At 34.3% G+C, this 72,089-nt stretch overlaps 1 long non-coding RNA gene across 1 annotated transcript; it reads left to right on the forward strand.

The window, feature by feature from the left end:
• The first annotated feature begins 10,908 nt into the window (after positions 1-10,908).
• LOC107877106 lies at positions 10,909-36,530 on the forward strand. Its single transcript, XR_001676164.2, has 3 exons — positions 10,909-11,163; positions 28,562-28,620; positions 36,216-36,530. It is a non-coding gene; the product is annotated as an uncharacterized LOC107877106 (long non-coding RNA).
• The last annotated feature ends 35,559 nt before the right edge of the window (positions 36,531-72,089 follow it).

The following is a 72,089-nucleotide window of genomic DNA, read 5'->3' on the forward strand; positions in this document are numbered from 1 at the left end:
ATTGCATATGTACATCGTTGGAAGGGCCCATACTTATAGAAGATCCATCGTGTATGCCATTTGTTTCAATCCTGCAAAAAAGAAAAAGAAAAGACAATACAAAAAAACCACAAATAGAAAAGATGTTACTTGTTGGAGCGTTGCGAACTTGAAAATCGCATACCACTAACTTGGATTGAGATAAGATGCTTTGATAAGAATGAATCCCTCAAAATCTAGTTTGAAGCAATCAAAAAACCTTTTGATGGTGGTCATCCCACATCAAGACATAAATTATTTGGTGAGATAATTCAAATTTAGAATCCTCTGCAGGACAAAATATAGGATCGACTTAAAAAATTCGTCTAGAATAATCCAAGTGTTAAAATCCAAATCTTGGATATGTTATATATGTATGTTTCCGACATTAAGAATATCATGATCTTGATACTCTCATATTGAGATATAAATTTTTTGGTGTCATCACGCAAATCTGAAACTACTGGTGCATCAAAACTTAATGCTGATTTTGGGGTAACACCTAACAAAATCTCAAAAGTATTAAATTATTAATTACAAATATATTATAGATCTTTGTGTCCAATTTCACAAAAATCAAGCGGCTTGTGATTTCGTCATTCCTGCTTCAAGATATGAAATTTTTAGTAAAGACATGCAGATTTGAAATTTTCAGCATGATAAAATTCAAGGCTAATTTCAAAAAATTATCGATAATTATATTAAAAAAATTTAAAGCAAAATTTTGGATATGTTGTAAATCTCAAAGTCTAGTTTCTGGAGTATCAAACTTTTCATGATTTCGATATTCTTACAATGAGATATAAATTTTCTTCCACTAACATGTTGTGCTGAACAAAAGTGACAAAAAATAAAAGGAAAGCAGGAGGGAAAGAAATTACCTCAAAATTATTCATGGCTTGGAAAACCCAAAATTGATATTGAAAAGTAGGGAACCTACATTCTTTTTATAGAGTTGTAGGATGGATTCCTTCTCCAATATAAATTCAAATTGGAAGAGCTTTCATCTCCAATACAAATTCAAATTGGAGGTTGTTTCCTTCTCTAATATAAATTCTAATTGGAGGTTGTTTTCATTTTCAATACAAATTCAAATTGGAAGAGTTTCCATTTCCAATACAAATTCAAATTGGAGGTTGTTTCCTTCTCCCAAATAAATTTAGTTGAAGGTTGTTTCCTTCTCCAATTTAAATTGGAAGAGTTTTATTTTGGGTTAAGTAAAGAGGTAAAAAGTTTTTAAAATCTATTTGGAATTGGATATCATGCCTTACCATTGGGTCTTACGTGTAGAGATTCATGGAAAAAATAAGAGAGTTTTTGATAGGCAATATCAATATGGCTCAACTTTAAATTTTCTCAATTAATGAATGAGGTGTTCATATGTATGAAAATCTTTGAAGCATGAAAGAAGCATATTTAAATAAATCATACTTCAAATCTAGTCTCCAAAAGATTAAATATCGCGACAAGTCTAAAAGTAGGAGGCATTTTGTGGGCAACGAAATTTTATTAAATTAAAATTCATACGAAATTCAGATTATGTTAAATTTAAAATATATTAGTCCCAAATAAATATTGCGAGTTAATATAATTAAATTAATTATTTAAGTCCAAACATATATGGATTTAATAAAAGTCCAACTTTTATTGGGCGAGCCCATTGATATGGGTTACAAATGAGGAGCCCACTTTGTTAAGCCCAATATATTATCATATTCTAGATGCCCAAATGAGTGTCACGTTTTGAATGATATGACGTGCCAAGCCAAGTCAAATGAAGGAGCCAATAGGACCATGCCACATATCAAAATGATGCAGAAGGCCTAGTGAAATCCAAAGCCTATAAAAGACGTCAGGTTACTTGAATCCGATTGGTCAAAAGAGGTTCATCTTCACCATCACTTTTTCCTTTCTACAACTATAAATAGGGGTCTCATAGTTAAAAAAGGGACCAAGAACTCTAACAAGAAGTAAGAGAAAGCTCGTGGATCAAATGCCACAATTTCTCTACAAAGCTCAAGCATTCAAATTCAGTTCATCAAGATTCAAGAACAAGCCCAAAATCTCTTGAATTCAAGCACAAGTCAGGATTAAATCCACCAAATCCGCAAATCAAGTTTAAATTCAAGATCAAGCTCGAAGCTCTTGAATTTATATTTCAAAAGAAGAATCAAAAGATTCATAGAGATTATAACACTCACATATTTAAATCAATAAAATGATTGTTGCAGTATTTTTCTTGTCACGATTATTTATTATTATTATTATTTCAACTTGAAAATTTTATTGTCCAACAATGTTGTTTATGTTTAATTTAGATTTTTAATTATTTATGATTAATATTGTATTTATCTTTTATCATATATGTATCTATTATGGATAAAAAGATTACAGGTGATGTTCATCACCAAATTTCTCCAAATAACTATCGAGGTATGCTTTTATGATTAATTTATTTTTAATTATTTTATTATTAATATTATATTTATCTTTTGTCATAGATATATTTAAGGAACCTGAAGTTTCCACGGATATGATGTATGTAAATATTTCAAAGATGCGAAATGAATATTTGAGAAATCAACAAGTACAGCAGAGACTCAAAATATATAAAGGAGATTTACCAAATATTATTATGTCACAACTTTTTATCTTAATAAATTTCTCTTAAGCATAAAGACGACTCTGGAATAATACAACATTTACATATATACTTTTTCTAGGGGATTATCAAATAAATTTGTAGGTATTTAAATATTTGAATTTATTTATTCTTTTCAGAATTTTACTTGCAATTTACATTTACGAATAATTTTTTGTTACTAATTTTGCGTGTCATTTATATTATATAACAATCGGTATGTTTTCATTCATTTTTGAGTAGTTCCATGCAATATTGAATTTTTTCTAATCCTAGAGACGTGAAGTGTTTAGCTTAAATGAGGACTTAGTATAAATTTTAAACAATAAGTACACTTAAAAATTAAGTTAGATTATATTGGAGCCTTCTTCTACTCTATATTTCCTTTTGGAAAAATCTACTCTATATTTCATTTTATCTTTTATGGTACGCATAAAAAGAAAACCTTACAATTTAATTTCACGTAACGCAGGACTTATTAATTATAAAAATCTAAATAGATAAATAGTCTACCAATATTTGTATTTATATATAATAATAATATAAAATTATAATCTAAAATAAATACTCAAATTGTATCTTTATTTATATTTCATAGTATATAAAGCTATAATTTAAAATAAAGTATGATAGATAGATAAATTAGAAGGGGGGGGGGGTGAAATAATGAACCATACAAGTTAAGAAATAAATTAAATATCAAGAATTAGAAAAATATTTATTTATGATACATTAAAATGAAATGATAAGTAAGGATATTAAGCAAAATGATAAGTTATTTAGAAGTATAAATAACACAATAACTATAAGTCAGGAAAAAACTAAAAAAATAAGTTATAATTATAGGGTAAAAATTTTGAAGGGTGTGACTTTCTGTTTAGATAAAAAAGTATTTTTAACTATAATAAGCAAAATCTCAAATTATACATATAATATAACTAAAATTTTGATAAATAATGAATTAAAAGAATATTAAAATATAAAATTTAAGTAACTTCAATTTTAAATTAGCATTCTATGTTTTGAAATAAGCAAGAACATAGATGTCAAAATACAAGAGAAAACAATTGAATACAGTAGGAAAAATGTAAAAATGGGAGAGTGAGGGTGTGGGGGTGGGGATAATATTCTTAACTAATTATGAGAATATAATGTGGTAATTAGACAATCCATATATTATTATCTATAAATTTTAAATTGAAAAGATGTGAATGATAGAATAAAAATTTTAAAATAAAAAAAATTACAAGAAAATAAAATTAATATATCTAATTCATATTTGTCAAAAGAGCACTTAAAAACTACACTAAGGCCTCATTTGTTTGCACTTAATGGAGGTCTGAATCTAAATGGTTCAAACTTCAGTTAATTAAGTACATTTGTTTTTTTATAACTGCCTCTTAATATGTCTGAAATTCTCTGAATCAGTCGGATATGCAAAAGAGTCTGAATACTATTTAGAATCTTTTTAAAACATGATATATTTCCTCAAAACTCTCTCACTTTGTTATTTTTCTCCCTATATATGTGTAAAATGAATTAAAATAACTTAATTTATTATCAAATAAATTACAATGCAATGGATTATAATACTAGTAATTCACATATTGAATTATTTATTTTCCTCTCTTATTTGAGAATTATTTATTTTTCTCTCACTTTGTTATTAAAAATATTGAACTATTCTAGTAATTATAACTTACACCTCAAAACTCTCTCACTGTTGTAGTAATTTATTTTATAATTACATCCTATCACAATAATTTTTAATCGATATATCTTTTTTTAATAATTTAGATAGTTCAATAATTATATTTAACATAATTTATTTATTTATATTTTTAAATATTTTAATAATCACTCAAATAATGTTTGTTGTTTAAGTTAATACTTTATCTAAATATTTTTTTTTCATATAATATTTTATTACTTTTTAAATTTGAATTGTATTTTTATTACAAATAAATAAATTACATATATTCAGATGTTAAAAAAAACAAACAGTCTTAATCATTCAGTATTCAGATTTAGAAACAACATCTTAATCATTTAGACATCCATTCAGATTCAGACGTCTTAACCTTAAAGAAAATAAATGTACCCTAAGTCAAGTGATAAGCTACTAAAAATTAATACTAACAAGTTAATAAATTTAAATAGTGAACCACGTAATAAATAAATATGAAACATCAAAGTTTTCAATGTTTTATGATTCATTGTTACTATGTATATAGCTTTGGTTATGGAATTGGGGGTTGGGGGGTCGGAGGGAGGGGAAGGGGAAGGGGAAGAATTTGGGGATGGGGGCTTATTTCATTAAGGAACACTGTGATAATTGGATTTTGTTTATTTATTTCATTAAGGAAAAATATGATAATTGGATTATGTTTAAGGTAATATGATTCAACATGGTTAAACATCACAATCTGAAAAGAATAAAAATAATAATTTTATTCGTGCATCATGCGGGTACGTATACTAGTATATATAAAGGTAAAAGTAGGAACACCAAAAGAAGACAACTGACAGCACATGAATAAGGCAAGTGGCGATTTTAAGATAAATTTAAAAAATATTGTAATACTTCCTCCGTTTAAATTAAAGAAGACTTTTAGATCTTGTGACCTTAAATTAAAGTTGTGTCAAATGTACCAAAACGTCCTTTAATCTTGTTAAAATTAAAGTATTGTCAAAAAAGGAAAGAGGTCATTCTTTTTTAAACGGACTAAAAAGGAAAGTAGGTCATTCTTTTTGAAATAAAGGGAGTAACAATTTTGAATTGACAGATTTAATATTTGAATTTGAAGTACCTAATCCTTTTCTTTTTAAAATTTTTATTATTATTATATTAAAAGTAGAAACCCATAATTGAAGAGTTCTAATAACCTTTACTATTTCAAACTTATCTATTTTAAAATTTAAATATAATTTATTTATATGTTAATGAAAGATAATAATATTGTAATACTAATACTAATACTAATAATAGCAATAGCAATAGCAATAGCAATAACAATAGCAATAATAATAATAATAATAATAATAATAATAATAATAATAATAATAATAATAATAATAATAATAATAATAAGCGGTAGCAGCAACAATAATAACGTAATGGTGGTAGCGGCGATGACGACGGTGGCAGCAATAACAACGTCGAGTGGGGGGGAGGGGGCAGCGATAGAAGCAGCGTGGTGGTGGTGATAGTAGTAGTAGCAGTAAGTATGTAGTACGCAGAAGGATAATAATATCTTTTAAATATATTCAGCTAAATTGATATGATATTTGAATTTCAGTTTCAAATAAAATTTGAGTTGGAGTGGAGTTCTAATTTCTTAACCTCTCTATATATACGTCTACAATAATATATAACACTAAACTTCCTTGTCTTTCCTTTTACTAATCATTAGCTTTATTCATGAATTTATTTGTTGCATTCTTCATGTTATTCATTTTCTTGAAATATTTTTGATTTAAAATCTTCATTTTTATATGCAGATGAGTGATGGTCATATTATAAGTCATTTTTTTAATTATATGCAAGCCTGAATTCAAGTAAGTAATTTGTCATTTTAATTTTGTTCGTTTGATTTTTGATAAAAGAAAATACGTTTGATTATATAAATAAAAAAATAAAATCACCTTTTGTTAATATTTTGAGTCACGTATTTGGCTTTTTAAATGCTAACTTTTGTTACTATTCTATACTATTGTTTTATTAAAATAAATATTAATATTATTTTATTCTTTAATTGTATATAGTACAAGAATGTTAGATAACAAGTAACATTTTACCTGATCCTAATTAAGGAAAAAAATGTAATAAAGTTTTAATGAAAGATAAAGTTTGATTGATATTTAAAATAAATGATTTTCTTTATTATAAGGTTTTTGAACTTAAAGACCAATAGAAGAAAAGAAAGGACATAATTTCAGTTCATACCATAGAAATATATAAGTCTAATTCAAATCTCATATAGTTTCATTTGTCTATCCATTAGATAACATATTAATTTTCAAATTCAAAATTTCAACACAAGTTAACTCTTTATTAGATAAACTTAAAAATCAATCAATTTGGTTATCTAATTATTTAAACTCTTTAATTTTCAAAACAAAAAATGAAACGAAACTCATAAAGAATTAAAATAATAAAGATAACATATTATTGAGGAATATTTTGAAGCAAAATTAAAAGGTATTTTCTTTTAGATTATCCCAGCATTAAATGATAATTTTGACGTTGTTAATTCAGTATAATAAAATTGAGCTGACTTTTTGAAAAATTAAACTAAAAGATTATTTTCAATTTTATCATAAAAATAGAAATGATATTTTCACACGTTACATAAATATATATAGAAATCATCTATGCTATTGACAATTATTTTTTGATATCATAATTTTCTATTTATTTTATATAGTATGTTAATGTATGATAATTGAGTTTTGATTAATTGATAAATTGGACAGCTTTGTACTTCATGTCTCAATATTCATATTTTTTTAATCATATTTTGAGAAAGTATTTTTTAATTATAACTAGCAAAGTCATAAATTGTGTATACCAAGTAATTATAATCCTAATAAATGATGTAATTAATGAACATTAGGATATCAAATCTAAGTAATTTAGATTGAAAAATCAGAATGCTATATTCCGAAAAAGTGGAGAAAACTCACTATTATGGCGTGTAATACATTCGAAAAGTCAATTTAAAGTCTAACTAGATAAAGCTAATTAAACTAAAAAAAAACAGTAAAAAAAACTAAAGGGTTGGGGTTGGGGGATAATAATTTAAACTAATTCGAGAATATAATAAAGTAACTAGATAATATACATATTATTTAATTTTAAATGAAAGAGATTGGGAAGGGGGAGAGAGGTACAATAGAATAAAAATTTGAAAGTAAAACCAATCATTATCAACAATCTGAAATCTTTAAATTGTAAATAATATAATAAAGATATGAAAAATAAAAGATTTTTTTTATAATTACGTGATTGTTTTCATTCATGTAAATTTAATTAGAAGTATGGAGATAGGAAAATATTAACAATCTAATATTTTTAATTTTGAGTGGTTGTTTTTTACTCATTTAATTTGATTAAAAGTGGAGGAGTGAGGCGGAGGAAATATAAATAATATAATATCTTTAAATTATGAATAATATCTTAAAGATATGAAATATATAATTTTTTTTTATAATTTCATGATTACTTTTTTAAAGATTTGCTTAGAGGTGGGTAGGGGTGGGGCGTGATTTTTTTCAAAAACAAATTAAGGGATGGGATGGGAGTGGGAGTGGGGGTGGGGGTGGGGTGGGGTGGGGTGTAAGTGGTGGTAGGGGTGGGAAATGGGTGAGGGTAGAAAAAAAATTATTTTATTTTCACATTTTATTGATAAATAATATGATATTTGAATCATTTTTAAGATAATAGAATTTAATATGCTCGAATAACACATCCCAACATGAAATATCAAAAATATTATTTTAATGATATTTGTTCATCACACAGGTACCTACGCTAATTTCTATAATAACTTTGAGAATATACATTAAAAATGTTGTTACTCAGTACCTTTCTCGAATCATCCCTACTGGTATGATGCCAATTCACTTTTCAATGTCTAGGCAACATTTCCTAAAACACGTATCAACCACACAAGGAAACTTGGTCGCTCCATGAGTAGCATTATTTTCTGTAAAAAAAAAAAATAACATCAGAAACTTGATCTATTTAACTAAACAAAAGAGAGAATATCATAAATATTAACCAGCAAGGATGTCTTGACAAATGCCATGAACCATTATCCTTCAGCCTGAAGATTTTATGTCTTCTAATCACTAGTTAAATTCAAGCGGAATAGAAAGCTTAAAGCTTTAATCTTCAAAAAAGAAGTTATACAGATTCTTATAAATTAATATTCCCTTAAGATTGTTATTTCATTTGTACTTCGGGTACACAAAATCTGTATATTACAACACCAACTTCAACTTGAGTTCAAGTATAAACAAGAAAACAATTAAGTATATCAAATACCCTCAACATAAGATCAAAATGACCTTTCCAAGAAGTGTATTTTATTTTGCAGAAATTAAGATGAAACAAAAAATAGCCAAGTCATCCGAATTCACGGATTTTCCTTAAGGAAATAATCCCCCTCACTGAACCCGAGGTTTTGGAATTTTTTTCTCCCAGGATAAAATAGCTAACAAACCAACAGTATCGGTACCTCAAACGGTTGGAATATCTTTGAACTCACAGAATATTTTAAGTGATCACACAGAATATTTTTGAGACAAGAAGAGAGTTTTTTTCTTAAAATTTCGTACTAAACCTGTGGAAGAAACCAGGTTTATATAGCCACAACATGCCTCTTCTGAAAAGAGGCAATGGTTCACTCCAAAGGTTACAACTTTGCTATAAGTTCATGTCTGTTCATCAAAGATTGCATCTTTTCCTGAACAGTCATCTCATTTCATGAATTAGTGTGTCACCTCATTGGAGGATTACATCCTTATGAAGCATCATTTCGAACCATTACAACCTTCTGTAGCCTTAGTTTAGAATAATGTATCATTTCTGAAGCACTAGTTCAAAAATAATGCATCCGTTCACTTGAACAGTGCAACTGTTACTGCATGTATATATAAATGGAGGTCCAAAACTACAGAAAAATTTTACTACATTTTTTCTTAGCATTCTTCGAAATTCAAATAAAGTTTTTCCAAAAAGATAGATCTCATCAATGGATTATTTGCCAAATCCAAATTCGAATCCGAATCCGAGCCGAGCGAGCGACGACGATGACGGTGCGAGGCATCTATTATTTCTTGCCTCACTTGCCATGTGGAGTAAGTGTTCTTGATTATAAACACTTTCAAGTTCTCTTCTTCCACCAATGTGGGAGAAAGAGTAGACTTTCTAATTTGAGAGTACACTTTTCATTTTAGTGTCTCCTTCCCCTCCACCATTTTATTCTCCATTTTTCCATTCTCACTTCTTTCATATACTATGAACCCAACAATAGAGTACTATGTATCCACATGTATGTGAGCTATTTAATAGGTGTTTAACTATGAGAAAAATAGGATTGGAGTTAGAGTTGTGTTTAAGCATGAATATAAATTGAAATTATTTTTAAATTTTTTTGAGAGAAGTGGGAGTGAAAAACTGAAAAGAAATTTCACTTGTTTTCACTTTTCCACATACAACTCCAAGTAGTATTTGGTTTGTTATGGCCAAACATCATTTTTGAAATAAAGTGAAAAAATTCAAAAAAGGTAAAAATTCTTATGACCAAATTTACACTTAAGTTTTGTTTCTCTCTTATTTTCTATTTTTTATATTGATAAATGAGTTTCAATTGTCATTAATGAAATATTTTAAATAACAACTTAAAATTTATTTACAATATAAATAGATTTTAGGAATTAATTTGTTATAAAATATATCTCTAATTTTATGATATTATTATATTACATGCATTGGAATATGTTTATAAAGTTATTTTTATTTCTTATTTTCACTTGTATAAGTAGATATTATTGGATTCATTATTATTAATAAATTAATTTTTTGATCTTGGTCGTTTATTTCATTTAGAATGTCATAAACTATATACTCCCTCCGTCCTAAATTACCCATCCCAAATTGAGATGACACAGTGATTAAGAAAAATAATTAATAATATGACTAGTTTACCATAGTACCCCTATTAAATGATGTTTGCATTTTAATTTGAAGAAAAAATAATTAATACAAAGAATAAAACATGAAATTTTTTTTCGTCTCTTCTTGATTAATGAAAATAACAAGTAAAATGAGAAATCAAATTAGAAAATTTGGGACGGAGGGAGTACTAGATAAATATTTATCACTTTTCTTTTTTTTTTTTGTCTAGAAAATAATATATATTTTTTATTTAAAGAAACTTATTATACATTTTAAAAAGTAAGAAAACGTCATGATTTTGAAGAGTTAAAAAATAAAGATCAATAGAGTAAGGGTAAACTATGTATTTAAAAAAAGACAAATAGAACGCCCGGGGGATATTTATTATTTAAAGTTTATGCGGGAAATGATTTTCATTTATGGGTAAAATATTAATATCCTTTCGTATTAAATTATTATCTACATAAACTATACTGTCCTAATAGATTATATCATAGTGGATGATGTTGTCATATAAAACAAGAACCATGTAATACCCTATATAATTAAAGAATGAGTATTTATAGTTCTAGATGTATATAGAGAGAGATGAGAGAGTGGGCTAAAGCTCATTTAACAAAAAATAAAATAAGAAACAAAGAGAAAAAGTGGGCCAAGGACCCATTTGCCAAAAACATAAATTAAGGACCTTGGGTTAGAGAGAAAACACACAACAGTAGCATCAAATAAAAAATAATTGGCTTGCCTATATACTGGAGAAGAAAATCGAAGGAGGAAGAAAAAGATGGTGGTTTGACAGGAGATTCCTTTTAGGATTAAGGTAAATCTTTCTCTAGCCATACCATGATGTTTGTCTGAATAATTTACATAGGCCTGAATAAAATAAGAAAGAAAGAGAAAAAGTGGGTGAAGGACCCATTTGCCAAAATCATAAATTAAGGACCTTGGGTTAGAGAGTAAACGCACAATAGTAGCGTCAAATAAAAAATAATTGGCTTGCCTATATATTGGAGAAGAAAATTGAACGAGGAAGAAGAAAATGGCTGTTTGACAGGAGATTCCTTTTAGGATTAAGGTAAATCTTTCTCTAGCTGTACCATGATGCTTGTCTGAATAATTTACATAGGTACTGAAAAATTTATTTTAAGAGACCAGTAAATTCTAATTTTGTGATATAAAATTAGATGGGTTTGAGTTATACAAGTTTGGTATGGCTTGAGAGTAGGGAGAATTCAATTGATTCAATTTGGTTTGACAATACCTATATTGGGTAGCAAAGGTACTAATTGAATTAAGAAAATTCATGGTTAGAGTTGAAGAATCACATACCACTTGAATTAAGAGAGTTCGAAAATTCTTTATGATGGATAATCATGAAATTCTTAGAGTTTCGTAGTTTAAAGTAGTTATGTTTTAGCCTAACGAAGAAATTAATACAAGATTGATATGATATGATTATAGATTGATTGAAGGAAGTCATTTTAATTGCTTAAGGTGACAAGTTTGATATCTTGATAAATGTACTATGAGTAGTAACCTTATCATAATTTGTGTTTCTTAACTTGGATGTTTATACATGATTTTGATGAGATAAGAGTTACTGAATGCTTTGAAATTGCACGTGGGGCAAACCTTTTACTTGATAGGATACTAAAATGATTAGTTAAGATGTTCTCACTGTTATATGACATATTTACCATTACTTGAGGTATGATTACTGAAGTTATGAAAGTTTTTCACTAACTTGAGAAATAAATATTTTGACGTATTTTATTCAAGTTTATGTGCAATATATTTTGATATGAACTTAAATATCCTATACTATTTTGAAAAATGATTTCATATGAGTTCCTAATATTTAAAAAGAAATGTTAAATAGGAGTAGACCTTAATTTGGATACCTTAGCTAACGATGAGTTCGTTAGACCTGGTGAAACACCTAGACTTTGAACCATTGAAAAACAATAACTTTTGGTGTCTCTGAGTTGGGTACGACTTGGAGCATTGAGTTGTACCCTTGGTCATGATTCATACCCTTATTCCTCTCCTCTTTTGTATCTTAGGAAGGACGTTAGGGTAGAATACTGTCTTCCATACGACAAGGCCATCCCTTGGTCGTAACCATGCATACGAGTCATACACTACTCAACCATATAGAGTGAAGTCTCCAAACTGAGTGCACTATTTTTGTTATGGATGGAGCTCATGATTGGGGTATGACTCGTACCCTTGGTTACGACTCAAAGGTTCCCACTCATACCTAAAACAGTGTGTTTGACCTAGGAGGGGCCTAGGGTACAAGTTAGGGTACCATTTGTACCCTAGGGTACGATTTGTTTTGGTCATTTACCATGCCTAAAACCCTAAACCCTCTCACTATATAACGCATTGTATCCTTCTAAGTCTTTATTTACAAGACTTAAACATTCCCAAACACTCTAAAAGCTTTTTGGAGCAAGATTAGAGGCTAGGGTTTGGAGATGTTCATCTAGTGGCAAGAGGGAGTCAAGTTCTTGGTGATTCAAGTTGTTTAAGTCATGTATCTCTTCCCCTCTTTAAATATCTCTAAAACCAATGTATTTCACACTTGGATTAGTAAGTGTACATGATGGTTTTGAATCAAATGAAAAGAATTTTGTTACCTAACAATGAATAATAATAATTCTTGCTTATATGTGTGTTGATACATGTTATTGATGGTAGATTGTATGTGTGGGTGCTTGTTGTATGTTGTTTAACACGAGGGTCTTAAGGAACCCTAGTCTTTATGATTCCTACCTTGAGAATGGCCTTGTTAGAGGTATGCACCCAAAGTGTTTGTAAGAATGTCTAAGTGAAATAACTAGTTGTATGTTGACAATGTGTTGAGCTAGGAAAATGGCCCAAATGAGTACGAATTATTGTTGAATTATATTGTGAAGGTATTATGAGCCATGCATTGTATAATTGATAACCTTGTTGGGTAATGGCTGATGAAAGGGTAAAGCCCTAGACATGAAAATGAACTTAAATTGTGTATGCAACCAAGTGTGGTGAAAATGTGATGTAATATTGTTAATGATATATAAATAGTTTGTGTGGGTCTTGAGGACTACAAATTGAATTGTATGATGAATTGAATAAAGTCATTAGCCTATTGAGATGGTTGAGCAATGGAGGCTCCCATAAGGGCCATGTGGTCATGTATGATGATTGAATTGGCTAAATGAGCCAAAGCCCTTAAATGTGACATATATTGTATGAATATGAATGCATGAGTTAATGGGTCAAGAGTTAAATGTCGACCAATGATGCCAATTAAACAATGAGTGATTCGAGTTCCTCTTCTAATGATATGACTAGTGATTCGAGTTCCTAGTCCCATGAAACAACAAGTGATTTTAGTTTCTCGTCAATGAGACGACTAGTGATTCGAGTTCCTAGATTAGTGATATGACTAGAGATTTGAGTTCCTAGTCCAAAGAGATCTCTTGAGGTTAGAATACCTTATCTAATGACAACTATCAATTCGAGTTCCTAGACCGGTGATATGACTAGCAATTTGAGTTCCTAGTCCAATGAAATGACACAGCTAGTGATTCAAGTTCTTAGACCGGTGAAGTGACTAGTAATTTAAGTTCCTAGTTCAATGAAATAGAAATAAGATTGGCCAAATCGAATAACTTGGTGGAAAGTGTTTCACCCCATGTATTATGAACGGATGACTTAAGGATGCATGATAAGCCTTGTCTCCCTTTGTGGCATAATATGATCATGTTGTGTATGTCCACGTGTATAAGTATATGTTGATTAATGATGCTGATCCTTGATCTCTTGTCTAGCATGTGAAATATCTATGTGTAGGGATAAGTGCATGGATATGAATGATGATATATCTATATTGACTTATTGATGATATATGATGATATATTGACTTGTTGTTAAATGATTATGTTATTTTATACATACCCTTGAGTTACATGCTAGCATTCCAATCGTAAACCATCTCTAGACGCTACATCCCCATGTGATGTAGAGGCCGGAGCATCTTCTTCTTTACCTTTGCAGTGATTAGACGATCAAGCGATTCGTACATTGACTTAAAGGGGTGAGCTTTCTTACATCAAGAAGACATTCATCTCTTAGTCCTTATCTTTAGACTTAGTCTATTTAAGACATGGTTTGGCTATAGTTGGGGGCTTATCCCGACATATTTATTGACTTTGATTTTGTATAGGGGTATGTGAACAATTGTGAACTTGGGCATAGTTATTATAATCAATCTAATGTTGACTTATGATATTATTCTGTGATCTGAGCCTGTGAATTGGAGTTCTTTAGAATCCTATGATATGATTAGGTGTTTAGGTTGGGTTAGGGGGCGACCTCCGGTACATGTGTGCTTGAGGTGCCCATACGACATGGCCCGAGGTTTGGGGCGTGTTATACACCTAAATTACACCTCTCTTATGAAAGAGTAAGCGGTCAGTGTCAAATATAAAAATCAACTGGGTTGGGTGTCGAATCCCACAGGGAATACCATGTTCACTAAGTATTGTGAATATTGTTAGACTGTTGATCTAAGATTCCTGAGTAGAAGAGAGCTTGAATGTGTTAACAGTGTTCTTTTGTATTTGTGCCATACAAAATTCCAGCTACTGAGAGTTAATGTAGATGTAATTTCAATGAGAATGAATTAACTAGAGTAATGCTCACTAAGATGTTCAAACAATTAGGGTTGTGAATTTGTGTTCGAATTCTAACTTATGCATTTAATCGCAAAAATTATTGAATTCTAAGAATTACCCACGTGTTTCTCAACCTAATGAGTATTTCACTCTTTACTTCTCTCGAACCTAAAGGATTCATGCAGGGTTGATCCTATTAAGGAATTAACTCGTTAACCCAAAGGGTAAACCTATGGAGTTCATGTGAATCCCTTTTTTTCCCAACATCCACCTTCTTAATAGACAAGTGGAGTTCTTGGGCTCACTTCTCAAGTTTCTAACCAAGAGATGTCATTATAATGAAGAAAGCTTCATGCAATTTCGATAGATATTAGGAATCAAACCAATTCACAACCCCAAAATAGTTATCTACAACAAGGCTCCCATAACCCTAGTTATGAGAGTTTAGCTAATGTAAGAAATCAAAGATGTATTGATGTTCATAAATGGCTTCAAAAGGACATTTACAAAAATCATAATATTGTTCTTCTCAATCTTAAATGGAAAATATAAAAACTAATAATCAGATCTCAATCTCTAGAATCGAATCTCAATGAAAAGTGTTACACAACTCTCAATAGAGGAGAAAGTATGAAACTAATCATAAAAGATACGGACTAAACCATAATACTTGGTATTTATATGATTCCAGAACTAGGGTTTTAAAATTCAAACTTAGATTTTCTGCCTTATGATTGACGGGTCAAGTGACGATTCATCGCAAGTCTGACGGTCATCGACTGCACCATCGCTGAGTCTCTAGTGACTCCATTCTCTGATTCTGGGCAACTGTCCATTGCAAGGTCAACGGTCCATTGCCTAGACCGTCGCTGGACTTCCAGTGATTATGCGTTCTGTATCTTGGCGATGGTTCAGACCGACGGTTCATCGCGTAGCCGACGGTTCATCATATGTACCATCGCAGGATGTCTAGAGTCTTTGACTTCTACTTTTGGCTGATGGTTTAGACCGATGGTTCATCGCAAGATCAATGGTCCGTTGCATAAACCGTCACTGCTCATTTTCCTTGGTTTTGCTCAAATTGTCCATGTTATGCTTCCTCTCAGTTATTATCCTGAAAATAATAAAATACCATGTTAAATACAACAATGGTTGCTTGAAAACATACAATTATCCTAAGAAAAGGCCTAAAATATTCTGTCAAAAGCCAAAACATCAACACCCTCAACTTAAGGAAATTTCTTGTCCTCAAGAAACTCAACACCAGGATACATATATGAACAACATCATGATGGGCATTTTACAGTAAAACCAACACAATCATACAATCATTCTACTACCCATTTGGTTATGTTATCTCAACACATATGGATCTACTACTGACATTAACTACTAATCAGCATATTCACAGTTACAAATACAACACTCCAAGGAAATAAATAGAACAGATATAACTCAACAGGACCTCATATCCAAAGAAGTCCACCTCACATAACACAGTTAACTTGTGAACGAAACTAAGCTTTTCACTCTCATAAAAGAAGTAACCAACACAGTGTATACCTATAAACTCGCCCTTATCATCTAATGTTCTCTTATGATTGACTCACCAAGATCAAGAAAGACTTGCTAAGGTTTGTATGAGGTTTTAGGCTCGATGAAGGTTGTTCATTTGGATAAGTGACTTAAAGTACAAGACTTCACTCTCTTTACCCTTTTTGTTAGCTACATACCAGAACTAAAGACCCTTTCATTCATTCGTAGCTACTCACCAACATTCTTATCATACCCCAACTTTTTTTAGATGATAACACAGCATCATCCACCCTCAAATTATGCTGATGCACAAAGTTGAAGTGCACAATATCTATTTAGATTGCTAACTAAACCAGGGCAGGATGCTAAACCTCAAATCAATTTCAACTCAACCTCCTAGGCTATTTACCATCCAGCAGTAGCCACCCTCAACTTAGGCGTTTTACCTAAGTTAAAGTACAAAATATCCATAATTGGACCAGGGCCAAAGCTAAGTGCTTAACACCTTCTAGAAAGTGATTCGAACTTATTTGGACAGAAAAACACTAACACAGCTCAACAGGGTTGATAAAGAAAACACAATATTTTTGGTGGGTCAATCATTTGGATAAATAGACTAACAACACAAGGAGGCCTACTATCATCTCTTATTGGGTCAAAGCACAGGAAAAAATCGAATGAACCGGGCAAGTTCTAGGTGTAACACTTAAGTTAGAATTACACAAATACTTACCCACCTAGGCACTGAGTTAGTTTCTATCCTACTAATTCTTGGGATCCAAATCACATATCTATGCTTTGCTTCATTACTAACTTTTAATGCTATTAACAGAGTCACACGTGGTTGCACAACACTTTACCACTAGGTAAGAGGAATTAATTTTAACAAAAATGAGAAACACAACTTTGCCACAATCAGTTGTCATCCATATATATACAAAAAGGTGCTAACAAGAATGGAACTTTTATTTCATGCAACAACACAATTTTAACCCTACAGTTAATCCTAGACAAGAGGGGAAATGAGTCCAACCTAGACATGCCGATTCTCCTAGATAGCACATGGAAGGAAAAGAATATCAGAAAAACAACCCCCCATGGTACAAGTACATCCCACCCCTATAGAAACTAATACTTTGTCCTCAATGCATATAACTTTAAGTACGAAGGAGGGGAAATACTTGTGGTGCCTCTTATTCATCTGAGGTATCTGTGAAGTGCGCTGAGGCTGCTGTGTTCTCACCCAGTTCTATGTTGACTCCCATGGTAGTGTGAATACTCATAATATCTCCCTCTAGAATTGGAGGTACCATATCTCTAGCCGGATCTACAGTTTGCCTCTTAGCTGGGGAAGAACTGGTAGACACTCCAGCTGCTTCATCTTCTGCTCTTTTTATTCTTCTCTCCTCATCTCTTCTTTACCTCTTTCTTTCCTTTCTTGTATCATACTCAAGTCTCTTCTAAGGTGACATGTATTCTAGCCTCTTTTTCTTGGCATCTTTCTTTGCAGCTTTCTCAGCCTTTTCATTTGGTTTAGCTATTTTCTTACCCTTATCCTTGATTGATTTCCCCATTAAGTCAATGAGTCCTTTATCTTCATTACTTATAATCTGAAACGGGTCAAATATGGTCTACTGTGGTTGCTAATTTATCTTATCCACATCACCCCAGAGTTTTCTCACTTCCTCAATTAATTTTACAAAATCCAAAATGGATAGGTTATCTAGCTTCTTATGGATATGCTCCTCCATGTTGTCTATTCGTAGCTGGATGTTCTTGAAAGGCCGATTCTCTTCTTCCACAGTTCTCTCAACAAAAGGTTTAAAATCTGCCCCCCATATAGCTAATTACTTTTCAATTATTTTCTATGCTCGTATATACATTGCAAAGTTTTCCTGGTTCAGCCTGTATTCTGAATATTAAGGTAGAACTAATGCAGAATCAGCTATTCCACCCATGGACATTGATGCTAAACCTATAGAAGTAGCAGGAGGTATATTCGTAGCAAGTGGTAATGGCATACCTGAAGGACCCTCTGCTGATTCAGGAACTGGCTCTGACTGAGTTTGCTAAGCCGGAGGCCTGTTGACTCGCATATCGAGCCTCGAGTTATCCTTTATCTTTTTAATATCCTACTTATGTGTTGCCTAGATCTCATTATCAACTCCATTAATCAAATATACCTGCTTACACAACTCTGTGATAAGGCATGGGAATGGCAGTGTAGTCTGAGTCTTGTGAGCACGGAAGAAAAATTCATCAACAATAATGTGGCCAAAATCCACTGTCATTCCCTCAATCAAAGCAACAACAATCACAACTCTTATGAGTTCTAGGTGGTCATCACCGCCTATTCACATCAACCGCAGCCTCCTAATTGACCACCAGAACTTGACCATAAAACTTAGGGATGACTTGGATATTTTTTCTCGGGGGTGGTGTAGCCATGCAGACTCTCCTCCCTCTGTCAGTATCCTAGATAACCAAGGCCTTTTTTAGGTTCTTGCAAACAATCAGTGCTCAAATTCTGGAATTGCCCTCGGTATCTGATATTCTGGCCCAAACAAGAACCTATTCAATGTGCGCTCTAAAATATCTCTATCAACTCTACGAACAGGAATGGTATCCCGCTTGTTCATGTCAGCCACTGATGCACCTAGAAGAAAATTTTTCTCAAGCAACACCAAGTAATTGGCAAAAAATTTGCGGACCAGATTCGGTTGATAGGTCCCTAGTGGCCTACTCATCCATGCCACTTCATACCCAATGAGTCGATGCTCAAGCTCAGGGTATTCGTGCAAGTTCGAGGTCATAATTTGATGCTCTTAAAAAATAGACCTCTTTATGGCTACCCTATCTGTTGGTGCCAGCCCATTGTAGAAATGCTCTCGGGCATGCTCAATCTGCCACCGTATAGCTTCCCATATTTATGGATTCTTGCGCCGAACCAAATTCGGGTCTGCTTGTTCAGGACTCTCCTCTTGGATGGGGTTAGGTACTTCAACCCATTTTGTAACCGGGATTAAACTTGAACTGTTACTTCTACTACTTTTACCCTCCTCATCAGACTGGGAGGATGAAGAAATCACCTGGCGATTGTATCAGGTTTTGCGTGCCGGTGCATCCTCAACTTGTTCCTGCCCTTGCCTGGACCCTTAGCCTCTACCTCTACCTCTGGTGGTTGGTAATTTGCTTGCCATGGTGCCTGAAAGTGATACATTATTAGTTCACGGACTTAAACCAGAAAAAAGGAACAATTATGGACCAGCAACGGCTAGGGCGATGGTCCGTCGATCCTGCGATGGTCTATCGACCCAAACCGTTGGGGTCATTCAAGTTACATTGATTTTGAGAAAGTGGCGATGGTTTTAGGCAATGAATCGTCGGTTATCCGAGGGTCCATTGCTCTGACCGTCGCCTGCCATTTTAACTTTCAATCCTCATTTCGGCATTTTGTCGAACACCTTACATACACTTCATTTAAGGACTATTTCTATGGCATTTTTATAAATAATACATATCCATATTTTGCTATTTGTTGGTCCATGGGTTACTCAGACTTTACCCAGGATTTTTTCAGGTTTCAACTTAGTTCAGACCCACACCCAAAAGAACTCAAGATCAAAGAAAATTACTTAACCATTACAACCTTCACGTGCTTTCTTGATTCTTAATGTTGAGTAATATAAAGACTAAATAAGAATTCATACCATAGCGTTTCTGCACTTGATTATTCCCTTGACTTGTATTCTAAACACAGTACATAGTATGACACTTTTTTTTGTAGAGAACTCTGGTTGTTTGTGATTGAAAGAACAAGGAGAAGATAGACTTTAAATAGGTGGGAAAAAGGAAGGTAGAAAGTTTTAGAGAGAATGAAAGAATTCAGGTACGTTGAATAGTTTGGGAGTTACTCAACTACTTTAAATTACCTATTTAAAACTATTTGGATCGGATAAGAATAAATTTTTTTTAGCTATTTAGCTCGATCCGACCCGACCCACTGAAATAGGGTTAAATGTGATGTTTTTGCGATGGTTCATTGCCTATGCGATGGTTCGTCGGTCAAACTGTCATCCCAATCTAATGAACCTACCTTGTGACATATTATCGATGGTTCATGCGATGGTCCGTTGACTATGCAATGTCTCGTCGGTCAACTCGTCGCTACTTTTCCAGTCTCTTGGGTTATGGACAATGTTACGACGGTTACCACGACATTACGTCGAGATCACGACGGTTCGTTAGGTGATCCGTTGGTCACCTGAAACTCCTTTAGCTTCTGTTTTTCCTGTACTATTGTACTACACACTTCCACAAACCCTTCAGCTTGCACAAATCAACAAAACAAACAACAAAATAATTTAAGTTAATGTTATACAACAACACATTATGGGTTGCCTCCCACTAACTCCTGATTTATCATCACGGCACGACTTAGCTACCTTGATTACTCAGAATTCATTGAGATAGAAAGTAGCACTACTTTTTATCGAGTCTTTTGGACCGATATAAAGTTTTACTCATTGCTTGTTGACTTTGAAGATACTTCCATCTTTATTTTCAAGTTTTAGTACTCCAGATGAGTTGACTTGCTAACTTTAAATGGGCCTGACCACTTGGACTTAAGTTTACCTGGGAGTAGTTTAAGTCGGGAGTTGAACAGAATCACCAAGTCACCTCTCAGAAAATCACATTTTTCAATCCTATGATCATGATACTTCTTCATTTTCTCTTTGTATAGGTCTGCCCATTCATAAGCTCCAAGACGGAACTCATCCATCTCATTTAGCTGTCTATATCTCATATTCGCTGCCTCATTCTAGTTCAGATTAAGCCACTTCAGTGCCCACAACGCTTTATGCTCTAGCTCAATCTACAAATGGCATGCCTTGCCATATACTAATTGGTATGGCGACATGCCAATGGGTGTCTTGAAAGCCGTTCGATATACCCATAAGGCATCGTCCAGCTTCCTAGACCAATCCTTCCGGCTAGCATTTACGATCTTGGCAAGGATAGCTTTGATTTCCCAATTACAGATCTTCACCTGCTCACTGGTCTGTGGGTGGTATAGAGAAGCCATCTTATGTTGTTTGACTCCATATTTTGCCAAGGTGGCTCTGAATATCTTATTGCAGAAGTGTGATCCTCCATCACTTATGATGGTACGTGGTACCCCAAAGCGAGAGAAGATATTTCTCTTTAAAAATACAACAACCCACTTTTCTTCATTATCTACCAGATCTACAACCTCGACCCATTTTGACACGTAGTCAACAACAAATAGTATGTACTTCATCCCAAATGATCTCACAAAAGGCCCCATGAAATCTATACCCCACACCTCAAATAATTCAACCTCCAGTATTTTAGACATTGGCATTTCATGGAGCTTTGAGATAGACCCTTGCCTTTGACATTGGTCACATCTCTTTACTAACTCATAAGCATCCTTGAACAAAGAGGGCCAATAGTAGCCACTCTGAAGTATTTCCTTGCAGTTCGATCACCTGCATGGTGACCTCCAACTGAGGAAGAATGAATTTCTTCCAATATACTTAGCATATCTACTTTTGGGACACACCGTCTAATAATACCATCTGCACATCACTGAAAAAGATACAGCTCATCCCAGAAGTAATTGGTCACATAATTGAGAAACTTTTTTCTTTGGTGGAAGGAAAAATTTTCTGGTACCACCTCACTTACCACATAGTTTGCAAAGTCAGCATACCAAGGTACTTTTCGAGCACTGCAGCCAATACTTTCTTATCAGTAAAGGAATCATCAATCTCAAGCTCATCTTTTACTGCTTGCTCGCCTTCAAGTCTAGATAAGTAATCAGCTACCTGATTCTCACATCCCTTATGATTCTTGACCTCGAAGTCAAATTCCTGAAGCAGCAATACCCACCGAATTAACCTTGGTTTAGCGTCCTTCTTCGCCATTAGGTACTTCAAGGCAACGTAGTTATGTGTACCACTACCTTGGTACCTAGCAAATATGCCCAAAACTTCTCAAAAGTATACACCACTGCTAGAAGTTCCTGCTCTGTGATGGTATAGTTTTTTTAAGCTCCATTCAGTGCTTTGCTGGCATAATAAACTGGATAAAATAATTTGTCCTTCTTTTAACCCAGCACAGCTCTAAGGGCAACAACGCTCGCATCACACATTATCTCAAATGGTTTTGACCAGTCCGCTGTAACAATGATAGGGGCCTCAACTAGCTTCCTCTAAGGCATTTAAATGCCTTAATGCATTCAGCATCAAAGAAGAACTTAGTTTCCTTCTCTAAAAGTTTGCAAAATGGATTTTTAATTTTAGAGAAGTTTTTTATAAACCTCTGGTAAAAGCCAGCATACCCAAGGAAACTACGTACCCCTTTCACTGAGATGGGAGGTGGTAGCTTATCAATAACTTCTACGTTGGCTCGATCGATCTCTATCCCTTTTGCTGAAATTTTGTGCCTGAGGACAATGCCCTCCTTCATCATGAAGTGACATTTCTCCCAATTAAGCACAAGATTGAATTCCACACACCTCTGCAAAGCCCTACTCAAGTTTACCAGATACAGCTCAAATGAATCTCCAATCACTGAAAAATCATCCATGAACACCTCCAAGGTTTTCTCAACCATATATGAGAAAATAGACATCATACATATTTGGAAGGTAGCGAGTGCATTACATAACCCAAACGGAATCCTCTTGAATGCAAAAGTGCCATACGGGCATGTGAACGTCGTCTTCTCCTAATCTTTAGGAGCACTACAAATCTGATTGTAGCAAGATTATCCATCCAAGAAATAATAACACCCCCTTCCTACCAATAAATCAAGCATTTGATCCATTAACGGTATTGGGAAGTGTTCCTTTAAAGTACATGAGTTTAGTTTGAGGTAGTACACAAAAACTCTCCAACCAGTCATAGGCCTAAGATGAATCAACTCATTCTTTTCATTTGCAACAACAGTCATGCCCTCTTTTTTGGGCACACATTGAACATAGGATAAACCACTCCTGCATTTATCCACTTAATAATTTCCTTCTTAACCACCTCTTGTATCGATGGGTTAAGTCGGCATTGATGCTCAATAGTAGGAGTACATTCTTCCTCAAGTTATATCTTATGAGTGCAGATGCCAGGGGAGATGCTAATAATGTCAGCAATAGTCCAGCCTATTGCTCTTTTATATCTTTGAAGCACTGAAATAAGTGCTTCCACCTACTGCTCACCTAGGTCAGCCACAATAATAACAGTTAGTGTATTCCCACTTTCCAAGAACACATACCTCAAATGACTGGGTAACTCTTTCAGCTTCAGGATAGGTGGTTCTTCTAAAGAGGGCTTAGCAAGTGGACTTTGACGATTTTGTAAATCCAAATCCAACTTCTTGGCTGTATATGAGTAAGAACCCATGCCCGTTAAGGCACATACAATCTCCTCATAATCTTCTATACCATCCTGATCAAAATTCATCAACACGGCAGCCAATGTTTTAACAACAAATTTCTCTTCAATTGGAACTTCCTGCTCCTCCTCATAATAGACATCCACAATGGAAAACACTCATTTCTTTCTGCTTCTTTATTGATTGGCACACATAGCACCACTTCATCATTCATCCTAAATAAGAGCTTATTAGCTCGCAAATCAATCAATACACTTTTGGTTGTGAGAATAGGTCAACCCAAGATTATGGGCACCTCAAAATCTACCTCACAATCCAGAATGACAAAATCTATAGGAAATATGAAACTAGCAACCTTCTCCAGCATATCTTACAGAATACCAACAGGTCTTTTGACTGACCTATCCGCCATCACAAGTCACATATTAGTAGGTGTGGGGTCTCCCAAACCCAACTTTTTGTAAATAGATAATGGCATCAGATTGATGCTAACTCCCAAGTCGCATAATGCTTTTGCAAATTCAAGAGGTCCAATAGTGCATGGGATAGTAAATGCTCCTGGTTCTACCTTTTTATACACCAGAGACCTTGTGAAAATAGCACCACAATGATACAGATTGTCCATCGGCTCAAAACTAACTGATCGCTTCTTTGTGATGAGGTCTTTCATGAACTTTGCATACTTGAGGATTTTCTCTAATGCCTTCACCAATGGTAAATTAATCATCAACTGCTTAAGCATATCCATGAATTTGCTGAACTTTGTGTCATTAGTCTTCTTCTTCAATCGATGAGAAAATGGAGGGGGTGGTTTTGGAAGAGTGGTAGTCGCTACTTCAGCTTCCTTTCCCTTATTTTTCTCTAACTCATCAACCTACTAACTATTGTATGGTGTGTCATCAATAACCTCCTCCGATTTCCCAGACTCCACTGAATGATAAATCTTTGCTTTTTCAATATCATCGACTATAATATCAACCTCAGGCTTACCTACCGGGAGAGCCTGCAAATACCTTACCACTTCTAGTAGTGATAGCCATACAAGATCCATCATTTCACAAATTCTAAATGGTATCGCTTGGCAATGTTCTAGTCTTCCTCTGATTCAACACTGCTAAGAGCTGGCTCATTTATTACTCTAACTTATTGATAGAGATAGAGTGCGAGTTTACCAACTGACTCATAGAAGACAAATCACTCTTCATTGTAGTAACTCCAGAGTTAGTAGCTTCAACTCTCTTCAATAATTTCTCCATCATATCCTCCATGGACATCTTGCCAGAGCTAGTTGTAGCATTATCTCTGCTTTTGGAAGGTACATATAGCCCACTCCTATCATTCTTACCTTTTTAATTTCCTTGCTCCCTATCCTTGTAACTAGCCTTGTCGTAGCATTTCCAACCTTGATTTCCTTGGCTATTGCTCTTCTTCCGAATTAGAATCATCTCTACCTTTGGCTGCAACAACTTTTACTTTTTTAGTCTTTGCAGATAATAAGTTCTTGGTCAACAAATCCATCTGCATTTTCAAGTATGCCATGTCTTGATCACGTTCTTCCTCTTTCTTACATTGATCCACAGTCATGGCAATAGACACAGTAGGGCTTACTACCATAGAATCCTTGGTATGCCAAGCTCTACTTTGTTTGGTCATTCGATCAAGCATCTCTAAGGCCTCCTAAAAAGTGAGATCCACAAATAATCCCCCTGCAGCATTATCAATAACTGGCTTCGTAATTGAGTTCAAAGCCTAATAAAGAGTCTCCATCAGATGAATATCTGTCATATTATGGTGCAGATACCAGGTCAGCTTCTTTTTGAACCTCTCCCATGTCTCATGAAGGGCTTCGGTTGGGAGCTGCTTAAAGTTGCTGATCTCATCCCTCAACTGTACCCCCTTGGAGGGCAGAAAAAACCTTTTTAGGAAGGCCTCTTTTAATTTCCTCCAGTTGGTTATAGAATCGGGAGTCAGCTCATTAAGCCCCAATATTGCCTCCTCATACAGAGACAACGGATATAAACGCAGGAGAATGGCATTCTATCCTACTCCCGAGATATCAAACAACTTGTAAATAGTGACAAAGTTCACTAAATACATATTGAGATCATCTCCTGGGAGTCCACCAAATAACCCTTTCAGACGAAGGAGCTGAATCATTATAATGGTAATATTAAACTTTGCTCCTGGTGCTAGAGGTGGAGGAATGATAGCTCCAGTGGCACCAGCTCCGTCCATTCCATCTTCATCATCATTAAGATCAAATTGAACATCTTGGTGATTAGGTCTCTCCCTGAAAGGACGATTTTTATTTATATTTTTGTTCACTGGTGCAACTATATTCTCTGCACGCCTTCGATTAATAGGATCTAACACGTCATCATCCCTCAAATCATCATCATCAGGATTAGGATAACATGCCTGTTGGCTATTATTTTGTTGATTTTGGTGAGCTCTAGCCAACACGGTTAGTGTCTCAGCATCTTGGGGTTCTGTCATTCTTCCAATTAGTTATGGTTTTGGATGTATTGGTAATAATGGTGCACCCTATCTCCATGTACTTGGCATACACAACAATTCTCCTGTACAAAACAAAAACAACAAACAAAAGTAAAATTTGGGAAACTTGACCAAAGGTCAATTAACAAACACAAACTTAATTGACAACCGTATTTCCCAACAATGGTGCCAAAATTTGATACACCTAAATTACACCTTAAGAGAGAGTAAGCGATCACTATCAAATATAGAACCCAACTGGGTTGGGTGTCGAATCCCAAAGGGAATACAGTGTTCACTAAGTATTGTGAATGTTATTAGACTGTTGATCTAAGATTCCTGAGTAGAATGGAGTTTGAATGTGTTAATAGTGTTTTTTTGTATTTGTGCCACACAAAATTCCCTGAGATTTAATGTAGATGTAATTTCAATGAGAATGAATTAACTAGAGTAATGCTCACCAAGATGTTCAAACAATTAGGGTTGTGAATTTGTGTTGGAATTCTAACTTATGCATTCAATTGTAAGAATTATTGAATTCTAAGAATTACCCACGTGTTTCTCAACCTAATGAGTATTTCACCCTTTACTTCACTCGAACCTAAAGGATTCATGCATTATTCAATAACACTCTCATGAGGGTTGATCCTGCTAAGGCATCAACCTGTTAACCGAAAGGGTAAACCTATAGAGTTTATGTGAATCACTTTTTTTCCAACATCCACCTTCTTGTCATACAAGTAGAGTTCTTGGGCTCACTTCTCAAGTTTGCAGCCAAGATATGTCATTATAATGGAGAAAGATTCATGTAATTTTGATAGATGTTAGGAATCAAACTAATTCATAACCCCAAAATAGTTCTCTATATCAAGGCTCCCATAACCCTAGTTATGAGAGTTTAGCTACTCATCTCCATGTAAGAAATCAAAGATATATTGATGTTCATAAATGACTTCAAAAGGACACTTACAAAAATCATAATATTCTTCTTCTCAATTTTCAATGGAAAATATAAAAACTAATAATCTGATCTCAATCTCCAGATTCAAATCTCAATGAAAAATGTTACACAAATCTCAATAGAGGATAAAGTATGAAACTAATGATAAATGATACAGACTAAACCCTAATACTTTGTATTTATATGATTCCAGAACTGGGGTTTTAAAATTCAAACTTAAATTTTCTGCCTTATGGTTGACGGGTCAAGCGACGGTCCAAAGATCCATCAACTACACCATTGGTGAATCTATAATGACTCTATTATCTTTTTCTGGGCAATGGTTAGATCGATGGTCCATCGCAAGGTCAACGGCCCATCGCCTGAACCGTCGTAGGACTTTCAGTGATTGTGCGTTCTGTATCTTGGTGATGGTTTGGACCGATGATTTATTGTGTAGCCGATGTTTTGTTGCATGGACCGTTGTAGGATGTCCATAGTCTTTAACTTCTTCTTTTGGCGGATGGTTTAGATTGACGGTTCATCGCAAGATCGATGGTCCGTCGCATAAATTATTGCTGCTTATTTTCCTTGGTTTTGCTCAAATTAGCCATGTTATGCTTCCTCTCAGTTCTTATCCTAAAAATACTAAAATACCATATTAAATACAATAATGGTTGCTTGAAAACATACAATTATCCTAAGAAAAAGGCATAAAATATTCCATCAAAAGCCAAAACATTAGCGTGTCACCTGGTGCACCTTGTATTTATAGATTACTGTTACAATCCTTGATAATGAAAAGGTAGAACTAGCATGCTGTTATTGATCTCCAGTGAGTAGGGACCTAATGATGAGATGCTTGACTCCTTTATGGGGGGTCCACTTATTGGCTATTTCATGAAATAGAATATCACACTCATTATATGATTTATTCTTGGAAATCTCCCAAAGAATAAAACTTGATATGATAGTACTTGTTGGTTATTATTAAATTGTTAAATTGATTTCTTATATAATGGTTATCACTTTCTGAAAGAGCATTATTTCAAGATTTTTTTATTTCCATATTAGTCTGCTTTATGACTTGTCCCAGCTAAAATGTTTTTGGTTAAGTGTTATTATTAATTGAGCTAGAGTCTCACCCCTCGCTATTTCTTTAGAAAATTCAGGTGATGGTGAGGATTTCATTAGCTAGAGCATTCAAGTTGGCATATTCGTGGTGAGCCCCTCACTTGTTTTCTTAGGCAATATTTTATTTATTTGTTGTGTTCTTTTTCTCAAAAATTCTTAGAGTAGCTCCATAGTCATCTTTGTAGAGCTTAAGTATGCTATTGTTATTATGGACTTGTGGAGTTTTTGACTTCTTCTCATATTTTGAAGATGGATTTAGTACTATTATTTCATTGCTAATGGGTTGTTGATAGCATTGATGCATTGTTAATGTTGTCTTGGTGCATTATTAGTGGTATTGATGTGTTGTGTTGTTAATTTGAGATAAGGAAATTTTTTGGATAGGCCTAAAAATAGGAAAAACTCTGCCTAATTTTCTGTAGAATGCTAACGAGGCTTGCTTTAGAGTTCTAACATCCTTAGCACTGGTCATGGTCCTATTTTAGATTGTGACAAAATTGGTATCCGAGAGCCTAGGTTATTCCTGTGACTAATGGAGCACACATTAGTAGTAGAATCTCAATTATGGTTATATTGTCAGTCATTTCTATAATAGTGATTCTATAAGAGCATGATTGGATGTGTCTTAACTTTCCTTCTTATTATTTCTTATGTGTGATGTTAAGGACTAACTAAATAAATCTAATCATATTTGTTTTGTTAATCAGATGGCTCACACTTTAGCAACTAATGGTAGGAGAAGAGGTGGAGCTCACAAAAAAGGGAGAGGTAGGGTTGTGTTGATACTGCAGGAATCACACTACAACTATAACAATTTCAAGAAAGCTTACTCCTGAAGTAAATTATAGCCCATCTCCACCATCACATGAGGGTAGTACTATTAAGGCACTTTCTTCTATGTAAAAATTCATAGAGGGTTTGGCCGATCGATCGAATAGATAGGATAGGATTAGTCAGTATAATTCTGCACATCCATAGCTACAGTTTTAGGCACTTGCACAGACTTACAAGTTTGGAAATAAAGAGGTATCTTTGTAGGAGTTCTTGAAGTTGAAATCACAAAAATTCAAAGGCTTAGATAGTTCAACTAATTCTTTAAGTTTTTTGAATAGTACACTTAAGGCACTGCATGCACTAGGATGTTCTAGTAAGAGGGTTATGGAGCTTGAATTATACAAATTAGAGGACATTCCTAAAACATAGTACGATACATTATTGCTAGGAAGGCCTGCTGGAGCACCACTACTGACATGGGATGAGTTCACTAAGTTCTTCATGGATAACTTTCTTTATGCTAGTCAAAAGCAAAAATATGCAGATCAATTTAAGAATTAGTCCAGACTCCAGATATGGACATGTCGACTTATAATACCAAATTCTACAAGCTGGCTAGATATGAGCCTTACTTTATATCCACAGAAGTAGCTTGAGTCTAGAGGTTTTTAATGGGTTGGTTGCTCATCTCTATAATGCAGAGTAACCCCACAGATAAAAGTATTGACCTATTATGAGCCTGTGGATCTTGCTAGAAAAATTGAGAACAATGTTCATATAGAGCGAACAACGAATGATATTCATAAGAAGGCTAAGATAGGGGGAATCTTTTAGTAGTGATTTTAGTGCAAATCTCAAAGTAGGAAATTCGGGAAACAATAGGGCCATCAAATATGGACAGTGGTTTCAAAGTCTGCATACAAGCCACCTCCTTGTCAGGGCACTCAGAGGTCTTCAACTTCTCATGGATATCATAGTTCTGGGCAGGACAGATGTATTTCACTGCTCCATCCTCCCAGACTTGCGGTAAATCATATATAGGCCAGTGTTGTGTTTTGACTGAAGAGTATTTTTGGTGTGGTCAGCTAGGTCACCGCATTAGGGATTACCCTCAGTCTTTGATAAATGTTAATCAAGGTTTTGGTTAGTTAGCTGCACCTATTCGGGCTACTCATAATACTACGGGTACTAGAAATAAAGGTCGAGGTAATGGAGATTGGGTTGTTAGAAATTAGGGACAAAGAAATGCTGGTAGAGGCCAGTCGAGAGTCTTTACACTTACGAGATAGAAGGTTCAGGCCTCGAATACAGTGATTATAGGTAATCTTTTGGTTTATTCATTTAATGTATATACTTTAATTGTTCTGGGTTCTACCTATTCTTATGTGTCCTTGTACTTTCCTGTAAGATTTGATAGAAAACTAGAGATATTAAATTATTCTTTTCTTGTTAGTACTACAGTGAGAGGTTCTTTGTTAGTTGAGTATATGTAGCGTGATTGCCAAATTATAAAGGAAGGTAGGGATACTCTTGTTGACTTGATTGTATTTGACATGATTGACTTTGATGTGTTGATGTGCATGAATCCGTTTCTCCTTGATATGCTATTTTTGATTGTCATGCAATTATAGTTTGGTTTGAGATACCTAATGAACCTAGTTTTGTATTACATGGCAGTCAAATCCTAGAGATTGGTAAAGTTATACTCCCCTGGTCCCATTTTATGTGTCGTCATTTCATTTTTGATCTGTCTCAATAAGAATGTCATCTTTCCTCATTTTTCAACTATTTAATGACATCATCCCAATTTTATCCTTACTGGGTCCCACTTAATAAGAAAAGACAACTAAAAATTAAACATTAAAGTGACTTCAAGAAGGGTAATTTTGTAAACTTTACAAAGTTATCATTTATTTCTTAAACTTTGCATTTGGTCAAATAGTGATATATAAAATGGGACGGAGGGTGTATCTCTTATGAAGGCTCAACAATTATTGAAGAAAGGTTGCATGGGTCTCTTAGCTATGGTAAGTGACATTAGAGGGAACACTTAAGTTGGAGTAGCTACCTGTAGTGAAGGAATTTTCCGATGTATTTTCAGAGGATTTTCCAGGATTACCTTCAATACAAGAGATAGACTTTGATATAATTTGGAACATGACACTATGCCAATATCTATACCCTCATGTCGTATGGCACCTACAGATTTGAAGGAGCAAACAATAGTTGCAGGACGTACTAGATAAGGGTTTTATTAGATCGAGTAATTCTCCATAAAGTGCAGTGGTTTTGTTTATAAAGAAGAAATATAGTTTTGTAAGAATGTTTATTGATTATAGGAAGCTAAATAAGGTTAAAATGCATAATAAGTATCAGTTGCATCATATAGAGGACCGGTTTGATAATTTACAATGGATTGTCCAGTTTTCAAATATTGATCTTCATCTGGTTATCATCAATTAAGAATCAAGGAGGAAGATATATCTAAGACAACATTCAAAACTCAATATAGGTATTATGAGTTCCTTGTGATGCCTTTCGAGCAAATCAATGCTCAAGCTACATTCATAGACTTGATGAATAGGGTGTTCAAACCATTTTGGAAAAGATTGTAATAGTATTTGTTGATGGTATTCGTATATATTCTAGTAGTCAGGAAGAACATAAGAATCATTTGATGACTGTATTGCAGATATTACAGGAAATAAGCTCTATTCAAAGTTCTCAAAGTTCAAATTTTAGCTAGACTCAACATTATTTTTAGGTCATACTGTCTCCAAAGATGGAATCACAGTGGATTCTAAAAGATAAAATTAGTGTAGAATTGGCCTAAACCTACTCTGCCTATAAAGATTGCAGCTTTGTGGGTTTGGAAAATCTCTATTGACGTTTTGTGAAGGATTTCTCTAAAATTGAAGTTCCATTGACTAGGTAACAAAGAAAAATATGAAGTTTCAATGGATAGAAGAGTATGAGAAGAGCTTTGAAAAACTCAAAACATATTTGACCACCGCACCAGTATTATCCTTACCATCAGGTTCTAGAGAATTCAAGGTATCTTGCAATGCTTTGAGGGTTGGATTAGGATGTGTTCTCAGGCAATAGATCATGTTATTTCTAATGCTTCAAGGTAGTTTAAGAAGTACAATTTGAACTATCTTACACATGATTTAGATGGCTTCAGTGGTATTTGCTCTTATAATTTGGAGGCATTACTTATATGGCAAGACTTGTGAGATTTATACAGATCATAAGAGCTTGAAGTACATTTTTTAGCAGAAAGACCTAGATCTTAAACAGCGCCATTGGATGGAACTACTTAAGGATTATAGTGTGTTTTTTATATCATTTTGGAAAAGCCAATGTCGTGACTGATGCTTTGAGCAGAAAATCTATAGGCGTTTGCCATATATAGCTCCTGGAAAGAGACAATTGGTGAAATATATACCAAAACTTGAAGTCAAAGGTATTAGATTTAGTGTTGTAAAGTCAGGGGATATTGTTGGCTTGTGTTTAAGCTAAATCTTCTTTGGTAGAACGCATAAAGGCCAGTCAATATAAAGATGTGCAGTTGTACAAATATCTAGATAAGGTTCTAGTTGGTCAAAATAAATGATGAATGTTGAATATGAGGATATTCTCCGATTGGGTAACCGATTATGTGTACCAAATATAGATGGTTTAAGACGATCCATCCTTAAGGAAGATCATAACTCTAGATATACTATACACCCTAACTCCACTACGATGTATCATGACCTAAAGAAATTGTACTGATGGAAAGTTATCAAGAAAGATGTTGCTAACTTTGTTTCTAGTTATTTGTCTTGTCAGCAGGTTAAAGCAGAGCATCAACGACCAGCAGGATTACTACAAGAGATCAAGATTTTAGATTGAAAATGGGAAAAAGTTAACATGGATTTTATAATAGGGCTACTGCAAACCATTAGAGGTTATGACTCTGTATGGGTAATTATAGACCTACTTACTAAATTAACACACTTCTTACCAGTAAAGACTACATATAGTGTATTAAAACATGCTCAATCATTATGGATGAAATTGTTCAAATTTGTGGAGTTCCATTGTCCATCATTTCTGATAGAGGATCACAATTAACTTCACTCTTTTGGTCTTTTCAAGAATTATTGGGTACCCGAGTAGATCTTAGTACTGTATTTCATCCATAGACAGACAAACAGTCTGAGCGTAGTATACACATCTTGGATGATATGTTGAGAGCTTATATTCTTGATTTTGGAGATAGTTGGGATACTTACTTACCCTTATCTGAATTCACTTACAATAATAGTTTTCAATCAAGTATTTAGATGCCTTCATATGAAACCTTGTATGGTAGGCAATGTTGTTCTTCTATCGGGTGGTTCCAAGTTAGAGAGGCTAATATTTTAGGGCCAGACTTGGTACAGAAAGGTATGGACAAGGTCCAATTGATTAGATAGAGATTGATCAAATCTCAAAGTAGACAAAAGTCTTATATAGACAAGAAGAGAAGAGATTTGGTGTTCACAGTTGGGGATATGGTTTTTCTATGAGTCTCTCTTATGAAAGGTGTGATGCAATTTGAGAAAAAATATAAGATGATCCCGAGATATATAGGACCTTATGATATACTTAATCATATAGAAGAAGTGACTTATCATTTGGTACTTTCTTCTAAGTTGTCTTTAATCCATCGGTGTTCCATGAATCTATGTTAAGAAAATGTATATCAGACACCTCTTATGTGCTCGTAGCACCTATAATCCAGTTGGATGACAACTGAATATTTGAGGAGGAACCAGTGGATATTATTGATCATGTAGTAAGAAAGTTGTGGTCAAAAGAGTTTGAGTTCGTGAAAGTCATATGAAAGAACCATACCATTGAAGAAGAGTTGAAAAATAATATGATATACAAGTATCCTCATTTGTTTTAGTCTACAGGTATGCACCTGTATTGAATTTGGGGACCAAATTTCTTAAGGTAAGGAGAATGTAATACCTTATATCATTAAATAGTGAGTATTTATAGTTGCAAAAAAAGATGAGAGATTTAGCTAAAATCTCAATAGTCGTTATTGCTATGATAGTTGCACTGATATGAAGGGAAAGAAATATTAGCAGATTCAAGCTAGAAAGAATGAATATGGAAAAGTTCTAAAGAAGGTAGTTCAACATATACACATCAGAGAAAGGAAAATTACTAAGTGGCAAATTCCACTCCAACAACTTAATGTATATTATTAGGCTTGAGTGATTACAGTAGTAATAGACTATCTTTGATTGTATTTTATTATTCATAGCATAGAAGTAGTGTTAGTTATATAGAGATAGCAGTCGGTCCTTGATTGTTTTGATATGATTGTAAATATTCTTTGGTCATAAATGAATGCAATTTAAACAAAAAAGAGATGAGAGAGTGGGCTAAAGCTTAATTAATGAAAAACAAAATAAGAAAGAGAAAAAGTGGGCCAAGGACATATTTGTCAAGAAAATTAAGGACCTTGGGTCAAAGAGAAGACCCACAGCAGTAGCATCAAATAAAAAAATAATTGGTTTGCCTATATACTGGAGAATAGACTTAAAGGAGGAAGAAGAAAAATAGGGTTTGACCGGAGATTCCTTTTGGGATTAAGGTAAATCTTTCTCTAGCCTTACCATAATTCTTGTCTGAATAATTTACATAGGTACTAAAAATATATTCCAAAGACAAGTAAGTTCTAATTTTGCGATACAAAATTAGATGGGTTTGAGTTATACAAGTTTGGTGTGGCTTCAAAGTAGTGAGAATTCAATTGATTCGATTTTGTTTGACAATGCCCATATTAGATATTAAAGGTACTAATTGAATTAAGAAAATTCATGGTTAGAGTTGAAGAATTTTATCTAATACTACTTAAATTGAGAGAGTTCGGAAATTCTTTATGATGGGTAAATCATGACATTCCTAGAGTTTGATAGTTTAAAGTAGTTACATTTTAGACTAACTAAGAAATCAATATGAGATTGTATGGTATGATTATAGATTGATCGAAAGAAGTCATAGGATTTCTTAAGGTGACAAGTTTGATATCTCAAAAAGTGTACTGTGAGTAGTAATTTTATCATAATTTGTGTTTCTTAACTTGCATATTTTACACATGATTTTGATGAAATAATAGTTACTGAATGCTTTGAAATTGTACGTGGAGAAAGTCTTTTACTTGATATGATACTGAAATAGTTATTTGACATGTTCTTACTATTATAATACATATTTACCATTATTTTAGGAATGATTACTGATGTTATGAAATCTCTTCACTTACTTAAGAAATAAGTATTTTGATATGTGTTTCATTCAAGTTTATATTCAATATGTTTTGATATGAACTTAAATGCCCTATACTATTTTGAAAATTCTTTCATTGGAGTACCTAATATTTAAAAAGAATGTTTAAAAAGGAGTAGACCTTGATTTGGATTCCGTAGCTAACGGCGGGTTCGTTAGACCTGGTGCACCTTGTATTTGCATATTACTGATACATCCTTCGCTAGTGAAAAGATAGAACTAACATACTGTTATTGATCTCCATCGAGTAGGGACCTACTGATAAAATATTTGACTTCTTTATGGGGGTCCACTGTTATTGGCAATTTCTTGAAGTAGAACTCCACACTGATTATATGATTCATTCTTGGAGATCTTCCAAAGAATAAAACTTGATTTGATAGTATTTGTTGGCTATTATAAAACTATTAAATTGATTTATTAAATAAAGATTATCACTTTCTAAAAGAGCATTATTTTATGATATTTTTTTATTTTCATATTAAAATGTTTTATGACTTGTCCCCACTAAAACGGTTGTGATTAAGTTTTATTACTTACTGATCTAGTATCTCACTCCTCTCTATTTCTTTTCAGGAAATGCAGGTGACAATGAGGATTCGTTAGCTAAAGCATTTGAGTTGGAATATTCCTAGTGAGCCCCACACTTGTTTACATGGACAATAGTTTATTTATTTGTTATGTTTTTTTTCTTGAAAATTCTTAGAGTCCTTCCATAGTCATTTTCTTAGAGTTTAAGTATCTATTGTTATTATGGACTTGTGGAGTATTTGACTTCTTCTCATATTTTGGAGATGAATTTAGTACTGTTATTTCACTGTGAATAGGTTGTTAATGGTATTGGTGCATAGTTAATAGTATTGGTGCATTACTGGTGGTATTGGTGTGTTCTGTTGTTGATTTGAGGCGAGAATGTTTTTTTGGATAGACACAAAAATAGGAAAAACTCTGTCTAATTTTTTGTAGAATACTGACGTCACTTAGCTTGACATACTTGACTCAGCGGTTAGAGTATCTCTTTTATATGGCTAGAGTCATTGGTTCAAATCCAATAGTAGGTAAATCCAGACATGCTTTGGAGTTCTAACCTCCTTTGCGTAGGTCATGGTCCTATTTTAGATCATTACAGAGCAATAAGTTGGAAACTAGATACAAGATTGAGAGAGCAAAAGATATAAACTAAAATAAGGTTCTTATATATTTTACTTCAAAAGATAGTATAATATAGTAGAATAGTTTTTTCTAAATTAGTCCTTTTAACTTTATTTTTTAAATTTTACCAATTTCAATTCTCAATGATTACAACTTTTCCTCTTTAATAATCTCTAATTAACTCTAATATATTAAAAGTGTGAAGGGCCTTAAATAGGGGCAAATCTATTAAGGCCCGTGAGGGTGCCACGACACCCACAAACTTTGATGAAAACTCAATATATACTGAATACATTAAAATAATAAACATAGAACCTATAATACAAAGTATCGTCTGGAGCCAGTGGTTAAATGTCATGTTTACACCCCCAAGGTCGCGTGTTTGATTTAAGTTGGCATCATTTTTTTCTTTGACTTGAGTTGGGTTAAAATCACGAAATGTATTTACACCATCACCGTCTTCAAATAAAGTTTTTTCTATGGTAGCACCACAAATGGGGCATAGCAAAGCAGTGCCTAATACACTGGCAACTCCGATCATATTAATTCAAATTTAGTTAATCAACTGAATAGGTGACTGCATCGTGTAAGTATGTTTCATTTACTTATTTTTATATATGTTGAATTATTATGTATTAATTGAGAATTATTTTTAACTTTTCTTTTATTTCTCGAAGTGTTAATTGTTAATATTTGTTTAAAAACATATATAAGCTTTATCCTCTTTCATAACGCCTACCCCCCCCCCCCCAATTTCCAAAATTATTCTCCTTCAAGGCTCCGACCTATCGACCTTCTTGTTGCTTTTTTTATTTTTTGTTATCACTGTCGTCGAATTCTTTATCGTCGTCGGAAAATTTTTACCCTCACCGCTCTCTGCATCTGTTGTTATCTCAACATCAACCTACCGGCCACTATACTTCATAAGTTATTTGAAAGATTTTTTTGGTTCTCTTTCTTGAATCTAGAAACTTAAAATCAGAATTATCTTGGTATAGGATTGAGAAAGCGATCTAACTTTGTGAATTGAGATGGAGAACTTTTTCAAGAAGGTTAATTATTCTCAATCAAGTTCTAGTAATTCCAATGTCAATCATTCTTATCTTATAACTGATCTCGATTTAGGTTCACTTAAAGCCAACTCAGTAGAAAGAAGATCAATTTCTGATTATGATTCTAGAATACGCGATGAAGTGAGAAAACAATATAGTGAAAAAGGACCTTGTCAATCTATCTTGAAGTCATATCCTTCAACTAAAATAGGAGGTAGAATATGTCAATTTATTTTAAATTGGTTTAAATTTCCACACTCTAGATGGTTGGAGTATTGTGCGGAGAAAGGTGTCGCATATTGCCTATGTTGTTATTTACTCAAAAATGATTTTTTTCATGATAGGGATGACTTTTATACAAACAATGGTTTTAGGAGTTGGAGTAAGACTCCTAAAATATTTTGTTTGCATGTTAATAATTTTAATAACACCCACAACAAATGTTTCAATAAGATGCTAGACTGCTCAAATCAACGATGATCAATTCAAGTTGTTCTTGACAAGCATTCTCAAAAGTTACAAAGTGAGTTATCAAATGCATTTGAAAGCCTCAATTGATATGGTAAGACTTCTTTTGCATCATGGATTGTCTTTTTGAGGTCATGACTACAGTGAATCTTTAGCTAATCAAGGCGACATTTTAGAATTTTTGCGGTAGCATAGGGACAATCATCTGAATATGGGAAATGTGATATTAGAAAAAGCTTCACAAAATGATATTTTGACTTGTACGGTGATTCAAAAGGACATTATCAATGCTTATGTGAAAAAAATTGAAAACTATCATTAGGGACTTGAAAGGAGATTATTTGGTATATTAGTTTATGAGTCTAAAGACATCTCACACAAAGAATATATGGCTCTTGTTTTATGGTATATTGATAGGAATGGTAAAGTAGTTGACTGATATATCGGTCTTGTTCATGTTATTGATAAATTAACATGTTTATTGAAGAAAGAGATTTATTCTTGGCTTTTTGATCACTCGCTAAATCCATCCAAAATATATGGATAGAGTTATGATAGAGCTGGTAATATGAATAAAAAGATACATGGACTCAAAATATTGATTATGAAAAATAATCCATCAGCATATTATATTTATTGTTTTGCACATCAATTGCAACTAACACTTGTAGCTATTTTTAAAAAGAATTTGAAAGTTGAAGACTTTTCTGATCATGTTACTAATGTGTTGAATGTTGTTGGAGGATCTTTTAAGCATAGAGATTTACTTTGTCATCATTAAGCTAAAAAATTAAAGCAATTACTTGGGTCTGGTGAAGTTCATACAGGACAAGAATTACATCTAGAATGCAAACTTCAAATACTAGGTGATACTCATTAGGGATAATATTTTAAAACATTTGATAACTTTCTTGTTATTTTCTCATCTATCATTTGTGTTCTTAAAGTGGTTGAATATGAAGGTTCCACCTCAAGTGATAAAATCAAGCGGAATATCTTTTGACAAAGATTAAAACCTTCAAGTTTATTTTATGCTTCACTTGACGTTAAAAGTGTTGGTAATTTCAAATGAGTTGAGAAAAACTCATCAAAGAAAAGATCAAGATATTGTTCATGTTGCAGAGTTTCTTAATACTGCAAAAAAAAAAAAATCACAAGATAGGAGGGAAAATGGATGGAATTCTTTGTCGGATGATGTTTTGTCACAGCCCAGAATAGGACCACGAACGACACTAAGGAAATTAGAACTCTAAAGCAAGCCTCATCAATATTCTACAGAAATCAGACAGAGTTTCTCCTGTTTTAGGGCCTATAAAGGAAATTACCTATCTCAAATAAACAATTCAACAACCCAATATCACAACCAACACACCAATAACACCAACATAATTTACCAAAATCATCAACAACCCATTCACCATAAAATAATAGTACAAAATCCATCTCCAAACTATGAGAAGAATTCAATAACTTTACAAGTCCACAATAACAAAAGAATACTCAAACTCTAAAGACATGAATATGGAGAAACTCTAAGAGTTTTAAGGAAAAGAACCTAACAAATAAATAAACTCCTGCCTACGCGAACAAGGCGGGCTCACCAGGAATATGCCAACTCAAATTCTCTAACTAACAAAATCTTCACCAATGTCACCTGTGTTGTCTATAAAAATAATATCGAGGAGTGAGATGCAAGATTAATTAGTAATAACACTACCACAACTGTTTTCATTGGGACAAGTTATAAATCAGGCTAGCATGATAATTAAAATGTGATGAAATAATGCTTTTTCAGAGAAAGATAACCATTACATAAGAAAATTATTTTAATAATTCAAAAATAGCCAACAAATACTATCATATCAAGTTTTATCCTTTGGGAGGTTTCCAAGAATGAATCTATCACAACCCAATTTCTTAGGCCAAGATGGCGCATAATACAACCCACCAGTAGGCAATCTAAGCCTGTAGTCTAGAATGGCTAGTTACATACTGCCCAAATAGATAAAGAAAGAATGTGGAATAGATAAAGTAAAATATCAAATACATAAATAGTCCCAAAACCTGGTAGTATCAGTACAAGAGCTTCTAATATAATAAGAGTATAAGAATGAAATACCAAAGGAATTACACTGATACAACTTATCTCCGAATACAATGCAAAGACTAATCTAATACATAAGAGAGAGTAAGTAATACTCTGAACGTCAGGAGATCACTCTAAGACTCTGAACCATGGCTACTCCATATGACATACACATCAATGGAGATAGCCCATACTATAATCTGCAAGCTGCAGAAGTGTAGTATCAGTACCAAACATATGGTACTAGTAGGCAACTACCGATTGAGCTCCAAAGATAAAGCAGATATACAATATATAAACAAAATAGAAAACTGCACCCAAATATCCAGCAACCATATGAGACGGCCAATGAGATAATAAGGATAAATAATCCTATTCATGTCCAAGAGACTAACATATTAAGGCAAAGGAAGTAGTAAGAATACACTATCTTATTCCATTCATACTTAGAAATCTCAACACTATACTGTATATCACTGGCTAATATGTAGGTAAGAGTGGAAAGAAGATACATATGAGTATACAAGGCAAAGAAATGAGTATATAATTTGAGTAAATAAAGGAAATGAGGGATATACGGTAATAGCATAGATACACATAGATAAGTATGTATATGTATATAAGTATATAGCCAAAGTTTACTTGAAGTATAGCCTAGATCATCAGACTAGCTATTTAAGACCTCATAACCATAGCAGGAGCTAGTGCTAGAATACTCAAGATTCTAATCCATATATCAAGTCATCAGATGTCATGCATAATAATATAATCGTAAGATCAAAAGAGCTCAAAATCATACCTCAAGTCTCGATACTGAATCAATAACTAATCTATCATAAACTATACATAACAATGATAATAACAATATCAATAACAACACGAGTAACCGACTATTTTGAACATCCAAATACCTAACTGAGCCTATCACATACCCCCATTGCAACAGGCTCAAAAGGTTTAATCAACATACAACACACTACAAGGTATGGTCATCATCCATATCTATGCAACCTTTACATATGAGATAATAGATACAGGCACATACTGGTGATAGGTGATACTCATGCAAGAATGAATGCAACATAATCCACAATATCATTGTCGATCCAAGTATCATAATATATATCCAGACTCGAATCAGTAAGTATATCAATATCCAAACTTGAACTGATAAATATAATCAATAGTTGGACTCAAATCGATAAATATATATTTAATAGCCAAAATCTAATCGATAAATATATAATTAATAGTCCAACTCAGACCAGTAAACATATCATCAAGACTTGGAATTGAACCAATCATTAATATCGTCAAGAGTTGGAACTGAACCAGTCATAAATATATAATAAATACCCTCAATATCGTCAACATCATCAATATAAATAATACACATATCTATAATAGGTGCACGAAATCAAGTTGTGGCTAAAAAGGTATAAATTTATATTCCATTGCACGAAGTGATCCTCGAGACTAAATCATTATAAAATCATAGAAAGGGTCGGATTTTCTCACGATTAAAGTAAATAGTATTGTTAAATCATAGACTGGAATTTGTCTTGATCAAATCTTTAAAGCATCATTATTAATCTCTTTTATATAGAAGTTATCTATTAAGTTAGCAGTTATTATTGTAAATAAATATGTTTTTAAAATGAAAAGTGGGATTTAACCCTTAATTGGGAAGAACAGTCTTAAGATCATATTTTAACTAGAATCACATCATTTACTAATATAATAATCATGAATGTACCAAATCTATGCATGCCATCACCAGTATTCAAATAATAGAATCATAAGCATTATACCATATCTTTCTTTATCCCATACTGGAGAGATGTTTACATAAATTATACATTCATAACTACTACCAAATCCCTTAAAAGGATAAGTACTTTCAAGATATCTAAACGATATCATAACATGTCCTTTGGCCTAATAACTTGTCTGAAATAATTACAACATCATAATCATGTCCTTAGGCCCAAATATATATCTAGAACTCATGTCAATAATCATATTTGTAAGCCATCTCGCACCTAGGAGGCATAATACACCACTGGACCATGAATCATAACTATGAGGTCCATCACATCTATAAGGCATCTCATATTAATACGTCATATATCATGATTATAAGGAATATTATGTCTATAAGTAAATTATCATATCTAAGAAGAATAACATCTCTATAGGCCCAATATCACTTTTATAAGGAATATCATGTCCATAAGCCATTAATAATAATCCAAGGTAAGTCATCACAATTTATAAAGCCATGAAGTAAACTTATTCTAAAGGCCCAATAGTCTCAACTAAGTCTAACATCCACAACTAAGTACACAAGGGCTAACAAGTCTTAGCCTAAGGTGGGCCAGAAAAACCCACTGCTAACCCTCAATTTCCATATTTTAGGCAATTTATACCCCAAACTAGGCCAAGGTATCTAGTTTCATTTCTAGATGTCAAGTAAGCCATAACCAATCCTAAGATAGGAACTTCGTCTAGAAAGATGGGCATTTAAGTCAACTCCACCTAAATTAAGGTTTCAAGATCACCATAATAGCCCAAATAAAGTTGAATACACTAACCATACTTCTAATGCTAAAACCACATTCCAAACCTAGCATTATATCATATCCATTCTATGAATTAGTTTAATCTAGGGAAAAGGCATTAGGATTCAAAAAAGGGTATTAAGCATTTCAACTTCTGGGTAAAAAACCTCATTTAATCCCCAAACTTCAATATTCAATACTAAGTCATTCTACCCATAATAAAACTTAGCATTCACATTCACATGCAATATATATCACACATCATATTACGAAGAAGAGTAGACAGAAACCTACCTCAAAGTTGAACTGCAAAACCTTTCATTGTTCACCAAACGTCCATCTTCACTTCTCAATCCCAAAATGCCATCACACTATTAAAATCATAATCTACTCATCACTACCATTGTACTTCGGGTCCAAAATGACACTAAAAACCTTAAGTGGGTCTACTTATAAAAATCATATTTTCAAGGTTAACCCAATGTTCATACATTAACAAGGAATCATAACACTCAGGAATTGGTAAAAGCCAAGCTCATTTGTCGCTAAAATCAAGCCGTCAAGCTATTTAGGATTTTTGATCAAGAACAAAGAAATTGATGAAATCTTACCTTAATTCAAATGATAATCATGATAATGGATGTTTATCAAGCTCCCAAATCACCCACAAGAGTTAATTTTGAGTTAGCATACTCATTTAGGGTCAAAAGTTAGTAAAAATGGACAAAATATGGCCTAAAGGGTCTTTTTATACCTATACCAGGTACAGTGGTGTTGGTATTGCATTCTAGGGTGTGCTATCATAATACCTGGTCTCAGAAAGAGATATTGTGATTGAAATACCTCTTGGTGCGATCGCAGTTTCCTCTGTAACACCAGAAAACCATCTAAAACATGGAAAAAATTCAAAGTTTTCGCTAAGGCTTCGGGGTTTATCTGGACTGTGATTTACACAATTGAACTATGTAACCACACTAAATTCAACGTTGTGAATGCAATGGCAAAGTTAGATTTTCCATTGGAGTTTATTTCGACCAAATCTGGGTCCCACACCCGTATTTCTAATTTTCCAACTTTTTGACCAACAGGTCAAAATGAGCTCGGGTGCATTGGGACCCAAACCAAAGGTCTACCTAGCATAAACCAATATTCCAAAGTTGTTGGCACCATTAAAATTTGCATATGAGATTATTTTACTGAAAGTTTTGCTCGGAGGCCATTTGGAACCAGCGAAGACTTGAAAATAGGGAATTGGCTCTAGAAATCAAACGAACTGCCCGATAACCAAACTGTTGGTCCCAGCAAGTCATAAATGACTTGGGGAAGCTATGGAAAATCTCTAATGTTGAAAATAAGAAAAAATATAACAAATGACCTGGAGGGTCATTATATCCACTACTAAAAGGACTTTCGTCTTTGAAAGTCAATGTATAGAAAGATCTTAAAATCTTGAAATGATGAGGTACTAGGCCCACGTGCTCCAAGAATGACTTCCCAGATATCCTCTTCGAAGAGAGAATACTTTCAAGGGATTTTTCCACAGGTATCCCCTTTTAAAACCAACTCTTTTACTTCACATCTAAATAGCCAAAACTCAACTTCAACCATCAACTGGCCTCCAACTGATCCGAAAAAGGCTAATGCACGTAAATCTGAACCATGACACACTGATACCATCTTGATACCTGCACAAATCAATTAAAGGATCATCGAAGAGAAATTCAACCCAAGACATGAGTCATACCACCAACTTCGAATCCAAATATAACTTTTTCTTATCAATCCATACTTGTTATCTACTCCAAACTAGGAGGAAAATCACCTGAGTCTTGACCATGCAATGTCATTACAGAGAACTCAAGGAACTGAAGTTGATTCCGATGTAAGTCCATATGGCAAATAAAAGAATAAGCTTATTAGGCGCTATCTAGACATATGGAGATAATCAAGGAATGCAATCTATGCCGACGCTATCACTAGTCTAGGTAGTAACCAAAACTGATATTAAGAAAATCAAGGCATAACTACTCATCACTAAATAATCCAGTCCAAGATGTCCCATCAACTGAGAATGAACCATACTAAATCTAACCTAAGCATATTACTCATGTTGAGTACATCATCTAAAATCTCAACACCAATGCCACCAACCAAGAAATGAACCAACCAACTAAAGATACAGGATTTCCAACTTGCCAACTCAAGAAGCGATCACAAAAAAGATCACCTGCCTCTAACTCTCCAACTCCACTAAGAAAAACCATATTATAGCAAGATAAGAGCATCAAATCTCCACACTAATAGCGAGAGCCAACCATCATAAGGGAACGAATCCAACAAATTTAAGAGATGAATCTATAATATCTCAATCTCAATATCAAGATCACTATTAGGCAATGAAATAGCCACAAATAAAGAATAAACCTCAAATTGGTCAATCTCATAAATGGTCTATATAAAAAGAGACAGCCAAAGCAAAAACCTTTGCAACACAAGAGGCAAGTCTAAGAGTCTCAAACTCAAGAACGGCAATATAACTACATTGCCAACTCTAGAACCAACAGAATCATGAAAGGTCAACTTACCTTTAATACCACAATTGACTCCACAGTCAATCTATCACCGCTAACAAAAGAAGAAAAGCAATCAACCTTGCTTAGCTATAAGAAAGAAATCATCAAATCGGACTATATCTACTCAAGCCACCGAATAAGAATTGCAAAGAATAAAATTCTAACTAGATAACACTAATCTATAAAGCTACCCAACAAGGATCAATTACTTCAAGAAATAATATAAATAATATCAATAACGTCAAGCAGTGATAGCAATAGCAATATCAACATCAAAATAATGAACAGGCAGTGCCAAAATAAGAATCAATAGCAAATACCACTCAAGGTCCACAATAAGGCCAATATGCTAAGAAAAATAGGACTCGAACCCAAATGCTACACCCATAGGGAGAAAATATCAATACAGATTTACCCCATCTACTACTAAAAGAAATAAACCATTGGAGTAGTCATATAATCATAATTTTAATAACAACGCATACAATAATCAATATGAACTCAGTAAGACATATAATAATCAATGGGTATGAAGACCCCCAATACATACAATAAAAGGTAAATACAGGGAAATAAAGGCACACCGATCATGGTGAAATTTAAAACCATATGCCTGACGTATCTAAGAGAGAGTAAATCTAAATAGGTCCAAACTTAGATCGACCGTCTGAATCATCAACTGAGGTTCAAGAACACTATCTCTATTTAAAGGTGCCACAACATCATGAGGCTAATCTGAATAAGTTGAATGACCAATAATCCCTTACCAAAGATACTCTTTACACCAACATCTCATCTCACCATTGCCAAAAACAAATTCTAAAAAAACTTGAGGTGCCGCACACTCTGATCTAGAATAATCACTACGAATAACCTAAGAGCTACTCATATTCAAAAATACTACTTCCATAGAGCTGATATGTTGTAGGTGAAGCTTACCTCTACTGGAAGGATCCTCACTCCCAGATAAAATACCAATAGTACTATATAGATGGCATGGTATCTTACTGCCACCTCCATAAGTATCAACACATACTCTCTCTATGGCCCTTACATACTCAATAATCTGAGGAAAAGAAGGTCCAGTTGCTATCAAGTGCTCAGTGCCAAATGGAGTGGCAATGTTAAACCTCTAATAAATTTATACACCATGTTTAGCTCAGAAGAATATAGCATAAGAATATGTTTGGCCCACTCGAGAAATCTACTCTCGTACTTAAAAACCGGTAAAGAACCCTGATGAACACCAATAGGCCCAACTTCAGTCTGAGGACTGATTGATAAATCCAATATCATCCATAGCTGGGAGAGATCTACAATATAACTTGGATCCCCAATGTTGAACCTCGAAGATTTAAAGTAGTCACGAGTTTTACTAGAGTCTAATTTGTCCCTAAATCCTTTATCCATACTGAAGATCTTCAATATCTATCTCTGACTCTCTGGTCTGACACTGCGTTGAAGCTCTGAAAACATGTGTAAAAGTCCCATTCGCATCTATTGACCATCTTAAATCACCTATTTAGGGACATAATAGAGTCAAAAAATGTGTTTAAGTTTCATAGCAATGCAGACACACGACAATGAGTCAAGAAGTGAATTTACTAAGAATATCATTGTAGCCTCTCAAAGATAGGTTATGGACGTCTCTGGACTGATCCACAAGACTCTACTAAGCACTTAGCTCTTATACTAACACACTGGTGAAACTTGGCTCTGAAACCAATTTTTCACGACCTAATTTCTTAGGCCATGATGGTGCCTACTATAACCCACCAGTATGAAAGCCAAACCCGTAGTCTGAAATGGCTAGTAACGAACTACCCAAATAGACAAAGAAAGAATGCAAAATAGATGAAATAAAAGATCAAATACATAAATAGTCCCAAATCCTGGTGGTATCAGTACAAGAGCTTCTAATATAATAAGAGTATAAGAATGAAATACCAAGGGTTTTACACTGATACAACTTTCTCCCAATACAACATAAAGACAAGTATAATACATAAGAGAGAGATAAGTAATTCTACAAAGGTCAGGAGCTCACCCTAAGTCTCTGAACCATGGCTGGTCCACATGATACATACATCAACAACGATAATCCGTGCTATGATCTGCAGGCTATAGAAGTTTAGTATGAGTACCAAACACGTGGTACTCTGTAGGCAAATACTGACTGAGCTCCAAAGATAAAGTAGTTATATACAATATATAAATAGAATGGAAAACTACACCTAAATGTCCAGCAACTATATGAGATGTAAAGTGAGATAATAAGGATAAACTATCTTATTCATGTCCAATAGACTAACATATTAAGGCAAGGAAGTAGTAAGAACGCACTATCTTATTCCATCTATACTTTGGAATCTCAACACTATATAGTATATAAATGGCCAATATACAGGTAAGAGTGGAAAGAAGACACATATAAGTATACAAAGACAAGGAATGAGTATATAATTTGAGTAAGTGAAGAAAAGGAGGGGTATACGATAATATCATAGCTACATATAGCTAAGTATGCATATGTATATAAGTATATAACCAAAGTCTACTTGAAGTGCATCCTAGATCATCAGACTAGCTATTTAAAACCTCATAACTATAGCAGGAGCTAGTGCTAGAATACAATGGATTCTAGTCCATATATCAAGTCATCATATGGCCATGAATAATAATATAATCATAAGCTAAAAGAGGCCAGAATCATATCTCAAGTATTGATACTAAATCAATGACTAATCTATCATAAACTAGCCATAACAATGATAATAACAATATCAACAATAGTGTGAGTAACTGGTAATTTAGGACATCCAAATACCTAATCGAGCCAATCACATGCCCCCACCGCCACAGGCTCAAAAAGCTCAATCAACATACAACACACCGCAAGGCATAGTTATCACCCATATCTATGCAACCCTTTCATAAGAGTTAATAGATATAGGTGCATACTTGCGATGGGTGATGCACATGTAAGAATAAATGCAACAAAATCCATAAAAACATAGTCGATCCAAGTATAATAATATATATCCAGACTCAAACTGATAAGTAAGTAAATAGTTGGACTCAAACCGATAAATATATAATCAATAGCCAGACTCAAACCGATAAATCTATCATCAAGACTTAGATTAAATTGATCATTAATATCATCAAGAATCGAAATTGAACCAGTCATATATATATATATAATAAATACCCTAAATATCATCAATATCATCAATACACATATATATAGTAGGTGCACGGACAAAAGTTATGGCTAAAAAGAGTTTAAATCTATAATTCAATTGCACGAAGTGATCCTCTAGACTAAATCATTATAAAAGCATGGAAAGGGTTGGAATTTCTCACGATTTGAGTAAATAGTAGTGTCAAATCATGGATCAAAATCTATCTCGGTCAAATCTTTAAAGCATAATGATTAATCTCTTTTATATATAAGTTATCCATTAAGTCATGCAGTTCGTATTGTAAAGAAATCTATTTTTGAGATGAAAAGTAGGATTTAACCCTTAATTAGGAAGAACAGTCATAAGATTATATTTTAAATAGAAGCACAATATTTACCAATATAATAATCATGAACGTACCAAATCCATGCATGCTATCACTACTATTCAAATAATAGAATGATAAGCAACATACCGTATCTTTTTTCATCCCATACCGAAGAGATGTGTATATAAATATATATATATTCATAACTACAACTGCATCCCTTACAAGGATAAGTACTTCTCGGATATCTAAATGATATCATGACATGACCTTTGGCAAGTAACTTGTCTGAAATATTTTCTATCATAATCATGACCTTAGGCCCACATACGTATTCGAAACTTATGTCAATAATCATATTTACAATCCATCTCGCACCTAGGAGGCATAATACACCACTGGACCATGAATCATAACTATGAGGTTTATCACTTCTATAAGTCATCTCATATCTATAAGTCAGATATCATGACTATGAGAAATATCATCTCTATAGGCCAGTTATCATATCTAAGAGGAATAATATCTCTTAAGGACGAATATCACTTTTATAAGAAATATCATGGCCATAAGCCATTAATCATAATCCAGGGTAAGTCATCACTATCTACCAATCCACAAAGTAAACTTATTCTAAAGGCCCAATAGTCTCCAATAGGCCTAACATCCACAACTAAGTCCACAATGTCTAACACATATCTTATCCTAAGGTGGGATGAAAGAACCCACTTCTAATCCTCAATTTCATATTTTAGGTATATTATACCCCAAACTAGGCTAAGGTATCTAGTTCAACTTCTAGATGTCAAGTAAGCCATAACCAATCCTAAGATAGGAACTTCGTTTAGAAATATGGGCATTTAAGTCAACTCCTCCAAAATTAAGGTTTCAAGATCACCAAATTATCCCAAATAAGGTTAAATACACTAACCATACTTCTAATGTGAAGACCACATCCCAAACCTACCATTATATCATATCTATTTTACAAATTAGTTCAATCTAGGGAGAAGACATTAAGATCTAAAAATGGTATTAAGCATTTAAACTTATGGGTCAAAATCCTCATCTAAGCCCAAAACTTTAATATTCAATACTAAGTTATTCTACCCATAATAAAACTTAACATTCACATTCACACGCAATATATATCAGACATCATCTTACAAAGAAGAGTAGATAGAAGCCTACCTCAAAGATGAACCACAAAACCTTACATCATACACCAAACATTCATCTTCACTTAAAAATACCAAAATGACATCACTCTATCAAAATTGTAATCTACTCACCAATACGAGAATAATGATACCCATATTGCACCATTGTGCTTCGCGTCCAAAAATGATACCCAAAATCCTAAGTGGGTACCACTTATGGAAATCATGTTACCGAGGTCAATCCAACTTTAATAAATAATCAATAAATCATCACTCTTAAGATTGGGTGAAAACCAAGCTCATTTAGGGCTAAATTAAGCCCTCAAGCTATTTGAGGTTTTGGGTCAAGAACCAAGCAATTGATGAAATCTTACCTTAGTTCGAATGATAATAATGATAATGAATGTTTAGAAATCTTCTAAGTCACCCAGAAGACTCAATTTTGAGTTATCATACTCATTTAGGGCATTTGGCTCTCAAGAGTGAGTGAAAAATGACCAAAATGCGGCCTAAGAGGCCTTTTTATATCCATACCAGGTAGAGAGGTATTGCTATCATAGTCCAGGGTGTGCTATCACAATCCGTAGTCTTCAAATAAGATATTGCAATCGCAATACCTCTTGGAACAATCGCATTATTCTCTGCAATACCAGAAAATCAGCTGAAACTTAGAAAAAAATCCAAGTTTTCGCTAAGGCTTTGGGATTCATTCGAACTCTAATTTATGCAAATGAACTATATAACCAAACTAAATCAAACATTCTGGATGTAATGGCTAAGTTGGATTTTGCATCTGGGGTCGTTTCAACAAAATATGGGTACCATACTCATATTTTTAATTTTCCAACTTTACAACAAATAAGTTGAAATGAGCTCGAGTGTATTGAGACTCACATCAAAGGTCTACCTAGCATAAAATTGATATTTCAAAGCTTTTGGGACCATCCAAATTTGCATCCAAGATTTTTCACTGAATTTATTGCCTAGAAGCCATTTAGAACCAACAAAAATTTTAAAATAAAAAATTGGCTCTAAAAATTAAATGAACTGCCCGGTAATCAAATTGCCAATCCTAGAAAGTCATAAATAACTTGGGCAGCTGTGGAAAAGGTCTAATGGTGATAGCTAATAACAATGGACCCCTCATAAAATAGCCAATAACAGTGTGGCATTTTACTTCAAGAAATAACCAATAACAGTGGACCCATCATAAAAGAGCCAAATATCTCATCAGTAAGTCTCTGCTCAAGGGATATCAGTAATAGTATGCTAGTTCTACCTTTCCACTAGCAAGGATTATAATGGTAATCAGTAACCAAGACTAACAAATTCACTGTTAGCTATGAGATTCAAATCAAGGTCTACTCCCATTTATACTTTCTTTGCAAATAGTAGATACTCGTATAAAAGCTTTTCAAAATAGTACATAGCATTTAAGTTCATATCAAATCATACTACATATAAACTTGAATAAAACACATGTCAAGATACTTATGTCTCAAGTAAATGAAATAACCTTCACATAACAGTAACATATCTCAAATAACTATTTCAATATCATATCAAGTAAAACAATTGTCCCACGTGCAATTTCAAAGCATTCAGTAACTCTCGTTTTATCAAAATCAAGTGTAAAATATGCAAATTATGAAAACACAAATCATGGTAAGATTAATACTCACAGTACACTTATTACAATACCAAAATTTTCACCTCAACAATTAGTATGACTTTCTTCGATAGAATCTATTATCACATCATGTCAATCTCGTGCTAATTTCTTCATTTAGGCTAAACCATAACTACTTTACACTAGCCAAATCTAGTAATTTTATTATTGGCTCTCAATTTGTCAATTTATCTTAAATTTTCTTCAATCCATAAGAACATACTTATAGTTGATTTACTTCAATATCTTAAACCACAATAACCTTGTTGTCTAGAAACTATTCTTTGGTTAAGCTAAAAGTATAAAGTTACAATCCAATCATTTAATAATGTTGCTCCGTTTATGAAAATTTAAAGATTTCTTTATAACTTTAACCCTTGATTCTTAAACTCTCAACCCCAAATCTCTAGTAATAAATTATATAAGTCAAGTTTATGGACCAAGTAAAAAATATTTTCCTTGAATCAGATAGAAATCTCTCAAGAATTTTCCCCTTTGTTTCATAATGCTTCTCCTTCTTTTATCTATAATCAACTTGTGTTTTTTTTTTGTTGTTTGCTTCTTACAGTGCTGAATCCCCTAATTCATTCTTTTCTCTTAATATGTACAATTGGGCTTTGGCCCGTCCTATTGCACTTTTCCTTTCTTTCTTTTTCAAATTTTCTTAATTATGTAATTGTCCCTTTTTTACATGGCTTGTTACATTCTACCCACATTACAAATTTGGTCTCCAAATTTAAAACAAGTGTATGCTTATTGACTGAAATAAATGAGGGCTTTTTACTTGCATGTCATTTTCCATCTCCCAAGTAGCTTTCTCTTTTGTATGGTTCTTTCATCTGACTTTCACGGACACAGACTCTTTTGATCATAACTTTCTAACTTTTCTACCAATATTAGCCACTATTTCTTCTTCATAAATTAAATTCTCATTAAGCTACAAGTTCGGTGGTTTGAGCATACGAGAAGAGTCTGATATACATTTTCATAACATAGAGACACGAAATACTAGATGGATGAAAGATATCTCGGGGGGAAGTGCCAAATTATACGCCACTCCTCCTATACTTTTAAGTATCTCATAAGTACCTACATATCTTGGGCTCAATTTACCTCTTTTTTTGAATCTCATCACACCTTTCAAAGGAGAGACTGATAGAAAAACCTTATCCCTAACTGTGAACACCAAATCTCTTTTTCTCTTGTCAGCATAGAACTTTTGTCTGCTTTGAGCTATGAGAAACCTCTCTCTAATCAATTGAACCTTGTCCATAGCTTCTTGTACCAAGTCTGGTCCTAAAATCTTAGCCTCTCCAACTTCAAACTACCCGGTAGGAGAATGACATCACCTACCATACAAGGATTCATATGGAACCATCTGAATGTTTGATTAAAAACTATTGTAGTCAGCAAATTTAGTTAAGGATAAGTAAGTATCCCAACTACCTCCAAAATCAAGAATGCAAGATGTTACCAAATCCTCCAAGATTTGTATAGTATGCTCAGTCTATCCATCCGTCTGCATATGAAGTACAATACTAAGATCTACTTAGGTATCCAATGTTTCTTAGAAAGATCTCTAAAAGCATAAAGTGAATGCAATCCTCTATCAAAAATGATAGACAATGGAACTATATAAAGTCTGACAACTTCATCTATAAATAACTGAGCATATTTTATCCACGATATAGTCTTTACTAGCAAGAAGTGTGCTGATTTAGTAAGGCGGTATACAATTACCCATATAGAGTCATAACTTCTAATGGCTTACGGTATCCTAATCATAAAATCTATAGTTACTCTTTTAGATTTCCAATGTGGAATCCTGATCTATTGTATTAATTCTGTCGATCGTTGATGTTCCATTTTAACTTGCTGACAAGTCAAACATCTAGAAATAAAGCTAGCAACATCTTTCTTCATACCTTCCCACTGGTACAATTGCTTTAAGTCATGATACATCTTAGTGGAGCTAGGATATACGGGATATCTGGAGTTGTATGCTACCTCAAGAATGGCTCATCTTAACCCATCTACATCTGGTACACATAATTGGTTATCTAATCAGATAATACAATCGCATTCAGCACTCAGTATCTTATTTTGACCAGCTAGAAGCTCATCGAGATATTTGCACAACTGCACATCTTTATATCGAGTGGCCTTTATGCGCTCTATCAAAGAAGATTTAGCTTGAACACAAGACAACAATACCCCTGACTTTCTATATCAAATAAGATCTAGCTTAAACACAAGACAACAATACCCTTGGCTTTCCAACACTAAATCTGACACCTTTACCTTTAATTTTCTATATATCTTCTGGCAATTATCTCTTTTCAGGAGCTATATATGCCAAACTACCCATAGATTTCCTGTTCAAAGCATCAACCACAACATTAGCTTTTCCAGGATAATACAAAATAACACAGTCATAATCCTTGAGTAGTTTCAACCACTGATGTTGTCGAAGGTTTAGATCTCTCACTTGTAAAATGTACTTCAACCTTTTATGATCGGTAAAAATCTCATAAGTTTTATCATATAAGTAATGCCTCTAAATCTTAAGAGAAAATACTACTACAGCCATCTCCAAATCATGCGTAGGAAAATTTATCTCGTGCTTCTTCAACTATCTTAAAGCATAAGCTATAATATAAGCATTTTGCATGAGAACACATCCTAATCCAATCCTCGAAGCATCACAGAATACCTTGAATCCTCCAGAGTAAGGCTAATATTACTGTGGTGGTCAAACATGTTTTGAGTTTCTAAAAGCTCTCCTCACATTCTTCTATCTACTAAAACTTCACATTTTTCTGTGTCAACTTGGTCAATGGAGTTGCTATTTTAGAGAAATCCTGCACAAAACAGCTATAGTAATTTGCCAAACCCACAAAGCTATAAATATCTGTAGGTGAAGTAGGTCTAGGCCATTTTTGCACTATTTTGTTTTTTAGGGTCCATCGTGATTCCATTTTAGAGACAACATGCCCAAATGATACTGAGTTCTTTGAGAACTTAGCATAGAGTTTATGTTCCCGCAATGTCTATAATACAGTCATCAGATAATTTTTATGTTCTTCTTGGATATGAGGATATATCAGAATATTATCAATAAATACTATCACAAATTTATCCAGAAATAAACTAATTCTAAATGCTATCTTGGATATATCTTCCTCTCTAATTCTAAGATGATGATAACCAAACCAAAGATCAATCTATGAAAAATGGGCTGCTCCCTGCAACTGATCAAACAAGTCATCTATACGAGTCAACGAATACTTATTATATATTGTTACCTTATTTAGCTGCATGTAGTTAATACATATTCTTAGAGACCCATCTTTCTTATTTAAAAAAAAGATTGATGCACCCCATGATGAAACACTCGATCTAATGAAAACCTTATCTAGTAAGTCCTGTGTAATACCCCAGAAAATTTTTTGTTGAAATTTTATGCGTAAACGTGTTGGGTTCTATCTTTTAGAATGATTATAAATTTTTCGTGTGGATTGTCTTATATTATGACCCACCATTACGTAGAATATCTAATAAGCTTTCCAACGATATGTGGATCATCCAAAACGGACACCCAAGCGACGAGTTATGAACATTCTGATCGAACCGTGAATAGTAGTAAACAGTAAAATGCGCAGGAAAAAGTACTGAGGCCTGGTGTATCTTTTCTCCAACTTTAAATGATCATAACTCCTTGTACATAATGATTTGCGTGATTTACTATTTATTAATGGAAAGCTTTGCGAGTCCTCTTTCCAATGAAATTGGTTTCATCCAATTTGTCTATCGGAGCAAAAAGTTATGGTCGATCTACTTCAGCCTATCAAAAGTGAATTTTTGGGTCAACTTCAAATGATCATAACTCCTTATACATAATGATCTAGGTGAGATACTATATATCAACGAAAATATATGAGAGTCCTCTTTCTAAAGAAATTGGTTTCATCTAATTTGGATATCGGAGTAAAACGTTATGGTTGATCTACTTCAAACTATTAAAATAGTCCACCAAAGGACAGATTCGAGAATTATTTGATTTTTAGGGGCATTTTGGTCATTCCCTCTCACCCAAAATCCGTCCAAACCCTATATTAAAGCCTATTAGAAGCATTATATGTTATATTTCATTAAATTCCCTCAAAAAGAAAACCCTAAGCTCCTACATCCAAATTCAAGAACCTCCAAAGTTCACCATTAATTCTGCAAATTTATTCAAGATTCCAAGTTCCTAGTTCAAGAATTACAAGAACCATCATTCAAAGGCACGATTAACATCTCAAAAATGAGTATTGATCTAAAGTTCATCATTCAAGTTATGTGGTATTTTTCAACAAGAATGCACTTTCGTTCTTGTACCCAAAAGTAATTTTCGTTACAAAGGCATGATTTTTATTTGATTTTTACAAATTTGAAGCATAAACCCATATCTTATGATAATTATTATGAAATCTTGATGTTTATGATTTTGAAAGATGAATTTACATGTGTGGAGATATAAAGCATGAATCTTTAATGATATTTATCATGATTTTGATATTTGGGTTGTGAATCCCCATTGGAAATTGTGTTTTTTTTGAAAAAGTGTGTGTTATAAGAACGTTGATGTTGAATATTTGAGATATTTTGAATGATTTGACCTTTTGGTCTTAATGGAGTTGTTTTGAACTCGAGTGTGAAAGAAATCCACAACATGGTTGATTTTGATAGATAGAAAGCATGATGGCTCCCGATGTATATTTATATATTACTGAAATTATTTTGTTTTAGATTGTCTTTGAAATTATCTGAGCTAATTTTGGGAGGAATCTTTAGCACCGAGTAGGAGGTATAAAGTGACCTTACTTCCCTAGAACTGCGTGCCCCCATAGGAGTGAGCCTGAGGATGATTTTTATAGTGATCACTAGTTTGTATGGATTTGATATTTATAGTCCACTCCGATGGCAAGGATAGGACGGCTCTCCCCAATGTGGGTTGTACGTTGAACTCCATGTAGCTCACATAGTTTATGTCGGTTATAGGATCTCCCAGTGTGTATGTTTCCTTGTGTCTATGGTGAATGGTGAAGTGATTTGAAAGTGGAATTGTGAAAGTTATTCTTTTGAAAGATTTAAATGATATTTACATTATGAGAATTGATATTCTTGATGAACTAAAAGTGATTGACAAATTATACGATGACTCATATGTGTTATTGTACTTATTTCATCCTCTCATGATTATGATGATTTTCTTCGGGCTATGTGAGTCTTTCATACATCCTGCATATTTCTTATCAATATTTGTGATGATGATGTTTATACAACTGCATACACCCCCATATACTTGGTTCTTTTCCATGGTACTAACCCACATCTTTGGATGTGGGCTACATTTTCTCATAATGTAGGTTCAGGTGCTCAGTTCTAGGTTTGATAGTGATTCTTCAGGCACCCTGTTCTACATCCTCTTTTGTGGTGAGTCCTCATATTCTGAGGACGTGATGTCTGATGTTAGTTTCACAAAATTGTTTACACTTGATAACTGAATATGAGTCAGTTGGGGCATGTCTCAATGGATCACTGGTTTTATTGATTTTCTTAGAGGCTTATCAGACTAGTATAGGTGTTGAGAGTTGACTAATAAGTCGTATTTTGTTATCTTTCTAAAAAAATTTTATTCTTGGATGATGATTACTCTATTGATATTTAAGGGTTATTTATGGAATCCTCATTGATTTGTGTTGAACTAAATGAAAATGGCTCAAAGGGCTAGCTTTGGGCTACTCGTAGCCTCAAGCACTGTGTGATGCTCTGGGACCCACTTTATGGGGTGTTACAAACTTGGTATCAGAGCCTAAGGTAGTAAGGTATCCTAGGGAGTCTGACAAGCTGCGTTAAGTAGAGTCTTGATCATCGGTGTGTAGCGCGCCTCATCTATGAGCAAGAGGCTACAAGACATTTTAGGAAAAAGTGTAATTCTTTCTTTCAGAAGTCTATCGTTCTTAAAATGTCTCTCTCTGCTATTGATTCATGCTCTTCTCTTTCAGAAATATGCCTTCACATCGAGCGAGAAGAAATAATGATGGTTAGCAACCTCAACTCGCTGGCCTATTGGATGAAAACATGTCTCACATTGAATTTTGGGTAGCCTTTCAGGTGCTGGCCCAAGCTGTTACTGCAAATATTCAGGCCAACCCGACCCCAGCTCCACAGTAGCAGGGAGGTGATTCAACTGCTGCCAGAATTTGTGACTTCATGCAGATGATCCACCGTGATTCTATGGGTCCAAGTTTGATGAGGATCCATGGTTTTTTTAGAGGAGGTACGGAAGATTACTCAGGTGATGCATGTATTTGAGGAACATAGTATGGAGTTGGCTGCGTATAGATTGAAAGTCCTTGCTAATGAGTGGGTTGTTGCTTGGAGGAAAGGTAAAGGTGAGGGATCTGTCCCTACAACTTGGAAAGATTTCCAGGATATATTCTTGGATAAGTTTTCCCTTTGGAGATGAGGGAGGCAAAGGTGGAAGAGTTTATGAACCTGCGACAGGGCTCTATGACTGTTAAGGAGTACTGTCTAAAGTTTAATCAGTTGGCCAAGCATGCTCCTGACTTAGTGGCTGATAATTGGGCTAGTATGAGTAAGTTTATGACTAGAGTGTCTATTTATGTGATTAAGGAGTGTAGGTATGCTATGTTGAATAGTAAGATAAATCTTTTTAGGCCGATGACTCATGCCCAATAGATTGAGGCAGACAAGATTAAGGAGAGAGATAGAATGAGAGGGAATAAGAGAGCTTGGTTCGAGCAGCACAGACAGGGTCAGACTAGATCGCAGGGAGGGAGTCACCCTCAGTATCAGGATCGTTCTTCTATTCCAGCACTATCATCTGCTAGTTCTTCCATGCCTAGAGATAGGCAGGAGCAAGGTAGCAGGTCATATGCATCCAGGTCCCAGTATAGTACTGGGAATAAGCCAAATCGTCCCCTGTGTCCTAAGTGTGGTAGGGCTCATTCAGGTGAGTGTTGGGGTGAGAGGAGGGGTTATTTTCGGTGTGGTGACATGGGTCACAGAGTTAGAGATTGTTCACAAGATGGACAAGGGCGTCGTGACTATCGCCCTCAGACCCAGACTCAGACTGTTAGTGCTCCAGTTCCAGTGACTCACCCAGCCCCAGCTCAGGGCACCTCTTCTAGTAATGCTGGAAGGCAGCGCCAGAATAGATTCTATGCTTTACGTCCCGCCAGGAACAGGAGAAATCTCCCGATGTTGTTACTGGTATGCTTCATATATTTCAGTTTGATGTGTATGCTTTGTTGGATCCTGGATCCAGTTTCTCATATGTTACACCTTTGATTGCTGTGAATTTTGAAATGATTCATGAGATTATTCCTGAACCTATCCTAGTGTCTACCCCAGTGGGTGATTCGATTGTTGCCCAAAAAGTATATAAAAAGTGTCATGTTATCGTTCTTCGTAGAGTCTTGTTGGCTGATCTGATTGAGTTAGACATGATAGATTTTGATATGATTATGGGTATGGACTGGTTGTATTCTTCTTATGCCTCTATTGATTGTCGGGCCCGAGTGGTCAAGTTTTAGTTTCCAAGTGCATCCGTGTTTGAGTGATATGGGAATTTTGTGTCACCCAAGAGTCATTTTATCTCTAACCTCAAAGCTAGAAAGCTTATTTCCAAGGGGTGTATTTACCATTTGGTTAGAGTCAAAGACACTAAGTATGAGACTCCAACTCTCCAGTCTGTTAACGTCGTCAATGAGTTTTCTGGTGTCTTTTTGGATGATCTCCCAGGGATACCTCCTGATAGAGAGATAGAGTTCAGGATTGATCTTCTTCCTGATACTCAGCCCATTTCTATTCCTCCTTACAGTATGGCCCCTACAGAACTTAAGGATTTGAAAGAGCAACTCAAAAATCTACTAGATAAAGGTTTCATAAGGCCTAGTGTTTCTCCTTGGGGTGCTCCTGTGTTGTTTGTGAGAAAGAAAGATGGCTCTTTGCGTATGTGCATTGATTACCGCCAACTGAATAAAGTCACTGTAAAAAATAAATACCCCCTTCCGAGAATAGATGATTTGTTTGACCAATTGTAAGGCGCAAATTATTTCTCAAAGATAGACTTTCGTCCCAGCTATCATCAACTCAAAGTTAGGGAGTGTGACATCCCAAAAATCGCTTTCCATACTTGTTATGGCCATTTTGAGTTTCTTGTTATGTCTTTTGGGTTAACTAATGCCCCAGCAGCTTTCATGGACCTCATGACTCGAGTGTTCAGACCATATCTGGATATGTTTGTCATAGTGTTCATTGATGATACACTGGTGTACTCCCGTAGTGAAGATGAATATTCTGATGATCTCCGAACTGTCTTGCAAACCCTTAGAGATCACAAGTTGTTTACCAAGTTCAGTAAGTGTGAGTTTTGGCTAAGGTCAGTTGCTTTTCTAGGTCATATCATTTCTTCTGAGGGTATTAGAGTTGATCCCCAAAAGACCGAAGTTGTTAGAAATTGGTCTAGACCTATTTATCCGACTGATATCCAAAGTTTCTTAGGTTTAGCTGGCTATTACCGCCGTTTTGTTGAGGTTTTCTCCTCTATAGCATCTCCTATGATTCGGTTGACCCAAAAAAAAGTAAAGTTCTTGTGTTCCGAATCTTGTGAGAAGGGTTTTCAGGAGTTGAAAACTCGACTCATTTCAGCCCCTGTTTTGACTTTGCCTGATGGTGTTGATGGTTTTGTGGTGTACTGTGATGCTTCGAGAGTTGGATTGGGTTGCGTATTGATGCAGAAGGGTAAGGTGATAGCTTATGCTTCTAGATAGTTGAAACCCCATGAGAAAAATTACCCCACCCATGACCTTGAGTTGGCTGCTGTTGTGTTTGCTTTAAAAATCTGGAGACACTATTTGTATGGTGTCCATGTTGATGTTTTCACTGATCATAAGAGTCTGCAGTATGTGTTTACCCAGAGATAATTAAATCTTAGGCAGAGATGATGGTTAGAATTGTTAAAGGACTATGATATGAGTATGTTGTACCATCCGAGCAAGGCCAATATTGTGGTGGATGCCCTAAGTAGAGTGTCCATGGGTAGTGTTTCGCATGTGGTAGAAGGTAAGAAAGAGTTGGCTCGTGATGTACATCGTTTGGCTAGATTGGGGGTTAGGTTGTTTTACTCTGCTGAAGGTAGTATAGGGGTTCAGAGTAGTTCCAAATCCTCCTTGGTTTCGGAAGTGAAGGAAAAGCAATACTTAGATGCTAGTTTGGTCAGACTGAAGGAGTCAGTCAAGGACCAAAAAGTAGAGGTTTTCTCCCAAGGGGGAGATGGTGTGTTGAGATTGCAGGGTAGATTGTGTGTCCCAAATATTGATGATCTGAGACAGAGGATTATGGCTGAAGCTCACGGGGTGTAATATTTTATTCATCCTGGTGCCACCAAGATGTATCGAGACTTGTGAAATCTATTGGTGGAGTGGCATGAAGAAAGATATAGCAGCGTTTGTAGCTAAGTGTGCAACATGCCAACAGGTTAAGGTTGAACACCAAAGACCTGGTGGTATGATGCAAGAGTTTAGTATTCCCACCTGGAAGTGGGAAGAGATAAATATGGACTTTGTGATTGGTTTACCTCCTTCCCGATGCCATCATGATTCCATTTGGGTTGTGGTTGATAAGTTGACTAAGTCTGCTCATTTCATGCCTGTTCATACTTCATATACTACTGAGGATTATGCTAGATTGTATATCCAAGAGCTAGTCAGACTGCATGGAGTTCCCTTGTCTATCATTTCTGATAGGGGTACTCAGTTCACTTCGCAATTTTGGAAAGCTTTTCAAAAGAGTCTTGGTACCCAAGTGCTTTTGAGTTCTGCTTTTAATCCGCAGATCGATGGTTAGGCTGAGTGGACCATCCAGACCTTAGAGGATATCTTGAGAGCTTGTGCACTTGACTTTAAAGGAAGTTGGGATGATCACATACCGTTGATGGAGTTTTCTTACAATAACAGTTTCCACTCTAGTATTGGCATGGCTCCGTTTGAAGCCTTATATGGGAGGAAGTGTAGATCACCCATAGGTTGGTTCGAGGTGGGTAAAGCAACTGTGAGTGGTCCTGATTTGGTATTTGAGGCTATGGAAAAAGTTAAGTTGATTAGGGAAAGATTGAAAACTGCGCAGAGTCGTCAAAAGTCATATGCGGATGTATGAAGGAGAGACCTTGAGTTTGAAGTTGGTGGCCTAGTGTATCTAAAAATTTCACCCATAAGAGGGGTGAAGAGATTCGAAAAGAAGGGGAGGCTTAGTCCCCGTTATGTTGGTCCTTACAAAATTCTTAGTCGTGTTGGTAAGGTAGCTTATGAGGTCGAGTTTCCTTTCTAGTTGTCCTCTGTTCATCCAATATTTCATGTCTCCACGCTTAGAAAACATAGTAGTGATGCTATGGTAGTGGATTCCTCTGTGAGTGCTGACATTCAAGAAAATCTTTCTTTTGATGAGATTTATGTTGAGATTCTTGATTTCAGTATCTGAAGACTAAGGAACAAAGAAGTTCCCTTGGTCAAAGTGTTGTGGCAAAACCAATCTATTGAGGGTGCAACTTGGGAAGCTGAGGCGGATATGCGATCCAAGCACCCGCACCTATTTTCCAAGAAATTCGATCAAGACAAAGGTACCGTTCTTTCCTAAATCATGCACTTTTGATAAAAGTTGCAGCAGTTCAGCTGTCATTTATTATGTGTTCAGCTGTAATTTCTTGAATTTATACATTATATGTAGCATTTGGAGTGAGAAACGATGTGGTGATGAGTCTAACGAATGGTTTCAAATGTATGCTCTATTCCCTATCTAATCTTGGCATGTCTAGCGTCATTCGAGGATGAATGTTTCCAAAGGGGATGATGTAATGCCCCGGGAAATTTTTCGTTGAAATTTTGTACGTAAACATGTTGGGTTCTATCTTCTAGAATGAATTATAAATTTACCGTACAGAATGTCTTAGATTATGACCCACCATTGCGTAGAGTATCGAATAAGATTTATATGTGGATCATCCAAAATGGACACCCGAGCGATGAGTTATGAACATTCCGATCGAATCGTGAATAGTAGTGAACAGTAAAACGCGCAGGAAAAAGTACTGAGGCCCATTTTTGCTCCAAATTTAAACGATCATAACTCCTTGTACATAATGATCCGGGTGATCTACTATATATCAATGGAAAGCTCTGCGATTCCGCTTTCCAATGAAATTGGTTTCATCCAATTTGTCTATCGGAGCAAAAAGTTATGATAGATATACTTCAGCCTATCAAAAGTAAATTTTTTGGTCAACTTCAAATGATCATAACTCCTCGTACACAATGATCTAGGTGAGATACTATATATCAATGGAAATATATGAGAGTCCTATTTCTAATGAAATTGGTTTAATCCAATTTGGATATCGGAGTAAAAAGTTATGGTTGATCTACTTCAAACTATCAAAACAGTCCACCAAAGGACAGATTAGAGAATTATTTGATTTTTAGGGGCGTTTTGGTCATTCCCCCTCACCCAAAATCCGTCCAAACCCTATATTAAAGCCTATTAGAAGTATTATATGTTATATTTCATTAAATTCCCTCACAAAGAAAACCCTAAGCTCCTACATCCAAATTCAAGAACCTCCAAAGTTCACCATTAATTCTGCAAATTTATTCAAGATTCCAAGTTCCAAGTTCAAGAACTCCAAGAACCATCATTCAAAGGCACGATTAACATCTCAAAAATGAGTATCGATCTAAAGTTCATCATTCAAGGTATGTAGGGTTTTTCAACAAGAACTCCCTTTCGTTCTTGTGCCCAAAAGTAATTTTCTTTACAAAGGCATGATTTTTATTTGATTTTTACGAATTTGAAGCATGAACCCATATCTTATGATGATTATTATAAAATCTTGATGTTTATGATTTTGACAGATGAATTTACATGTGTGGAGATATAAAGCATGAATCGTAAACGATATTTATCATGATTTTGATATTTGGGTCGTGAATCTTCATTGGAAATTATGTTTTTTTTAGAAAGTGTGTGTTATAAGCACGTTGATGTTCTACATCCTCTGTTGTGGTGAGTCCTCATGTTCTGAGGACGTGATGTCTGATGTTGGTTTCATGGAATCATTTACATTTGATAACTGAGTATGAGTCAGTTGGGGCATGTCTCAAAGGCTCGCTGGTTTTATTGATTTTCTTAGAGGCTTGTCAGACTAGTATAAATGTTGGGAGTTGACTAATAAGTTGTATTTTGTTATCTTTCTTAAATTCTTTTATTCTTGGACGATGATTAATCTGTTGATATTTGAGGGTTATTTATGGAAACCCCGTTGATTTGTGTTGAACTAAATGAAAATGGCTCAAAGGGTTAGCTTGGGGGTACTCATAGCCTCAAGTACTGTGTGACGCTTCGGGACCTATTTTCTGGGGCGTTACATCCTGCAACTGTTGTTTTAGCTCTCTGAACTCGATTGGTGCCATATGATATTGGGGTATATATATTAGCAAAGTGTTATGTTCCAAATCAATACCGAAGTTTATCTCTCTTGCTGGAGGCAATCCTAGCAACTCCTCTAGAAATACATCAAAAAATTCCTTCACAATAGGTAGCTCTTTCAAACAAAGTGTTACCTCTCTAACATCATTTATCATAGCTAAGAGACCCATGCAACCTTTTTTCAATAGTCATTGGGCCTTCATAAAAGATATAAATTTACCAATCTTTGGAACTTAACCCCCTTTTAATACAAAACTAGGTTCGTTAGGTATCTCAAATTGAACTATCTTTGCACGACAATTTATAGTAGCATAGCAGGGTAATAACCAATCCATTCCCATAAACCCATGAAAATCAATCATATCAAGTACAATTAAGTCAGCAATACAATCCCTACCTTCCACTATAATCTGGAAATCACGATGGACATACTCAACTAACAAAGAATCTCCAATAAGAGTAGCAATATAAAAAGGGAAATTTAACATCTCTGTCTATCTATCAAATTTCATAACATGATAAAGGACACATAAGAGTGGGTAAAACCTGAATCAACCAAAGCATATGCATCAAATGAACAGACGAAAAGAATACATGTAACCACTGCATTTAAGGCCTGAACCTCCTTTCTAGTAAGTGAAAAATCTCTCAACTCTCCTCTACCAATATTTCTTTATGCCCGATTTCTAACAACCTAATCTCCAGTACCTTAACCTCTATTTCTAGTACCTGTAGTATTAAAAGTATCCTAGATAGGTGCAACTAACAGACCAAAACCCTGACTAATATTTTTCAGGGATTGAGGACAATCCTTAATGAGATGACCTAACTGACTACAACAAAACACTCTCTATTCCAAACATAAAACTTGCCCATATGTGATTTGTTACAAGTCTAGCAAGATGGAGTAGTAGCATACATCTGCCCAGAACTATGATATCCTTGAGCTACTAAAGACCCCTGAGTACCCTGTCTAGGAAGTGGTTTGTATGCATACTACGAAATTGAAGTTGTCCCTATAGCCCTGTTGTTTCCCTACTTTCCCACTCTGTGATTTTCATTAGCATCACTACTGAAAGATCTCCCCATTTTATTCTTCTTACAAATATCATTTGTTGCTCGCTCTGTATGACCCTTGTTATTAATTTATCTAGCAATATACATAGCCTTGTAATAGGTTAAAACTTTCATTTATGAGGCTAGAAACCAACCCATTAACAAACCTTTGTACTCGGGTTGCTTTTGTAGAAACCAAGTATGGATCATATCTAGCTAACTTTCATAATTTGGTATTATAGGTCAACACATCCATAAATGGAGTCTGGACTAATTTCTCATAAAGATCTATATATTTTTGCTTCTAACTGTCAGGAAGAAAGTTACCCATGAAGAACTTAGTAAACCCATCCCATGTTAGTGGTGCTGCTCCAACAGGCCCTCTTAGCAATAAGGTATCATACGAAATGTTAGCCATATCCTCTAATTTGTATGATATAAGCTCCACAGTCTCTCACTAAAACATCCTAGCGTCCGTAGCGCCTTGAGTGTACCATCCAAAAAGCTCTGAGGATCAGATGAACTATCTGAACCTGTGAATTTAACTTCAGAAACTCGTACAATGATACCTTTTTGTTTCTAAACTTGTAATTCTATACAGGTGCTTAGAGCTGTGGTTGTGGCTGTGCAGAATTATGTTGACCAATCCTCTCCTATCTATCTAGTCAGTCGATCAAGTCCTCTATGACTTTTTGCATGAAAGCAAGTGCCTTAGTAGTACTACCCTTATAATATGGTGGAAGTGGACTAGCATTTATTTCAGGAGTGGGCTCTCTTGAGATTCTCAGAGTGGTAGTGTGACTCCTTCCAGTCTCACCACTACCCCTACCTTTGCCCCTTCTTTGAGCTCTGCCTCTTCCCCTAAAATTAATTGCTTAAGTGCAACCCATCTGATTAATAAAACAAATATGATTATATTCATCTAATTGATCCTAAACGTCACACACATAAGGAATAATGAGAAGAAAATCAAGACACATCCTATCACACTCACATAATCACGATTATAGAAATGGTCGATAACATAACCATAATGAGATTCAACTACTAACATGTTCTCCATTAGTCACAAGAATAACCTAGCTCTGATCCAAATTTCTCATGATCCAAAATAGGATCATGACCGGCACTAAGGATATTAGAACTCCAAAACAAGCCTCGCTAATATTCTATAGAAAATAGGGCAGAATTTATCCTATTTTGGGGACTATAAAGGAAATTATCTATATCAAATCAACAACACAACAACCCAACATCACAACTAACATACTAATAACACGAACACAATTCACCAAAATCATCAGCAACCCATTCACCATAAAATAACAATACGAAATCCATGTCTAAAATATAAGAAGAAGTCAATAACTTCACAAAATCACAATAACAAAAGAATACTCAAACTCTAAGGACATGATTATGGAGCGACTATAAAAGTTTTCAAGGAAAAGAACATAACAAATAATTAAACTCCTGCCTACGCAAATAATTGAGGGGCTCACCAGGAATATGCCAACTCGAATCCTCTAGCTAATGAAATTTGCACCAGTGTCACTTGCATTTTCTGTAAAAATAATAGCAATGAGTGAGATGCTAGCTCAGTGAATAATAAAACTTAACCACAATCATTTTAATAAGGATAAGTCATAAATTAGGCTAGCATAATAATCAAAATGTCATGAAATAATGCTTTTTCAGAGAGCGATAAACATTACATAAGAAAATAATTTAACAATTAGGAAATAGCCAACAAATACTATCATATCAAGTTTTATCCTTTATGAGGTTTCCAAGAATGAATCATGTAATCAATGTAGCATTCTACTTTAAGAAATATCCAATAATAGTGGACCCTTATAAAGGAGCCAAATATCTTATCAGTAAGTCCCTACTCAAGGGATATCAGTAAAGTATGCTAGTTCTACCTTCCCACTAGCAAGGATAATAATGGTAATCAGTAAATAAAAGGTACTCCAGGCCTAATGAACTCACCGTTAGCTATGAAATTCAAGTCAATGTCTACTCTCATTTATACTTTCTTTGCAAATAGTAGATACTCATATAAAAGCTTTTCAATATAGTACATAGCATTTAAGTTCATATCAAATCATATTACATAAAAACTTGAATAAAATACGTGTCAAGATACTTATGTCTCAAGTAAATGAAATAACCTTCACCATAACAATATCATATCTCAAATAACCATTTCAATATCATATCAAGTAAAAGACTTGTACCGTGTGCAATTTCAAAGCATTCAGTTACTCTTGTTTCATCAAAATCAAGTTAAAAATATGCAAATTATGAAAACAAAAATCATGGTAAGATTACTACCCACAGTACATTTGTCGCGATACCAAACTTGTCACCAGGAACAATTAGTATGACTTTCTTCGATCGAATCTATAATCACATCATGTCAATCTCATATTAATTTCTTTTTTTAAGCTAAAACATAACTACTTTACACTAGCTAATTCTACAAATTTTATTATTAGCTCTCAATTTATCAATTTATACTAAATTTGCTTCAACCCGTGAGAACATATTTATAGTTGATTTTTTATAATATCATAAATCATTATAACCTTGTTGTCTAGAAATTATTATTTGGTAAAGTAAAAAGTATTGTCACACCTCAAATCCTATTGGGGTAGGCTGACACCCGTAGCCGTAAAGGCCCGAGAGAACCAATCCATAACCTTGTACTTCTCATGCATGTAACTATGACAACCAAAGGTTCTGAAAAATATGATATTATTCATCAATGAAAATAACTACGTAAGCAAGCATAAAATTATATATACAACACTTGGCCGTTGGGGCCACAACATCAAAAAGATAAGACACTACTATGTTTAACTTTATATTAGTCTACAAAACCTCTAAATCATACATAGACTTAGTTAGGGTCGGGACAAACCCCCACCCTACTCTTGACTACTACACAATACTAAAATATATGGAACAGACTCGGAAAGCCTTGAATCAACTTGGAGCGCAACAATAGTCACTGAATAACCTATGCTCGTACTAGTGAGGTGTATTAGCTGAAGCCCCTGTGCCTATAGTATGAAATACAGGTCCCTCATGAGGGACGTCAGTACAAAAATATGTACTGAATATGTAAGGCTGAAGGTCACAACACATGATACAAGAGGTCAATAGAAATCAGATACAAATGTATAAGTAGTACTAGTAGACCACCTTTATATATACTTGTGGGACTACATACATTACATTCTTTTTTTTATTTTTACCTTTCTTACTTCATAATATTTGTAAGCCATATAATGCACATTACTTCATAATCAGTGGTAAATAGATAAATTGGGATCGGCCCATGCTAGGCTTACGCCCCTGAGCTGCCACCCACATATGAATATTGGGATCGACCCATGCTAGGCTTATGTCCATAAGCTGCCACCCTTATATAAAGGTATCGAGATCAGCCCATGCTAGGCTTATGCCCCTGAGTTTCCACTCGTTTTATAGATTGGCGTTATTTAGTTTATTTAGCCTTTGAGATTGTTACTTTGGTGGTCATAACATTATGGTACCTTGAAACAATAATCTACCAATAAAAGACATGTAAATGGGCACTTAATGCAACAACAAAAGGTGGGGAGCCATTGGCACATAAATGAAGTATTTAGGAGATGAAAATAACACATGGGTCTTATTTGAGTAAACGGAGAACTCTTGAAGTTTTTTAGAGAAAATAGAAATTCGGGCTTAATAATAAGCATGTATTGGGGTGTTTTAACATATTAGAGAGTAGGAACAAGGTCATTGGCTACATAGGATATAATACGTTGCTATTATGTATGACTTGTTATAGGATAACCTTGGAAGCTTACTTGATGGAACAAATGTCCGATTTTATGCCAAAGAGTACAAAATAGAGTATACCTTACATACCTGGTTATATAACTCCAAAAATAACCCAACTTCACTTCCCTCCTTTTAGATTACTTATTTACAATAGAATATATGGTAAACTAATATTAGCAACCAACCGACACAGTTGGGCTATTTAACTTCACCAAAATAGAAACCGGGCAAGAAGCCCTTAATATATCAATCAAGGGTGTTATTTTAACCCTTTTCTCCTCCAATTACACCCACATACCATACATGTTCTTATAAGATTCACCGAAACCACCTTGGCTTCATTACACCCTCCAAATAATACGTAAAATAGATTGGGCAGTAAACATATGTAATGATTAGTTCGGTGGTGTAAAGCCACACCTTTCTTGTATTTTTCAATCTGAACTAGTCACACCTTTCTCCAAAATCAACCTGGTAGCCCATAACATATACATACAAAACAGTCCCAAATCCCTTTTATTGTAGCAATCAATTATTGAACTCATCATCTCTTGAGTTCTCAATAACAACACATCCATAATTCTCTTTCAAATTTATATATAAGGAGGACAAAATGAGGCAATAACCTTACCTTAATTCTTCAACTTATCCTTTAAATTTGAAATCCTCAAGAACTTTAACTTCCATTTTTCTTCACACTCTAAACCAAAGAAGAAAAGAGATCTCTTAATAATAAAGAAAAAATGAGCAAGTAGCTTGTTCTATATTCTACCATGAATTAATAATTAAGCACTTATAGCATATTTTCCTAATCTTCCATGAGATAATTAAGCTAAAACATAAGTGTTTTCACTTACCTTGTCTTGCAAAGATTGGGGTTTCTTCAAGCTTCAAGAACCCTAGAAAGGGTAATAGGGATACTACTATTTGCTTAAAAGAAAGTAGAGAGAATTTATGAAGTATAAAATTTTTTGTGACTTAAGAATGAGGGAAAATGACCAGCAACTTGTTCTTATAAAGGCGCTATTTTTGGCTATCCACTTAGCTGCATTTCGGGCTTCAAATTTGGTAAATTTGGTCTAAGTAGGTGATGCACCTACTTAAAGAGATTAAGCTTCTCAAAAGTATTAAAGTAGGTGATGCACCTACTTACTTAATTTCTTAGTTGGGATCAACTATATTTGGGCCTAGGTAGATTTGTGTGTTGGGTCATTTCTCCATTTCTTCCTCTTTTATTCAATTTGGGTCCAAATGAATACATTAGTATAGGCCCAAATCTAGTCCATAGCCATGGGTCTATTAATTTGGTCCAAATAGCTTAAGTAGGTGACTCACCTACTAGCTTAATTAAGTCAAGCAAGCACCTCAATATTTTATTCCATTTCCATCTCCTAATCCTTTTAATCCAACCTTCAATTTGTACACACTTGGCCATATTAAACTTTATACTCAAATACCGGCTTACGATTCCAAGTTAAATAGTTGTATCGATGGTAAATTAATCGCGTCACATTAAAATGTATGGGCAGTATCTGGAACTCCATATACACTATCAATAATTGCATAACAAATCTCGTATGTTACCTATACCACAAGGCTATACCAAGTTTCATATAAATAGAACAAGTGTATGCAAAATACGGGGTGTTACAAGTGTAAAGTTACAGTCCAATTGTTTAATATTCTTGCTTCATTCATAAAAATTTATAGATTTCTCTATCACTTTAACCCTTAATTCTTAAACTCTCAACCCAAAATTTATAGTCATAAATTATATGAGTCAAGTGTATGGACCAAGTAAAAAAAATACCTTGAATCCAATATAAATCTCTCAAGAATTTTTTGCTTTGTTTCATAATTTTGCTCCTTCTTTTCTCTATAATCAGCTTGTTTTTTTTCTTTTGTTATTTATTTTTTCTCTTAATATGTATAATTGGGCTTTGGCCCATCCTATTGCCCTTTTTCTTTCAAATTTTATTAATTACGTAATTGTCCCTCTTTTACATAGGTTATTACATATTTCTTTATTTTGTGGTTTACATGATATTTTGATTCCCAAGTTGGATAAGCCTTATTTTCCTAGAAAGTCAAAGCACAAATATTTGGGTGTTTTCTATTTGCATCACTAGCGTGTTGAAATCTTTTATGTTGTGAGTGATGTGAAACTTCAAATGCTTAATGAACGTTTTGATTTAGTGAGTAGTGATTTGCTTCTTGGAACTTTTAGCTTGAATCCACTCAACTCTTTCTCCAACTTTGACAATGGTAGAATCATGACTTTAGAAAAGTTTTATCCCAATGAGTTTGATGATGGGATCCACACAGCCAGTGTTAGTACCCATGGTACGATACTGACACCCTTCTAATTGGGGTTATATGTTGGATCCATGGCATGGTACTAACACCCTTCAGATTTGTAATTGAATCATATTCTGATGTATCTCACTCCCTGAGTTCACAGACCCTTAATATTCATGATCGACTGACCGACCGACCGACGTTGGCTACAGCGTAGATGCATCGGCAAAAGGTAAGGGTACTCTCTCTCTTTAATTCTCTCTATCCTTTTTTTCTCTCTCTTTAATTTTCTCTCCCCATCACTGCTATTTCCTGAAGGATCCTGATATTGTACATCAAAGCTATTAAGGATATGTACGATGGAGGAAAGACTCGGGTGAGGACGGTGGAAGGAGACCCAGAGCATTTTTCGATTGAGACAGGGTTGCATCAGGGATCGAATCTTAATTCGTTCCTATTTGCGTTGGTGATGGACG

This window comes from Capsicum annuum, chromosome 7, assembly GCF_002878395.1.
Source record: "Capsicum annuum cultivar UCD-10X-F1 chromosome 7, UCD10Xv1.1, whole genome shotgun sequence".
NCBI lineage: Eukaryota > Viridiplantae > Streptophyta > Magnoliopsida > Solanales > Solanaceae > Capsicum > Capsicum annuum.